At 35.4% G+C, this 72,089-nt stretch overlaps 1 protein-coding gene across 1 annotated transcript; it reads right to left on the reverse strand.

Annotated features, from left to right (window-relative positions):
- Window positions 1-26,256: 26,256 nt before the first annotated feature.
- On the reverse strand, window positions 26,257-27,204 carry LOC149172921 (chaperone protein dnaJ 11, chloroplastic-like). The gene has a single exon (XM_089427828.1). It carries the CDS (start codon window positions 26,971-26,973, stop codon window positions 26,458-26,460), a length of 516 nt encoding a protein of 171 aa, XP_089283954.1. The 5' UTR covers window positions 26,974-27,204; the 3' UTR covers window positions 26,257-26,457.
- Between the last annotated feature and the right edge of the window lie 44,885 nt (window positions 27,205-72,089).

The raw sequence follows: 72,089 nt of genomic DNA on the forward strand, positions 1-72,089 counted from the left end.
GCTCGGATACGAAGGTATGCCTGCCATCATAATATTCTACGATGATATTCTTGGGCCTTGGCGATATTAATTGCAAACCTTTATAATCTGTCATGATGGTCTCTGTGGTGCGAGTCTCGGCATTCGATCCCCCTTTAACAATATTTGTCAGCTTTCAATCCATTATAATATTCTATTATGTAGATCTTTGCGGATCTCAGCGTATACTCTGCGTATCTCGACTTGTGAGCAATGTATCCATTCACGCCCTCGATGCGACGTATACTCTGCAGATCTCGACTTGGGAACAATGTATACTCTGTGGATCTCGACTTGCATAAACACTTCTCTGAGGCTCTCGGTTTTCTCTGTGGTGTGCCCAAAAACCCTAACCCTCGGCCAACCGGTATAATTGGGAGCAACGTATATTCTGTGGTGGATTTGAGGATCTCGAATACAACCATTCATCTTTCTAGATCCAATCAGGTCTGCGGTCTGGTTTTCTGATATCAGGTGCACACTTTCCTTATCTTTTTCTAAATACATATTTGCTCATATATTTTCAAGTATGAATAATTCACCACAGCTACCAAAGATTACCAAAGGTAGACCTAGCACAGTTACTCTACAAAGCCTTTATGAGTATATAGAGTCTTTAGAGAAATGTAGAGAAGAAAGAGAAGCCAAGCTAAAAACAGAGTTAGAAGCCATGCTAGAAAATAAATTCACATCTCTTGAAGAGAAGATCAAAAAACAAATAGAAAATAAAATAGAACTATTGGAGAATAAAATGGAGGCAATGGAGACTAGGTTGCAGGTTATAGAAAAACAAAACCAAGATACTAACCAAACATCCCAGCAAGGAGATGTTGATACTTTAGAGAGTCTTAAAATGAAGGATGTGATTAAAGAACTAGAAGAAAAAGTTAATAGTCACCTCACCCTAAATAGTGTGGCAGATAAATTAGATATCAAACCAATAAAAGATGAAATGAAAAAATTGATAGAATTAGACCATGAGCGTAACAAAAGGGCCTTGAACCTTATAATCTTCAATTTGAAAGAGGAGGAAGATGAGGATACTTTAGCCATAGCCCAAATAGTATTACATAATAGATTAGAAATTGAAACAATGTGTCTCATGGAAGCAACAAGGTTGGGGAAATTAACTGAGAATAAAGAAAGGTTGATCTGAATAAAGGTGAGCTCTACTGACCATAAGTATGAAATACTTAGTAAAACCTCAAGTCTAAAAGGAACGGGAATATCTATAAATGAAGATCTCATTCCAGAAGATCAAGAAAAATTAATAAAGGAGGTTCAAAAGGTAAAATAACCTAGGAAGGAAGGAAAATGGGCAATAATTAGAAATAGAAAAGGCGTTATTCGAGATAGAAACCAAAAAGATAGTAATAAATATAAATTCAACATGCTTTGATTCTTTCTTGGAATTATCGGGGCTTTCCATGGAACAAAGGCCCCAAACTAAGTTGGATCTCGAATGATGTTGATATTATATTGCTTTTTGAAACTTGGGAGCACGAAGAATCTAAGGTCCCTAACATAGATGGCTTTGCACTATGGTCTACTTGGAACAAGCGATCCTCCCATAAAGGCATTGGGGGTATATCTTGTTACATTAATAAGTACATATCCCCCATGCTAGGATTTATAAAAATGACCCTTGCAACCAATATAGTTGGATAGAAATAACTAACATTAATGATGAAAATATCTATATAGAAATATGTTATTCCCCCCCATAAATTCTAACTTCTATTATTCGCCATTTCTTAAGTGCATGGAGTATTGCCAACATCTCCTTCTCATAAATAGCTTTGTGTAAAAACTTTCCCTTGATTGGACGACTTTCAAAAGCAATGGGTCTTTCATCTTGCATTAAAATAGCACCAATTCCATTTCCCGAAGCATCACATTCCACAATAAAGGTTTTTGTGAAGTCCGGTGTAGCTAAGACCGGTGCTTGGCACATTGCCTCTTTAAGATGTTTGAATGCCTTTGTTGCTTCTGGAGTCCATGAAAATGCATCTTTCTTCAATAATGTTGTTAGAGGTGCTGCTATTCTCCCATAATTCTTAACAAACTTGCGATAATACCCTGTAAACCCGAGAAATCCTCGCAAATGCTTTATGGATGTGGGAATTTTCCATTTCTTAATGGCTTTAATTTTTCTAGGGTCTACCTTAACTCCTTCATGAGATACAATATGACCCAGATATTCCACCTCTTGTACTCCAAAGAAACATTTGGATCTTTTTGCATATAATTGTTTCTCCTCCAATAGTTGTAGCACCCTGTCAACATGTTCAACATGATCCTTCCAAGACTTGCTGTAGATTAGTATATCATCAAAAAATACTAACACAAATTTTCTAAGGAATGGTTTGAAAATTGAATTCATCAAACCTTGAAATGTTGAAGGTGCATTGGTAAGGCCAAAAGGCATGACCAAAAATTCATAATGACCCTCATGAGTTCTAAATGTTGTTTTCGGAATGTCTTCAATCTTCATTCTGATTTGATGATATCCTGAACGAAGATCCAACTTGGTGAAGTAAATTGATCCATGCATTTCATCCAGTAATTCATCAATGACAGGAATGGGAAACTTATCTTTAATAGTGAGCTTGTTGAGCTCCCTATAATCCGGACACACGTGCCATGATCCATCCTTCTTGTGCACCAATACGACTGGAGCAGAGAAAGAACTTTAACTTGGTTGAATTATACCAGCCTCTAGCATTTCTGCAACCATACGTTCAATTTCACTCTTTTGGGCATAGGGATATTTGTACGGCCTGATGTTTGGAGGAACACTTCCTGGAATCAGATGAATAGCATGATCATGATCACGAATAGGTGGGAGACCTTTGGGAGTCTCAAATACCTTGGAATGATTGGCCAAGACTTTTTGGAGATCTGGAGAAATAGATGATTCCACTGTGGACACATCTAGCGAACATAATTGTGCAATTACACCTTGTTGTTCCTTTTTTAGAAGCTTTGTCATGCCGTTAGAGCTGATTATCTTTCCCAGTTTCCTGCAATACCCCTTAATTCAACTTCCTTCCTTCCATAGAAAATTTCATGAAAAGTTCTTGAAATTTAAAAGCTATTGTACCCAAGGATTGTAGCCATTGGACTCCTAGTACAACATCAGCACCTCCCATTGGAATGGAAAGCATTGGGCCAGTCAATACATATTCTCCCATGGATAGCTTGATATTATGGCACTTTCTCGAGCAATTTATTGTTCCTCCATTTGCAACCATCACTTGACACTCTGGTGCTGGATATAAGAAGCAATTCAATTCTCTTGCTACCTTACAATGAATAAAATTGTGGGTACTTCCTGAATCAATCAACACTATTACCTTTTTCTTCTTGATTTGTCCTTCTATCTTGATGGTTTGAGGAGTGGTAATTCCTGCCAATGCATTACAAGATATGGTCGGATTCATTTCTTCTTTATCTAGGCTTTGTTCCTGGAGTATATCCTCTTCTTTTGACCTTTCTTGCTCATTTTCTTCTTCCTCTTCACAATCTATGTAGAATAATTTCTTCTCAGCACGCTTATGACCTTTAGTGTATTTGCTATCACAATTGTAACAAAGCCCTTTTGCTCTTTTTTCTTCCAATTGTTGTGGTGTCAACCTTATAGGTTGTGGAAGACTAGCGGCAACAACACTTCCATCTTTATAGTTGTGAGTGGTATGCTTCCTGGTTGCCATAATATTGCTTTCCATTTTTCTTGCTAACCTGAATGCCTTCTCTAATGAATCAGGTTCCCAAAGGCGAACATCATGTTGGATATTATCCTTTAAAGACCCTATGAACACATCAATCATATGCTCCTCTAGAATATCTTTTACCCTTATGTTCAATTTTTGGAACTCCTCAATGTGCTCCATTATTGAACCCTTTTGTTTGAGACTTGTCAATTGGCTAAAAAAAGTGTTGCTTTTTGTATCCTCATAATGTGCTATCAATTCTTCCGTAAAAATTGCCCAAATGATAAATTGTTTACGAGAGAAAAGCCATTGATACCATACAAACTGATTTGGTTCCAAATATAAATTTGCAATACGTACCTTTTGTGTGTTTTGCACATTATTGAGACTGAAAAATTGCTCCATCTGTAATATCCATGTTGTGGGATCCTTTCCATCAAACTTCCTCATATCGATTTTTGGAATATGGTGGGTATTTGATCCAACATTAGAGTCTATGGAATCATGATTAACATTCCTTTTGTTCTCATCATGAGTTTCCTTTACTACCCTTTCACCATTAGTGACCCTTTCTTGTAGAAACTTATTCATATTTATCTTCAATTCTTCCATGTCTGTCTTCAAATCTATCTTCAAATCATCCATCTTAGCTTCCACGTCATTCATCTTAGCTTCTACATCTTTCTTTAAACAATCCATCTTAGCTTCTACGCCTTTCTTTAAACCATCCATCTTAGATTCTGTTCCTTTTTGTGCAAGGGACAGTTGTTGCACTTGGTCTTGTAATTTTGATATATCATGTTGCATTTATTCCTCTTCTTCATGAGTCATGCTAGAGCTTTCAGGTTCCTTACTAGGTGTTTGCATTTTCTTTCCTCAAGGCATCAGTTACTGATAATAATTCTCTACTATTCCCTTTGAATTCCTTCAAAATAAATTTTCAAACCAAGCTTAAGCAAAAATTTAAGAAAATCTACACACATTTTTTCACTTTGTAGGAGCTCGATATTGCCTCTGATGTATCTCTGTACTTTACAATCATCTAGATTTGAATTTGTGACCTATAATAGCCATTTTCGTCCTCTTTCCAATGCCACAAGTCTGACCCAAATTGGATTCTCCAAGGAAGAGTTATGCGAAATCTCCCATAGTGACTTGATTATAGACTAGTTCAGTAGATCAAAATTGTACGACGTGCCACGAGTCTCTGTTTCGACCTTTGGATCTGAAAAAAGCATACAATAAACTACAGTCCATCCTATTTTTGTAACTTCTTACGAAATTTCAATCTGATCCCCAGAGAGAATGTTATGACGCTTTTCCCCAGGTCACCTGTTTGGAATGTAATTCAGGAGTCTGCAAAAAGACCAACTTCCTGAGATCATATCTCCACAAATATAGCGTGAACAGCTCTGAAATTCGGACCCGAGGTTCAGCGCGATTTCTTCTCAAATGGGTTTTTTTTGTAACTTTTGAAACGTCACAAAAAAGAAATTATAGCGAAAATTCCACGATGACCTGTCTGGAGCATCGAAACCCTAGAATCCAAAGCTCTGATACCAAATGTTATGAAACCAGCTCAAGAAAAAGATAGATCAACGCCTTAGAATTCAGCCTCTTTGAGGGGGAAACCTCCTCTAAATTACATAAATGAACAATTCTTGGATGATTCAAATGACAAAACCTGCTTTCTATATATAGGAGTCTAAGGAGTCACAATATAACCCAACCGACCTAACAATAATAATATAAAGCCACAAAAATAACAATAGAGGGATTCTATGGGGCACAGTAATAATAATATGGGGATAATAGGGGCACAACAATATTAATAAGGGGTACAACTACAATAGTAATGGGGTAATCACTAGTATTATAGGGACCCAACAAAAGGAGCTCATTTTCAAGTATGACTCATTCCCATTATTATATGCAAATTCAGCTAGATATAGATATTCTTCCCATTTCTTAGGTGTGTCCACAACATACATCATAAAAATGTATTCTATAATCTAATTTTCCATTTTTGTTTGTCCATCTATTTGTGAATTTTAGATGCTAAAACTAAGTTGAGTACCTAGGCCCTTAAACAAACCTTTCCAAAAATTCCCTGTAAATTTAGGGTCTCTATCCAACACCATATTTCTTGGGATATCATGTAATTTAAATATCTCCTTCAAAAAAAATTATACTAACTTTATAGGTGGATTTTAGGGGAATGAAATGGGATGATTTAGTTAGTTTTTTTTACCAAAACCATAATTAAGTCATGTTGTTTGCTCATTTTAGGGAGTCCACTAATGAAATCCATAATGATCGTTTTCCATTTCTATTTAGGTATGGGTAAAGGTTGCATCAACCCTGCGAGATATCAGTGTTTAGCTTTAGCTAGCTGGAATTGCATGCATCTTGCTATATATTATTTTATCTCATTTTTCATGTTTGACCAGTAATACTCCATTTTTACATTTGTAAGAATTTTTTTGTAGCCTTGTGTCCGAAATATGGACTTTTATGAAACTCATCTAGCAAAATTTCCTTTAAATATGCTAAATATGGTATAAAAATTCTATTTATGTAATTGATCAATCCTTCCTGACAACATTCCCACCCTTTATTTAGCATTTCTCCTTTGCTTTTAAACAATTTCCTTAATTTTCTAGTTGTTTTCATCATTTTTGTATGTTGTTTTCATTTTTGCTAGTAGATTTGTTTCAGACTAACTTGTAGATGTGGAATTCAGTAGACTTATCCTCCTATTGAGAGCATATGAAACCTTATTTTCCATGCCTTTTATGTGCTTTGTTTCAAAATTGAATTTGCTAATAAAGGCCAATCATCTAACCTGACTAGCATTTAAGTTAAGCTAGTCAAAAAATACTTTAGGTTGACATTGTTAGTCATCAGCACAATCATCTCCTAATAATATAGCATTACCACATTTTGAGAGAATATATGATTGTTTCCAAACCTATATCATGGGTGGCATAATTTTTTTGGTATCCTTTAACTTCCAAGACTCATAACTGATCATGTGTCCTTGTTTCAATAAAACACCCCCCAACCTATCCTTAGAGGCATCAGTGCACACTATGAAATATTGATATGAATCAATAATTCTTAAGATAGAGGTGATGGTAAGCAAGTGTTTAAGGGTGTCAAAAATTTCCCGACTTTTAGGGGTCTAGTTAAACTTACAACCCTTTTTCTGTAATGAATTTATGGTAAATGAAATTCTCGAGAAAACTTTTGTAAATATTTTGTAATACCTCATTGTCCCCATGAATGACCTAATGCCTACTATATCCTTAGGTATTGGCCAATCCAGGATTACTTTCACCTTTTTCGGGTCTACTACTATCCCATTTTCTGAAATGACATGTCCCAAATATTGTATTTCCTCTAGATATAATTCACATTTACTGAATTCTACATATAATTGGTGTTCCCTTAAATTTTGTAACACTAACCTTAAGTGGTCCTCATGCGCTTTTTCGTTCCTTGAGTAGATCAGGGTATCATCTATAAAAATTAAGACACACTTATTTAAATATTTCAATGTTTTCATTAAGAACATGAAGATGGTTGGTGTGTTCGTTAGCCCAAATGGGATGACTATTGACTCGTAGTGTTCATGACAATTTTGAAATGCAATTTTATGAATATCTTATTCTTTAATCTTGATTTGGTGGTAACCTGATATTAAGTCTATTTTGGAAAAGACCTTGCACCCTGGACTTGGTTGAATAAGTTGTTAATATATGGTAGTGGGTATCTATTTTTTGATAGTCATCTTGTTTAACTACCTGTAATAAATGCACAACCTTAGATTTCCATCCTTATTTCTTACAATAAAACTGGTTCTCCCCATGGTGATATGTTGGGCCTATATACTTCTTTTCCAATAATTCTTGTAGATGTAATTTCAATTTTGTAAGTTTGGGTGTGTTCATTCTATAGGGGGACTTGGAAACAAGTGTTGAATGTGGTATTAAATATGTAGTGAAATCGAAATCTTTTTTAGGCAGTAGCCCAAGATTCTTACAGAAACACATCCCAAAATTCCCTAAGGACAACAAAGTCTTCAAGAATGGGTTTGTTATTTCCCATTGTTGTATCAATCAACTGAACAACATAAATTTTATAGCCTTTCTTAACACACTTATTCATTTGTACAACATAAAACTATCTTAAATTTATGGGTATGTGTATTTTGTTGATTGTTCATGCATTCCCCTCATCATCCATGCAATCAAAGGTCAAATTTAAAAAATTTAGAATCACCCCATGCTTCGCTAGTCAGTCCCTGTTGATCAACACATCATATGATCCCAATGGAAAGACGTTCAAATTTGCAACAATTTGTTGTCCATTCATTTCTAAGACACAATCTGTAAACAATTACGTGGCCTTCCTTTTTGTCCCCATGGAAAACTGCACTAACCATGCTTGCTTATGTTTCTTTTTGTTTAATTTATAAATTTTAACTACCTTAGGTGATACATAACTCTGACAAGAGTTTGGTTCTATAAGGACTATAATATGTTTAATATTTATCTTACCACTTATTTCAACCATTGAGGGTTGATGTTCTACTTGTCAGTCATCTAAAGTTGCATTAATCCTTGGAATGTCTCTAGCTATATCATTGACCATGGATGCTTCTTAGATATGGTGTATGGTTTATCTATCATTTCCATTTCTATTTGGACAATTTCGGGCATGATGGGGTTCTTCACACTCCTAGCATTTTATTGGTTCCCTAGTAAAATTCCCTTTCCCATTTCTAAAGCCTTCTTACTGTGTGGGATTTCGAACATATTTAAATGGGGTGTTGGAATTTCTACTATAATTATCCCTTAAAAACTTTTGGATATGGTGTTAAATGGTGGGGATTTGAAATTATTTCCTCATAAATATGATCTCTCTTTTTTCTTAGCAGAGCATGGTTTGTATTGTTATATTTTCTAACTAGATTGTTGATGGAATTATTTTTCTTGTCTTATAGCTTCATCCATTGTTTTTGGGTTGTTGAATTCAATTTGATTCAAGTATGATTAGGGTAAGCAACTCATGTACTTATGTACCTTTTCCTTTTCTCCTTGAAGGTAGGGCATGTACCTCAATAACCTTATAAATTTAGTGTTGAAGTCACATTAGAGAAATTTTGAGGTCTAAAATTTGTTTGAAAACAAAAATGTGCAACCAAATAAATTTTATAAGAAGCAATAGGATTCAAGATAATGATGTTAACCATGGGGGATGATTCACCTTTTTTGGAGTAAAAAGGTAAAAAGATTAAAAAAAAAATTACTTTTTCAACTCATATTTTCAATTTATCTCCTTATGGTTTTACTCAAATTTCAAGCATGAGCACTCGTTAGATGAAATTTTTAATTCTTCATCCAAGGAGTACCCATGTTGCATACTTTTGATGGACCTTGCTACACGAAAAATGCGAAATACATGAAAAGCGTGATTGCAATAATGTTTTTTCATATGTTTCTCATTTTTTGTGTAGCAGGGTCCATCGAAAGTATGAAACATGGGTACTCCTTAGATGAGGTATTAAATTCTGCATCCAACGATTGCTCTTGCTCGAAATTTGAGTAAAACCCTAGGGAGATGAGTTGAAGATATGATTTGAAAAAGTAGTTTTCTCGTTTTTCCCTCTGAAATTTGATGATGCAATCTAATTTGATTTTATTATTTCCACTATTATTTTATAATATTCATTAGGAGGCCCATTTAATAATTTCTCTAATTTCTATATGCATACTTTCTAACTTTAGATCATGGAACTCCTTGGATCTTTCATCAAAGCATCTCTCGGGTAAATATTATTTCTTAAATACCTCCTTAAATTGTTTCTATGTCATCTCCTTTTCCTTAATTCCATTAAAAGTTTTGGTGTTTTCCCACCAAATAGTAGCTTCACCATCTAGATGGTAACTAGCCAACCTAGCCTTCATATTACTGGAATACGGATTAACTTAGAAATATTTTCTCATATTCATCAACGACAATTCTACTTTTTCTTTAGTGTCTCCTTAAAAAACAGGTGGTTTTAGTTTTCTTAAATTCCCTTTTCAGTTCTTCTACTTTGCTCCTTTTAACTAAAAGTGTTTTCTCATTTTATTCACTATTATTGGATGATTTAGAGCCAACATTATTTCTATTTTCTTCATTTGATGATTCATTACCTAAACCAAGTGGTCCTTTTCTCTTTAAATCTTCTTTATGTTGTTATGGAATCCCTTCCTTGGTGTTATAGTTCTGCCTATTATTTTCTACTTATTTTTTATCATTAATGTTTTTTAGCAATGATGCATTAATCCTTTGTCGCTCTTCCTGCAATTTTTGTTTCTCTAGTTACATCCTCAGTAAGAGTTTGTTATGAATCCTATACTTTTGTATTTTGGTTTTCATACATTTCATAGTTTCTAACAAGAACGTAAACATATCTTGGATATATTGATTCTTAGAGTTTGGTATTTTGAAGTATATCTCATGACATGACTCTTTACACTGAGGTTTTTCACTCCCTTTGTGGCTTCCTTGTGGGGTCTCTCCTTCTCCTTCCTCAACCATTTAACCTGTAAGAGTGGTAATTAAACTTATTAGTTATTCTTATTTTTCCTTCTTTGTTCATTTTATGCCCATGTATGTTCGAGTGTTGTAAACTCAGGGCTTTGATACCATTGTGTAATATCCCTCAAGCCACATACTCACACACAAATATTTATTTATTTATAACTTCGAACTTTTATATTATTGTTAAGTCCAATATATTTTTAATCAAATTCCTATATGTATTATTGTGGTTGTGGGTGTATACATATATACATATATGTATGTTTTCAAACATTGTTCGGGGGAAAATACCACCATAGGGAACACTGTCACCTTATATGTTGATCTCACCCTAGGTTTATTCTGAAAAGGGTCTAAGTTTATGGCATGGTTGCAAAGTTTCGTGCTTGGCATGACTTGTTCTAAGGGGAATTCCCCTTTCCCTTAACTAGCAACCCACCATATGCATAGTGGGATCCATGATTGGTGATTGGGGTTTCCATGCCCCCCTTACATTACACATGCATCTTCCTCCCTCACCTTATTCACATGATTGTGTTTTCCTGACCCTTGGATTTTGGCTCAACGATGGTCACCGATGGTCGATGTGGAATTGATAGTAGTTTTTTGATACCAACCTGACCAAAGTTAATCCCAAGGGCATGTTCATGGTTGGTGGATACATGGATAACATATTTTCATCTCCCAGTAAGAAAATCTTGAGACTACGGTTCAAATGACAGACATGTTTCTGGAGTTATGTCTCTAGAGTGTTAATTACGTCACCTTCGTTCATCGACCCTTCCCTTGGACATGTGTATCCTCTTTCTTTGTTACTATTGTATGTGGTTACATCGGGGTTCCTTTGTAATCCTTTGTTTGTCGACCCTTCCCTTGGCTCTAGGTATTCTTTTGCTTTGTTACTATTGTCTTTGTTTACACTGAGGTTCATTACGACACCTTCACTTAGCAACCCTTCCCTTGGCTCTGTATATTTTCTTGGTATGTTATTATTACACGTGGTTAAACTGTAGGGAAATTACGACTTCAAAAGGGGTTGGTTGCCATTGTATTGTTTTCTCTTTCTCTCAATTTCGATTTTTCTTCCTTTGAATAATTATGGTTGTTTGTAGTATTTTCTTACTTCCACTTCCCCATTTGACTTTCCAAACTCTGAGTCTCGATGAAAGAAACTACCCATGTTATTTTTTGAAGTTTATCCCTATTGTGGTAGTAATTTTCTTTTGTTGTAGAAATTTCGATGGGTTTCAATGACATTATAGGTATTGTTAATAATTATATATTTTTCTCTCTAGTTAATTTGGGTCTTGTCTCTTTTTTTTGGTTTACTTTATTCAAATTGATAATGACTACGTGGTGTGGTTTGGTAGGGTTTTCACCTCTTGAAGTGGAAATTTATTAACATCGAGTGATGGTCCGATGGGGAGAGGTAAGCTTGTCCACAAACCTAATATTGAATGCTTTTATCACATTTAGTGTTACTCAACATAATGATGAGAGGATCGTCGCTTGCATGCTTCTTTTCTCACTTGTTATGTTTGTTTGTTCTGTACATAACCCCCCTCTTTTCTAGATGTGACTAGTATGCAGGGTCATGTAACTTGATGTAACGTGTAGTTGAAAATTTGGGGGAGGGTTAACACCCTAGGACCCCATTCCTTGTATTTGTGGATTCATTAAACATACATCATAGGGTTAGTAAAAGAACATTGTTTTTGTTAAACATTTTATGCCATTATTCACTAGTGTTTTCTTCTACAAATATTTTTTTGTTGTGGATAGGGTAAGGGAATCACATCTTAGCCCAATGATTCTGCCATTATGTAACATTGACTCTCTGTTTATCGTTCCTTAAATGTGTAGAGCTTCTAATGTGCAATATAAGGAATATTGATTTCGTTACCTACGTCTTTAACTCTGAATTCATATATGTAGTTTGGCCCTCCAGATAATTTAACAAACTATGACATGCATTTCCTATGCTACATATGTTATTTTCCTTTTTTTCTTTAATGTTGTTATAATTATATGCATAAAATGAATTTCTTGGATAAATAGTTGTAAGGCTGTTATTTTTTCATTGTTCTCTATTTTCTTTGGGCATGGCATAACTCATAGGGTGATTTTCCCTACTTGAGAAAATCATACTTGAAGTAGTAATGGCCCCATAAGGGGTGGGCTCATAATTTCATTCTGAATTTTGGAGTCTGCATTGCTTAAAATCATTTTTGCAGGCAATAGCACTAGTTTTATATCTACATTTAACTCTACCCCTGTTTTCGACCATCATCATTTTTCCCTGTTTCTATATATTTGAGAAAACAAAGCCTATGTTGATAGTCTATCTAGCACTAAGTTTGTTCTTTAGTCAGTTTAATACTTCTTGTTGTGTTAGCTCTAGAGATTAATTGCATAGTATTTCCTTCCAAGGCTTCGGGTCCGATATGGTCGCCCTAGATAGGAAGATCATTTCTCAGCCGCATACATTTAATTATAATCCCTTACCATATATTCATTTAGGTGGCCATTATCCTATTCACCAATTATTTAAAATAATAATATATTAAAGGGTCCTTAGCGTTTCCCCTTGTTAATCTGACTCTAGGGTTTTTGTAGGCAATAAAATTATTATGTGATTCCTATGTGAAGCATGATCCTCAATTGAAAGTAATCCCATAACAATTTTGATAAATTGACAGTCAAACCTACCCAATTTCTATTCTTTCTAAATTCGTAAAGAGCTACAACATTATTTATCTAGATACATAGGGAATTGTAACATTCTTTGTCTAAATACATAAAGAAATTATAGCATTCTTCGCAACATAAATCAAGGAATTGGTAAACAAATTAAGATATCTTACATGTAGTATTAATAGTGCTAATCATGCCATTTGATACTACTACTATAACACACACATTAAGGATCAGATGAACCTGTAACTAGATGGGTGACACAAATTGATGAGGGATGTTCCACCCATCCGTTGTCAACCGGTAAGCCAAATTTCTTTATCGAGACACCCCCAAGCCTGGATTGTGATTTTATAGAGACAACTTCCTCATGCTTGTTATTGATTAGTTTTGCAAATTTCACTTTTTAATAGTAGATGATGGAAGTCATATATACAACCTCAACCTAACACATGCATTGTGCTCCCACGGCTTGAGATTCCCTCTTCTCTTTAGGTGTTTCTACACTCAACCTTGACCCCTCCTAGCTTCATAGCATGCAGAAAAAATCTCCATGTCAATTAATTATTTCCTAGGACTTATTCCACTGTCAGTTCGTGTCCCCTCTATTCTATGTGGCCCCTTAAAATTTGTTATTTGTCCTCCATCCATATTTCCCTTTCAGAAAATTAGAGTTCTTAGACTTGCCATTTGTATTTCACAGTTTTCCATGAGTCAAGTGGAGTCCTCTTCCATAAAATCATAATCCATACTCATTAGCGTCACTCATCAATATGTATTTATTTATTCATTTATTATTACTAAAATCAAACTATTTGCAGTATTTATTATAATGTCTGCCACCTGTTTAGGTGCCTTAATTTAAAATAATAGTTTACAATATTTGTTTTTGAAAGTTAAAATTCCTGGGGTATTACATCACCCAATGCTCCATTGCAGCTATATAGCCTGGCACTTGAGTACACAACTTACCTTCATCATAGGAGTGATGGAGTTCTAACTTTTGGAATAGGTCATTCCCAAGGAGATCAACTTAACCCATATTTCCCTGAGTTGGATGAGAGTCAATTATTGGAGAAACTTCTTGACTTTTCATGCCACTGTGTCTAGAAATATCCTCTTGGACTTAGGAAAGGCCTATATAGTGCGACTGTCTCAAGGAAGAGAGGAGTGAAAGAGAGGTAGCTTGTGAATTTTTGCTAGTATATTCTTCTCTTGCATGTGAGATGAGCCCAATCTATTTTTAAGTTGAGGGAAGAGGAGGGCAAGGATGGGAGGAGAGTCTATTGGTTAACTAAGGTATAACATGTGACGTGTTATTCTTATTTACGAATGGAAATAATGAATTCCTTATTTATTTCATGTTCTTTTTATGTGTGAATGTGATTTGGCTATTGTTATATTTTATGGGGCAAGTAAAATTGCCTTCCACAGAGGCATATATTGTCTTCTTTAGTGGTGTATGTGTGTAGGAGAACATATTGAAGAGTTTGAAGCGAAATATTCATATTGCAATGGGGTTTCATATAGCTCAAAGGGGTCTACAAACTACATCAACCTAAGTGGATGTACATGTATGTTCTTTTCATCCCCCTATATTATTTGAATGATTTGTTATTACATCAGCTCTAGGGAATTTGCTTGAATTCATCACACATTATCTGGAAAATTTTAAAGCAAGATCTTATTGAAAATCACGATTATACTTAAAGGGGGTGAATCAAAAGAATGTCAATTTTTACTTATTTAAACATTAGAATATCATAAAATATCAATCTCATAAATTGAACAAGTAACACAAGATATATACGTAAATCCTCATAAGAAAAAAAAAAAAAACTTTTTCATATAAAAAATCTAGTAAGCACCAACATAAAACACTAAACCCCTTTACTCCTTTTATCTATAACTCCTTATTTATGACTATTAATTTTATTAAGAAAAATGTATAACTCCTTATTTATGACTATTAATTTTATTAAGAAAAATGTAAAAATATGATGTTATTTTAATTTTCAAATTAAAAATATAAATAATGATAATGCTAAAGGTCCCATATATAGTCTATGCACTCAATTTATTTTAAATATATAACATAAAGCGGATGTAGATAAATAATAAAGTGAAAGTAAATTATCCATAAATTAAAGTAAGTTAAAGACTTTTATACAAGTAATTAATATAATAAATTTAAGTTTTGACATTTTAACAATTTAGTAAGAAGATAATTTAGGGAAAAAATAGATAGACATGTAGATCAATGTGGAATACGGATTTTAGTACTACTAGTTCATACACTGTTATAACAAAATATTTTACCTTTTTTATATCAAAATATTTTACCTCTTTTATATCATTTTAGTTATATATATCTTAAAAAATATTTTGTGGAATTTTTAACACAAAACCATATATCATAATCCTCACACAATGATATATCATGTATCAACAATTTATTATAAATAATCATATATTATTGGAATATAATAAACCGCAACACATTTTTAATTTAAAAAACATATTTGTTTAGATAATCTTCGGCAAAATCACATAACCAATCTTTTGTCGACGCGTTTAAATACTTGTGTTTTTAAATTTTCAACCATCAATACACAAGCCAATATAGAAAAAGGGATTTAACTAAAGAAAAAGGAAGAATGTAGTGATAAAAGGAAAGACTCTTTCCCAACCAATTACAATGTAGAAGGAGGAATTTAACTAAAAAAATTAAGTTGTCATGGAATTCACACGTATATTTATATTTGTCATAACGCACAAATGGATCACCAGCATTGATCCGTTTCCCATCTCCGCCCCACATGACCACACGAATATCCATCACCCTCGCTAAACACTTTACTCCACATCCGGCCATGAGCCAAAAGCTGGTGGTCATATTGTGCACGGTAATGTGGTTTCGACAGAGTCACATACGCATTGTGTATCCCTAAAAACATCTGGGTGTTCCGCATCTTGTCCTCAGTGGAAGCCGTGTGATTCGGATGAAACACCCTCGCCAGCGCTGTAAGCCCTCTTCACTTCCTCTGCAGTAGCCGCGGGGCTTATCTCGAGCACTTCATACAGAGAAGTCTTCGATTTCATGAGACCGCACATTGAAATGCCCTTTGCGCCCGCAAGCGCCTCCTGCATTGCTTTGACCTTGAAGCACGACGGAAATCTAACACTCCCACTCGCGCTGATTGAAACTGCTAGCGATTTCTGGAAGCCCATACAACCAATGCTTAACGATTCTTTTAATGAGAAAACAGCAGATGTCAATATAACAAAAGAAGCCGTTACTGATGCATTAATTTTCCCAAGGCAGATGTTACTTGTATAATGCTGAAACTCTGAATAATCGATTGCAGTCAGTAGCCAGAATGTTAGACCAGAGCATACATAACACACAGCGGATTTATACTCAGAGACTTAGACGGCAATAGCAAAGAATAATTTCAGAGACAAAGAAATGGAGAAACAACAAGATTACTCAATAAAAAACAGCGGAATAGATAAAACAATCACTGGAGAACAGAGATCACTTTGCATTACATAACACGGTTGGGCTTTGGCTTGCATTTCTCGGCTAGAGAAATTGCAAATTTATAGAGGTTGAAGAAGGATCTAGAATCCTGTATGTGATTCAGATGGAGATTTGGAATGATCTAGAAACTAATAGTGGTGTAGAAAGATCTAGAATCCTAGAGATCTAGAAAGATCTGATCTAGAAGGATCTAGAATTCTGCGTGAATTTGGCTTCACACTTAACATTCTCCCACTTGAAGCCAAATAAGAGTCATCAAGTCACACCGAGTCCTACCATGCCTCTACATAAATCATGTTTATTTCGTGGTAGAATCTTAGTGAGCATATCAGCAGGGTTCCTATCTGTATGGATATTTTCCAAGGATCACTGTACTTCCTCCAACACATGCCGAATCCAATGGTACCTTAAGTCAATGTGCTTGGTTTTTGAATGAAATGTTGGGTTTTTCGCCAAGTGAATGGCACTCTGACTATCACAATATAACACATACTTGTCTTGCTTCATTCCGATCTCTCCTAGGAATCGCTGCATCCACATCTCTTTACAAGCCTCTGTTGCAGCTATGTACTCTGCTTCTGTTATAGACAGGGCTACTATTCTTTGTAGCCTTCACACCCAAGATACTGTTGCACCTGCAAATGTATACAAATAACGTGTAGTGGACTTTTTGGTATCCATATCTCCAGCCATATCTGCATCTGTAAATCCTTCAAGCACAGTCTCATCATGACCAAAACATAACAATAATGACTAGTACCCTTGAGATACCTCAAAATCCATTTTACTGTTTTCCAATGTTGTTTGCCTGAATTAGCAAGGAACCTACTCACTACTCCCACTGAATATGCAATGTCTAGTCGTGTGCATACCATGGCATACATCAAACTGCAACTGCTGAAGCATAAGGAATCTTGCTCATCTCTTCTTTCTCCTTGTCATTCCCAGGACATAATTCAGTACTCAGCTTGAAGTGGGCTGCAAGGGGTGTACCAACTGGGTTGGCATCCTTCATATTAAACCTATCAATCACCTTCTTGATATATTTGTCTTGTGACAGCCATAACCTTTTGTTTTTCCTGTCACGCATAATCCGCATGCTCAATATACGTTGTGCTGGTCCCAAATCCTTCATTGCAAATTTGCTACCCAATTCTTTCTTCAACCTATTGATCTTATTCTTATCATGCCCAACAATCAACATGTCATCCACATATAACAATAATATGATATACTTTCCTTGATCATACCTCTTAATAAAGACACAATGGTCAGCTTCCAACCTCTGAAAACCATGTTCTAACATGAATGAATCAAATTTCTTGTACCATTGTCGAGGTGCCTGTTTCAACCCATAGAGACTCTTCTTCAACCTACAAACAAGGATTTCTTTGCCTTTTCCTATGAAGCATTCTGACTGCTCCATATAAATTTCTTCCTCCAATTCACCATGAAGGAATGCAGTTTTTGCATCTAACTATTCACATTCTAGGTTTAAAGCAACAACTAGACCAAGAATGACTCTAATGGATGACATTTTAACAATAGGTGAGAAAATTTTAGTGAAGTCAATACCTTCTTTTTGGACAAAACCTTTCACCACCAGCCTTGCTTTATACTTCTCCTTCTTTTCGTCACCTTCATGCTTAATCTTGTACACCTATTTGTTTTGTAGAGCCTTTCTACCTTTTGGGAGGTTTACCAACTCCAAAGTTTTATTTTCCAGCAAAGAGTTCATTTCTTCTTCCATTCTTCACTGTGCTCAACTTTACAAGCTTCTTGAAAACAATTAGGTTCACCTTCATTAGTAAACAAAATATAGTTTGAAAAAGGATACCTTTGTGAAGGCTTATGAGGCCTAGAAGACCTGCGAACCAACTGTGGTGGTGCATTATCAGGTTGAATCTCCTGTAAACGTTCCTGCGATATTCCTTCTTCTTCTTGTTCATCATTTTCCACTTCTTGTTCTTCATGCTCCTGAATTTGCTATTCATTTTCTTGTATTGGTGGTATGTTTTCCTACTACTCTTCAAACCTGCTCCAACTCACCTACAGTTCTCTTGAACATTTCTGACTCATTAAATATAACATCCATGCTTCTAATAATTCTATGTTTGACTAGATCCCATAGACGATAACCAAGATCTTCATTCGCATATCCCAAAAAAATGCATTTCATAGATTTATCATCTAGCTTAGTTCTATTTTCTTTGGGAATATGTACGAATGTTTCACATCCAAAGATTTTCAAGTGAGAATAATTCAAATTCTTACCAGTCCAAACTTCTTCAGGGATACCACCATCCAAGGCTGTAGTTGGAGATCTATTTATGAGGTAGCAAGCGGTCCTGACTGCTTCAGCCCAAAAATTCTTCTCCAAACTGAAATTGGACAAAATACTTCTCACATTTTCCATAATGGTGTGATTCATCCTTTCAATGACACCATTTTGTTGAGGAGTACCAGGCACAATGTTCTCATGCTTTATGCCAAACATTTTACAATATTCCTTAAATGCATTTGAGCAATATTTTCCACCATTATCTGTTCTTAAACACTTCAGCAATTTGTTAGTCTCTCTTTCGACAGCGACATGAAAATTTTGAAATATTCCAAACACTTCACTTTTATTTTTCATAAAATATTCCCAAACCTTCTTAGATGCATAATCTATAAATGTTACAAAATATGATGTTCCTCCTAATGAGTTGATGTTAACATGCCCAAACACATCTGAGTGTACCAATTCTAACACATTTTTCTTTCTGTCATGGCCACCTCTAAGGAATGAAACCCTTCTTTGTATAGCATATATACAATGCTCACAAAGATCAAGATTGTAGGATTTCAATCCTGACAATAAATTTTTATCAACAAGGATTTTTAAGCCCTTCTCGCTCATGTGACCCAAACGCTTATGCCACAGATCTGCTGAATTTCCTTCTTTTGTGACAACAACCAAATCTGATTTTCCTATTAGTGTCTTCAATGTGTATAATGTTCCTGTCTTGGGTCCTTTGGCCACAACCAATGCACCTTTGCTAATTTTCCAGTCTCCTTTTCCAAAACTTATCAAATAGCCTTCATCATCTAGTCGACCCCTAGAGATTAAACTCATGCATATTTCTGGTACATGCCTGACTTGTTTCAACAATATATTTTGTCCATCTTTCATCTTGATCTGGACATTTCCCACTCCAACAATACTGCAAAAATGATTATTCCCCAAATTCACTCTACCATAATCACCAGGATTATATGAAACAAAACTATCTTTGCATGGGGTTACATGGTGAGATGCCCCAGAGTCAAGGATCCAATCAAAGTCACTGCTAGATGTATATACACATGCATCCTCTACTGAAACAGTAAACAACACATCACCATCTGTGGCTACAGCAGTAGTCTCACCTTCATTTGTGCTGGATGACTTGTGATTTATACTGGACAATCTCTGATCCTTTTGTCCTTTCTTCTAGAATCGACATTCTTTCTTCATGTGCCCGGGTTTACCACAATGAAAGCAGATGATTCTGCCTCTCCTTGATTTTGATCAGCTTCTCGATCTTAATCACCCTTGCCAGCCTCTATCCATTCTCCTACCACGATCAGATAGAGCTAAAGCCTCTCCTACCTAGTTTTCCGCAATTGACTTGTGCCACAGCTCCTCATTCATTAAAGTGTTGCTGACATCATCAAACTTTAGGGTCCCTGTAGTTGCTGAAGTGCTCATAGCTACAATTAAATTTTCCCAACTATCTGGCATAGAACACATTAGCAATATGGCTCTAATTTCATCATCTAAAATGATTTTAACAGAGGCAAGTTGATTAGTAATAATATTAAATGCATTCAAGTGCTCAGCGACTGAAGCACCCTCCTTCATTTTGAGATTATAAAGCTTCTTCATCAAGAACACTTTTTTTGATGTCGTGTTCTTCTTACATAGATCATGGAGCTTCTTCCATAATTCTTTTGCCGTCTTTTCTCCAAACACATTGAAATACACATTCTTTGCTGAATATTGGCAGATTGTTGCAATCGCCTTTCTATCTAGCTTATTCCACTCTTCATTTGTCATCGATGAGGGTTTCTTTGTTGTGCCCTCAATTGGCAAACACTGATCTTTTAAAATCAATATATCCTCCATCTATGATTTCCATAGGAAAAAATTAGCCCCGCTCAACTTCTCAACATCTATAACTGTTGTCTCCATTTTCAATCAAATTCACGCCCTAAAACACAAAAACTGCACTTAAAAATAAAACTTAAATTCTTACTCTTTAAATTTAATAATAATGACCTTCCTCCTTTTAAAATACCCTTTTAAAACTTGACGTATACGTGCAAGCTTGATGTGAAAAAAAAACTTACGAACACCACGTTTCAACTCCAATCGCCACGGATCTCCACATTTCAAACTCCAGCAACATGTTTCAACATAGATCCACGACCTTGTTTTTCTTGCAGCGACAGTCTTTTAGTTCCAGCGTTCCTCAGCTATTTCCTAGATAGATCCTTCAACAGCGCCACGGGTAACAACCAATGTTTTAACGAACGCTGCCAGAGTATGGCGATGGCACTAAGCGGCTTGCACAGTGGATATTCGAACTTGATACCAGTTGTTAGACCAGAGCATACATAACACGTAGCGGATTTATACTTAGAGACTTAGACGACAATAGCAAAGAATAATTTCAGAAACAGACAAACGGAGAAACAACAAAATTACTCAATCAGAAACAACGAAATAGATAAAACAATCACTAGAGAACAGAAATCACTTTGCATTATATAACAGGTTTAGGCCTTGGCTTGCATTCCCTGGCCAGAGAAATCACAAATTTATAGAGGCTGAAGAAGGATTTAGAACACTATAAGATTACTCAATCAGAAACAACGAAATAGATAAAACAATCACTGGAGAACAGAAATCATTTTGCATTATATAACAGGTTTAGGCCTTGGCTTGCATAAGAAAGATTTAGAAGACTGTATGTGATTCAAATGGAGATCTGGAATAATCTAGAAACTAATGACGATGTAAAAAGATCTAGAATCCTAAAAATTTAGAAAAATCTAATCTAAAAAGTCTAAAATCCTACATGAATTTGACTTCACTCTTAACACAAAATAATTGGCGGCCAAAACTATGAGTAAACAAATATGAATTACAAAGTAAAGGCAAAAATCGGAAGATTATTCATTAGAGGAGAGTGATGAAATTTATTGGGGGAGATGCTGCAAATAGTAGCTTTTGCATCTCACTTTTTTTAAATGTGAAAGGACGTACTAACTCGTCGAGGCCGATTATACTTTAATGCCACTGATTACGGATTATTCGGTGGAAATAATGAAATAAAGGTAACGACCGTACTCTAAAGCACGTCAACGATAGGGCAAATATGTCGGTGCAAAGAAATCAGAAATTTCCGTGAGATTTCAAAAGTTTTCAAGTTGGCTTAGACTGTTGTTCTACTTTCTTTTGTTTTTCGCAAAATTTTATTCTCTCTTTGATTTTTTGTAAATGAAGTTAGGGAAACTTTTGCAAACATGTCGGTGCAGAAAATCAGAAATTTCTGCAAGATTTCAAAAGTTTTCAAATTGGGTTAGACTGTCGTTTTACCTTTTTTTTAATCTTATTATGTTCTTCTTTAAATGAAAACTTTACTTAACATTGGTGTGTTAACACAAGTTTATGCATCTTAAGCTGGGATAATATAAAAAATTATGCGAAAATATTCTAAATTGAATGAAAAACATTGAAAACTAGTTGTGACTTTATTTATTTTTGGAAAGCGAGCCCGATTCCAATGCAATGGAAAACATTGAAAACTACTTGTAACTTTGTTTATTTTTATTTTTTATTTTTGTTAAACGAGCCTGATTTAAAGTTTGGAAACGTAGCAAACACATTTCCATCAAATCAAATGATTGTTTTTAAGTGGTCATTATCTCAGCAAAACCTTTGGAATGTTATAAGTATTAAGGAATACATGCCTACAAAATCGTGTGGCTAACGAATTGTACTGAAATCTTTGTAATATTATGGTTTTTAAAGAATACATATATACAAAATTGAGGGGAAATAAATCTCATAAATTTGTTAGGTTAAATTTAATTTTTACCATACATTTGATGAAGTTAAAGTTAATAAAATTAGACAAATAAATTGATTTTAAAAAATATATGTTTAGAAAGCAATTTAAAAAAAAAATAAACACAAAATTTCAGTGAAAAAATATAAATTAAAAAATATGTTAATATTAATATTAATATTAATAATTAATATGTTATTAATTGATTTTAAATATATGTTAAATTTATATATATTATTTTATTCTAAATAATTATTTGATAATTAAAAATTAAAAGATACGATTTGTGTTAAAATACGCTAATTATTCTCGCATGAGAAGTTGGTTAAAATTAGAGAGTTTGTTAACAAGTGTTGACAGTTGAGTGTTAAGTGTTGGGTCAAGTTGAATTAAGTGATAGAGGACTCTTGGTGTGGTTGCATGCCAAGATATTTTAGGCAAGTTACTAGTCAAAAAGGTTAAATACTCTTCACCGGGTTCATTGTAAGTATCAAGTTTTGTGTGATTAATAGAAGAGCCACATCTCATGTGTTTTGGGTGAATTTGTGTTTTAGCTTCTCCGCCTTTCCAACAAATCGATATCAAAACTACAGACGGATCACAAGATCTGTGGTGCTTGCAGAGCTAGTGAGAAGAGGTCCAAAAAAAGAAGGCCAACGATTTTCTTTTAAATTATTTTGCAAATTTGTTAAACTGTTAAAAAGCATGCAAATTTTGCACTTTGTAAAAAATTGCCCAATTTTCTCAACAATATCGGGTTAATTACGCGTCCTTCGATGGGCACAGAGATTTCGATGAGATCACCCACTGCACATGTAGCAATCCAATTCAAAGATCAAGCTAGCAAACTCATACTTCTATGATAAAGCAATGTGCATTCCAACATGGAAATTACTTTTTCCCGACGAAGAATTTAGCCTGGACCATGTTGCAGCCAACCCTCTTATTCCTGGAACGGATCCTCCCTTGAAATTAATGCCTCCAACGTTGACAGTGGTAGCAGAACTTGATTGGATGAAGAACCATGAAATTGCCAATTTAGAAGGGCTGGAGCTAACCAGCCATATATTGGGTATTTAATGCCCTCAGAGCAGCTCGCAACTTAGCCCGATAACACGGGAGCGGGCAAATATTATTTAATGCCGAATTTGCCCGCTACTGTGTTATCGCGTTAAGTCGCGTGCTGCTCCGAGGGCATTAAATACCCAATATATGGCTGGTTAGCTCCAGCCATTTAGAAGCATTGAGAAAGGTGAACATTGATGCTCCAATGCTGGAGTAGAAGGATGCAGTACATGAATTTGTAACACTTGATATTCTCATCAAATTGCGGCAGGTTGAAGCATCTACAGAAGATATGGCTATTTGCATCATCAAAATTTTCCAGAGTAACCCACTTGTCAACAACACGGTATGGACCTCAAGAGCCAAGTGTTGAAGCTCTCGGCAGATGCATCCACGCTGAGCGCAAGAAGCACCAGATCGATGGGTCTCCTAGTGCAGCTGGAAGACTCGCATCTGCTGAGAGTCCAGACGACGAAGAGATGATGTATTGGGAGAGCGAAATGGAGTCGGTGTTTTTTGTGTCAATCACTTTGGCACATTGAACATCAGGTTGGGCGTTCTCTCTTTGATGAGATCCGAACTGTTACAAATGGTTTCTTTTTGGATAGACCCTTATTACTGGAGAAATGCGGAACACCTCATGTTTGTTGCCTATGATGAGATCCAACATTGTCCATACTGTGTGTGACACTGCCATATTTTTTCATTCTCACCGAAAGTGATTTCTCATGGTAAAGGAGTCTTCCATTGGTCTGGATTAATAATTTTTCTATTAGCCTTTACATTTCAGAAATATAGAAATATAAGCTTTGCGCAAGATAGGGGTGAAGATGAATATGTCTTGGAAGTTGGTATACATATTGAGATTCACAACCTCAATGTGAAGTCATTTTGTTAGAATTCGTGAGTCTAACAGATGACAGGCAAAACATGGAGAGCCAAAGCCAGTATGCCAATGTTAGAAATGAGGGTGTCAAAGACTCAAAAGTACAAAGTCGATGACATTCAAATGGGAAAGCAGTGGTATGTTCCAACATATAAATGATATGGTGTATCCAAGATGAGTGGCAAATGATCCAAATGGGTTTGAAATTTTGTTTGTGTTTATGGAATATACTCAATATTATGTTGTATTATGAGTCACACATTTTTAAGTCTAAGCAAGTCTAGGATGTTTTGTAGTGATTTCTGTAAAATATGTGCTTGGTAACTCCAAGAATTGGAGTGTGTAATGTAAGCATGATAAGGCATATGTGTCCCATTTTGTATTTGCAGTGTTGGTTTGTAACCACATGCGAGAGTGAAGTGGACAGGGATTCTTGTAGGGATAGTTTAGGGTCACCGACAAAACCCTTGGCATGGTTGAGGGTGAGCCAAGAAAACCCTAGGTCTAGTTAAGTTGGGTCTGTGGTGAGCGTTGGTGGCTGAATTAAGTGCCTTGGTGGCAGAGTTGAGCCTTCATGGTTGTGTTGAGCCTTGGTGGCTGAATTGAGTGCCTTGGTGGTAGAGTTGAGCCTTCGTGGTTGAGTTGAGTGCCTTGGTGGTAGAGTTGAGCCTTGGTGTCTGAGTTGAGCCTTGGTGGCTAAGTGCCCTTGTTGGCAGGGTTGAGGGTAATCTGATAAAACCCATGATGATGATGGAGGGGGATTTGCAGGTACAGGTACATGTATGCAGTTATAATGTTTGACAGAACCATGTATGTGAAGGGCATTCTAGTATATTGGCGGTTGTAGTGGTTGGCACCCATGCATTCCGGTGGATAGTTGCTCCTTTATATGGACATCAACAGATTTTTATTTTTATTTTTTATGTTTGACCACAACTAGATTTTGCAGATTGATATCAAGACAAGTAGTCATTAAGGGGGAGCGTTGGAAAATGTAATTCCTACTTGTCTCAATTGTGACTTTCTATGTAAATGAATCTGTTCATATTCTATAGGAGTGGTTATATCTATATGTCCCTAGTTTGGTGTGTGGTTGAGATATTCTCTCAACCAACTGATTATGTGTCCAAGACAGTTTCCCTATCTTGAGACACACTTCTTGTATATATGTAATATCATAATTGATCAATGTGAACAATTTTGCACTATCAAATTTTATATAACCCATATGTCGAAAAAAACTCAAATTGATACTCTCCGGGTATATATCTATTGATCAATTTTAATGACCACTAATTCATAAAGTGAAAATAAATTAAAATACTTTAAAAACTTTTACATGAATACTATAATAAATTTAAATTTGGAATATTTTAACAATTTAGTAAGAAAATGAATACACGCGATTTAAATATTTTTTCCTTATTACTTTTAGAATAAAACTAAATCAAAGTAAAATATGGATTTTAGTACTACTAGTTCATACACTGTTATAATAAAACTTTACCTTTTTAATGTTATTTTAGTTATATATATATCTTAAAAATTGTTTTGTGGAATTTTTAACACAAAACCATATATCATAATCCTTACCCACAATTATATATCATGTATCAACAATTTATTATAAATAATCATACATAATTGGAATATAATAAACCGCAACACATTTTTTATTTAAAAAAACATACTTCTGTTTTTTAATTTTAAACCATCACTACACAAGCCAACGAGGAAAGACTCTTTACCAGCCAATTACAATGTAGAAGAAGGGATTTAACTAGCAAAATAATGTTGTCATAAAATTGACACACATATTTATATTTGCCATAACACACAAGTGGATCACCAGCATTGATCCGTTTCCCATCTCTGCCCCACATGACCACATGAATATCCATTACCCTCACTAAACACTTTACTGCACGTCCGGTCATGAGCTGAAAGCTGGCGGTCATATTGTGTACGGTAATGTGGATCCGACAGAGTTACATACGCATTGTGTATCCCTAAGAACATCTGGGTGTTCCGCTTCTTGTCCTCAGTGGAAGCTGCCTGATCCGGATGAAACACCCTCGCCAGCTTTCTGTAAGCCCTCTTCACGTCCTCTGCAGTAGCCGCGGGGCTTATCTCGAGCACTTCATACAGAGAAGTCTTCGATTTCATGGGACCGCACACTGAAATGCCCTCTGCGCCCGCAAACGCCTCCTGCATTGCTTTCACCTTGAAACACGGCCGAAATCTAACACTCCCACTCTGGCTGATCGAAACTGCTGGCGGTTTCTGGAAGCCCATACGACCAGCGCTTAACGATTCTTTTGATGAGAAAACAGCAGATGTCAATGTAACAAAGGAAGCCATTACTGATATATTAATTTTCCCCAGGCGGATGTTACTTGTATAACGCTGAAACTCTGAATAATCGATTGCAGTTGGTAGCCAGAATAATTGGTGGCCAAAGCTATGATTAAACAGATATGAATCACAGACTAAAGAGCAGCAGAAATAGGAGGATTATTCATAAGAGGAGAGTGATCAAATTTATTGGGGGAGATGCTGCGAATAGTAGCTTTTCCATCTCACTTTTTTAAATGTGAAAGGGCGTAATGACTCGTCGAGGCCGATTATGATTTAATGCGGCTGATTACCGACTGTTTGATGGAAATAATGGAATAAAGTTAACGACCGTACAAGCATGTGAATGACAGGGCAAATATGTCGGTACAAGGAAATCAGAAATTTCTGTGAGATTTCAAAAGTTTTCAAGTTGGGTTAGACTGTTGTTCTACTTTCTTTTGTTTTTTTCCAAATTTTTATTCTCTCTGTTTTTTTGTAGATGAAGTGGGGAAACTTTTGCAAATATGTCGGCGAAAAATTCACAAATTTTTGTAAGATTTCAAAAGTTTTCAAATTGGGTTAGACGGTTGTTTTACCTTTTTATCTTATACTCCGTTCTTCTTTAAATGAAGTTTGGAAACTTTATTGCAAATTAATATTGGTGCGTTAACACAAGTTTAGCCATTTTAAGCTGGGTTGTATTGGTTTTAAATTTCACGGGGTGAAATTTTATATTTAAGGGGAGTTTATTGAGAGGCTTGATGAACCATGTATGTGAAGGACTTCCAAGTACACTGGCGGTTGCAGCAGTTGGGAACCCTTGCATTCGGCTAGATGGTTGTTCCTTTATATAGACATCGACAATTGTATGAACATGGTAGGTGTAATTACAAGACTAGACCAAATGTAGATCTTGCAGATTGATATCGAGACAAGTAGTCATTAAGGGGGAGTATTGGAAAATGTAATTCCTACTTGTCCCAGTTGTGGCTCTTTATGTAAAGGAGTTTATTCCTATTCTATAGGAGTTGTTATATCTAGATGTTCTTAGTTTGGTGTGTGGTTGAGATATTCTCTCAACCAATTGATTGTGTGTCCACACTGTCAAAATTTAACTTCATTAGCTTACCAAAACCTTTGTAATGTAATGACTATTAGCATTTGTATCGAGAGGTGCAAAGGAAAGTTGATAGGAGAAGTGAGGAATATCCATGAATGTGGTACAAACTTCAAATATCTTTATGAAAGAATGCCCATGACTTATGTAGCCACCAGAGCCATAACTCTTCCTTGGACCTAGATCCAACAATCTTCATCCACCAAAGCTTGAATAGGTTGCAAATATGCAAAGTATGGCATGCTCTTGCCTCAAAAATACCTAAAAACTATATCTAGTTGAAATGTTAATACATTCAGGCACTTTTAACACAACATTTGGTAAAGTTCAAAGCTTCGCATATAAGAAATTCATAGCTCTGATCCATAAGTAGTCCCTGTATAGCAAATGGTTTCACATTAGAATAGTCTATATCATCCTCTTTCTGTGGAAATTTTCTAGGAAAAGGGAATGGTTTCACATTACTATAATTATTGTTTTTTCTCAAATTAAAACACCTCTACAAAATGGAATTTATTAATTACTGTGGAGTACAAATGATGCAAGTAGGGTAAAGTTATATCTCATCTGATAACCTCAGTTTGAAGTTTGAACCATCTTGCAACCCTCGTACTATTGGTTGGTCACACTGGAAAGAATATTTGTTTTAGGCCAATGAATCTGCTACACTGTCATGAGAAAAAACCTCATAATAAAAAGCTTATCGACTTAATTAAAGAACACATCCTTACACAATAATGTGACAAACAAATTGCACTAAAATATTTATAATATTATGGTTTTTAAAAATACATGATATAAAATTGATGGGAAATAAATCCCATAAATTTGTTAGGTTAAATTTATTTTTTATAATACAAATTATTGGTGATATTATAATCAATAAAATTATACAAATATATTGATTTTAAAATATATATTTTTAGAAAACAATTTTTAAAAGAAAAGCACAAAGTTTTAATGAAAAAAATAAAAAATACTAAAGGTTATCTCATATTCATTTTCCTTCAAATTTCTAAATCATGTTCAAATATCTTTTATTTGGAATAAATTCAAAATATATTCACATCACACAATTTACAAGTTTACCTAAGCAAAAGTGAAAATTTATATTGAAAAATGAGAATGTTCATTAATAATCATTATTTCTCTCCAGAAAACAATGCATCATTGTGTAGGTTTCATTGAAGTGAATATCCTACCCCTTTTTTTTGCTACTCTCCTCATTTCCTAAAAGTAAGGTGTATAACTTAAAGGTTCTATACTAGCAACTGCACGAAATGTTTCAAAGGAAACATCGTAAGGCATAAATTCGAGAAGAATTGTGTCATATAAAACATCATTGAAAATAGAAATTAGTAAATACAATGTCATTCAGAGTTGGAAGATAAAGAGAAATCACTTACATTATGCCAAATTGACAGATTCTTAACAGATTCTATAACATTTCCAACATAAATTGCCTCTTAATCTTCAAAGATGGTGTTTCAAGTTCCAATAGCAAATATTTGATAGATTTTGAAAAAATATAGGTAGTAGATGACATCAGATAAGATAAATAAAATAATATACAATATGATGGATATCTTTCCAAATTCTAGCATTTTCTTAATAGGAGAACCTCATATATCATACCGTGATCATCAAACCTCTAATTTTTCATCATGGCCATGCCACTAGTGAAAAGTAAGACTATTTATAACTAGCTAATTATTATTTTCTATTAATAACCTTTTCACAATCTATCTGCGTCCCAATGATTTTAATAACATTATTATAATTCCTTTCTTCCTTTTACTGTTATCCCTAACACATGATACAAATAATAGGAGATTTTTTCCCCAAATTAGAGAGTGATTCACCATAAATATGTAACATATTGTTGTAAACAATAACAATGCAACCACTTTCATTCATGTAGATGTTTTTTGGGGTGTGATGTTCCCACCATGGGGGTTCTGTTTCAACCTTCATTCTCTTTTTTTTGAATGAAATTCATTCCACTATCCTTTTTTGCAATAGAAACTTGTTTCTAATGAAACCCCTATAGCTAGCTACCCAATCCAACCTATATACCAGATATATACAAACTAAGCTCACATGAAACTCAGAGAGAAGCCATGTCATTGGAATGTTACATGACTATTTTTCATTCTTGCTTACTTTGTCTGAACATCCATTCCAATATTAGTAATTTGATGTTGTTCATTTTCATTCTAACTTACTACTTGCGCACACCTCGGGTGTAGCTCGTAACCACACCGAGCACAATGATAAGCCCACAAATGTCGGACTAAAAATTCCATACCTATAATTGTTTAGGACCTACAAACGAACTTTCGATGGCTCAAGGGGAACAACAAACTAGTCCTTGGGCAAAATTCCCAATGCCCTCTCGAAGCACTCTGCATCAGAGCATTCATCAATATGGTCTTCTTGCCCATATCTCTTGAGAGTCTCAATAACTTCCTAGTCCCTATTAGCTACAACGTACATAAAGATTATTTCCTTGCCATCCCTCTTGAGTTCATCATATGTCTCAGAGATCACAGATATGGCGTGATGTAGAGGAACAACAAGCCATTGAGGGCCCATGAGAAGGCTTGTTAGTTTCCCATCCAAAACACAAGATTTCATTGCAGTTAGTAGACGTAAGTCCCTGTTCTTTAATGGAAATTGTGGTTTGTCTTTAGTGGAATTGGTATTACTTAGCTCTTGTGCCATTGAACCAATCTCCCCAGTCCTCTCCACAATACCTTGTTTATATATATATATATATATTGGTGCGTTTTCATTATTTTTATAGCCTTCAAATTATTTAAAGAACCAATTTCCCCTCTTGCTCGTCTCCATAGTCCTATATAAATTGTGGGTTTTCCTCTGTTTGTCCGGGTTTCAAATTATTTAAACCCCTTTTGAGGTAGAAGGGACCAATAGTATGTATGTGTAATCATTCCATAGACATAATCATGCCATTTCTTGGATTTTGTAGCAGAGGAGGAGTAGGTGGCATAACCATAGAGGGCATTGGTTTCCCCCAAGTGACCAATTGTTGGTTGCGGGTCTCTGAATGAATGGATTCTTCCCTCACTTTCAAACTAACACAATGTAATTGGTACACCCAGATTCTAACCATTTAGTTAATTCCTCTACCTCATTCTCATTGACTCTGAACATTGAATCAAATATTTGTTGCCCCCTTAAAAAGGGATTCTTATACTTTGACATTCATGTTATATAAAATTCAACCCGTTACACTTTTTATGGGGACCAAGACACTCACATGGTATCATGTTGCTTTTGGGATTCATAAAATAGTTTAAACTTATAAAGTAAATTCCTTTAAAAGATAAATATGCTTTTAAGTTTCTTGATATGTCAGGGGGATAATATCAGAAATTTCTGCTAAAAACTATGTAACAGGAAAGATCATTAATTTTTTTAATCAGCTTAAAGGATTGAAGCTTGTACATTATAGCAGAGTGTAATATTAAAAAAAAATATTCTGGTATAGATAGAAAAGAAGGAAAATCAAATCTCCACCAATAACAGGAGTTGTGCCAAAAGAAACAATAACATCAAAAAAATGCAAACTATATTTCTTACAGCAGCGCTATAAAATAGGATGTTGAAGACCAGGCTTGAGCTGATGAAAACATTGGGCCTTATTACACAAGAGTTCAAAAATTCCATATGCCAACAACCCAGATTTCTTAGCAACAATCTAGAGAAAACTTTGTACCACCACATCCAGTATGTTCGAAACCTGTTTGGATCTGACACTAATGTATCCAAGGTTTTAAAATGGGCATATCATAGCATTTGGTAATTTTTTCCTCCCAGAAGATGATGTCAATGAGCTTTCTACGAGGAACACAATCATACTAGCTCTTTCCATGGATGAAGTGTAGAAAATCATGCACTATTTCATACATACTGTAGGGCATCCTGCAAAGTTTCTTTTAACACATTCTAAGCTCATGTTGCGTAGTTTGGAGTGTAGAATCAAGCCTCATCACAGAATTTTGAAATCTATTAGTGCAGTGCAACCCTCAAAGCATCTTCGAGACCTCACTTATGTTTTTATTTTAAGCGAGCAATAGTTCCTTGAAAAGTATGTGAAACACAGTCCTCATGCCGTAATCATTCCATAAATGTAATCATGCCAGTCCTTGGATTAGGTAGTAGAGGAGGAGAAGGTGGCATAACCACAGAGGGCATTGGTTTCCCCAAAATGACCAACTATTGGTTGTCGGCCTCTGAATGAATGGATGCTTCCCTCACTATCTAGCTAACACAATGTACTTCATACACCCAGATTATAACCATTTAGGTAATCCCTCTACCTCATTCTCATTGACTCTAAACATTGAATCAAATCTTTGCTGCCCCTTTAAAAGGGATTCTTATACTTTGACATTCCTGTTAAATAAAATTCAACATGTTAAACTTTTTATGGGGACCCAAACACTCACATCGTATCACGTTGATTTTGGGATTCATAATAGAGTTTAAACTTATAAAGTAAATTACTTCAAAAGATAAATATGCTTTTAAGTTTCTTGATATGCCAGGAGGATAATATCACAAATTTAATTGCTGAAAACTCTATGACAAGATTGATCATTAATTTTTTAATCAGCTTAAAGGATTGAAGCTTGTACATTATAGCAGAGTGTAATATTAAAAAAAATATTCAGGTTTAGATAGGAAAGAAGAAAAATAGAATCTCCACCAATAACAGGAGTTGTGCCAAAAGAAACAATAACATCGATAAAATGCAAACTATATTTCTTACAACAGGGCTATAGAATAGGATGTTGAAGACCAGGATTGAGTTGATGAAAATGTTGGGCCTTACTGCACAAGAGTTTGGAAATTCCATATGCCAATAACCCAGATTGCTTGGCATCAATCTAGAGAAAACTTTGTCCCCCAACATCCAGTATGTTTGAAACCTGTTTGGATCAGACACTGATGTATCCAGGGTTTTCAAATGGGCATCTCTTATTTTAATTCTTAGTAATGGGCCTGAAATTTTGGAAAAGAAATTGAAGCATTTGGCAAGTTTTGGCCTGAGCTCCTAGAAGATGGTGTCAAGGAGCTTGCTACGAGGAACCCAATCATACTAGCTCTTTCCATGGATAAAGTGTAGAAAATCATGGACTATTTCATACATACTTTAGGGCTTCCCGCAAAGTTTCTTTTAACACATTCTAATCTCATGTTGTGTAGTTTGGAGTTTAGAATCAAGCCTCATCACAGAGTTTTGAAATATATGAGTGCAATGCAACCCTCAAAGCATCTTCCCAATCTCACTTATGTATTTCTTTTAAGTGACCAACAATTCCTTGAAAGGTATGTGAAATGCAGTCCTCATGCCATAATAATTCCATAGATGTAATCATGAGGGTTCTTGGATTAGGTAGTAGAGGAGGAGTAGGTGGCATAACCACAGAGGGCTTTGGTTTCCCCCAAGTGACCAATTGTTGGTTCTGGGCCTCTAAATGGATGGACACATCCCTCACTTTCTAACTAACACAATGTACTTCATACACCCAGATTCTAACCATTTAGGTAATCCCTCTGTCTCATTCTCATTGACTCTAAGCTCTTAATCAAATCTTTGTTGCCCCCTTAAAAAGTCTTCTTATACTTTGACATTCTTGTTAAATAAAATTCAACCTGTTACACTTTTTATGGGGACCTCGACACTCACATGGTATCATGTTTCTTTTGGGATTCATAAAAGAGTTTAAACTTATAAAGTAAATTCCTTCAAATGATAAATATTATTTTAAGTTTCTTGATATGTCAAGAGGATAAAATCATAAATTTAGCTGTTGAAAACTTTGTAATAGGACTGATCATTAATTTTTTAATCAGCGTAAAGGATTGAAGCTTGTACATTCTAGCATAGTGTAATATTAAAAAAACATATTCTGGTATAGATAGAAAAGAAGGAAAATCGAATCGCCACCAATAATAGAAGTTGTGGCAAAATAAACAATAACATCGACAAAATGAAAACTATATTTCTTATAACAGGGCTATAGAATAGGATGTTGAAGATCAAGCTTGATTTGATGAAAATGTTGGGCCTTCCTGCACAAGAGTTCGAAAATTCCATATGCAAACAACCATATTGCTTGGCAGCAATCTAGAGAAAACTCGGTACCCCAACATCCAGTATGTTCGAATCCTATTCGGATCAAACACTGATATATCCAGGGTTTTCAAATAGGAATCTTAGATTTTAATTCTTAGTAATGGGCCTCAAATTTTGGAAAATAAATTGAAGCATTTGGCAAGTTTTGGCCTCCCAGAAGATAATGTCAAGGAGCTTGTTACGAGGAACCCAATCATACTAGCTGTTTCCATGGATAAAGTGTAGAAAATCATGCACTATTTCATACATATTGTAGGGCTTCCTACAAAATTTCTTTTAACACATGTAGTTTGGAGTGCATAATCAAGCCTCATCATAGAGTTTTGAAATTTGTTAGTGCAATGCAACCCTCGAAGCATCTTCCCAATCTCACTTATGTTTTTCTTTTAAGTGAGAAACTGGTCCTTGAAAAGTATGTGAAACACGGTCCTCATGCCACAAAGTTACTTGAAATTTACCATAGAAAGCCAGTTGATCTTGAAATTATCTAATGACTATGTCCTCTTCGAAAAGACTGGAAAGTTAAGGTTTCCTATTCATTAAGGGTTGGATTGGATTGCATCATATTTCTCTTATTAATTGTGAGAAAGAGATTCAAGAACATTAACCATGGGATCATTAGACTCTAAGGATCCAGTGTGATCCCTCTCGCTTACATGAGTATAGAGTGAGATTTAGTGTATACATAATACATTCACATAGGTCATGACACAGTCATTCTAGGCCAAGAGTTTTGTTTTAGTGAATTTCTTGTTTCATGTCGCAATCATAGTCAACAAGAAATATTGAAGGATACTTAATTGTATACAATTGTGGATAAATGACCTTTGAGGATGTAGAAAGTACTGTATTTTCAAAGATGAAGAGAGAAACTCTCGTCACAAGAGAATTTGATGTTTGCTAGTAATGTTTCAATTATTCTGCATTGTTCCTTCATTTTAATTATGAGAAGGATAGATGTGGAATTTATACTTTTGTTTAAGTCATGGATAACGGTAAATTTAAATGCTCAAATCCCACATGCAAATGTAGGACTTTCAAAGTTCTGATATTTTTTACAGTGGCATAAATTGTTTGTTTTGTGATCAACCATATCACTAAAAGACAATTGGAATCAATACACATCTTAAATCCAAGCAAAAGATTGGATACTAGTTGTTTACTACTGATATGCTCTCATGCGTGCTTTCTCACTATGCTCTGTCAAGGATTTCTATTTCTTCACTGGGGAAAAATGCTCATGGCAATGAAATTTATTCCTACTATCAAAAACTATCCTAATGATAGTGGAATGAGATCATCTTCAATCATGCCTATTGTAAAATGTAACTCTAGTCACTGTGCAAAAAGATTACATTGCAATAATTTCTGATGCTTTAAGTTGTCCACCGTATCATACCACAAGAAAAACACAGCTTACCTAAGACAAACCACAAATTCTCAATGGCCACCGATGAAGCCACCATCCTTAGAGGTGAGAAAATATCAACGCAGAGCTCATAAATCCTATGAATCACGCTCCCCTTATTATTATTATTACTATTATGCAAACCCTTAACGAGCAAAGTTTTCCTGTTCCGTTCAAACCCTTGTGTGGGTTCTACATTTTCTGCAGACTTCTCCCTGACTATGGGCTTCACAGGGCCATTGTTCACCTGGAGATAGAGCTTCCCTTTGTTATTCTCCACAATTTGAGCTCTCATCAGGGGATAATGCACTAATGTGATCACTGAAGCACTAATGCTCATTCCCTAGTCGATTATTTTTCCCAATTCTCTTCAAATTGATTCACAGGTCTAGACATCATTACAAATTGCCTGCAAATCATAATAACTTTGAAACCTGATTCGAGTCCAACTCATAGGCCTAGACATCATTACAAACTGCCAACAATCATGATAACTTTGAAGCCTGATTCGATTCCAAGCCACCAAATAACCAGTACACTCCTCCAACGTATCCACCCCAGACAGGCTATCCCCAACTTCCGCCTTACTACTAGGGTTACCCGCCCTATCAAGTTATCTGCCTGTTGTTGCTATAACACAACAACCGCCTAAGAATAATAATAGACATAAGATGGGTTTGGGGGTAGGCTTACTTGGCAGAGCTCTTGGTGGAGTGTTTCTCAGAGACATCATCAGCGATTCTTATGATGGAGGGTTTAATGGTGGCGATTTTGGGGGCGACGATTTTAATGGTGGATTTTAGGCCATTACTCTCTCAAATCAGCCTTGATCGACCACTCTAGTACAAGATTCTGGAAATTCTTGCTTTCGTTAGGCTTTTCTCCAGAGGATATGTAACTGTGATATAGGTTAGTAAATAAATGGAAAATATGTATACTTGCTTGTAAATCACGATAACTTTGAAACCCGATTCGAGGTGAGTCCAACTCACAGGCCTGGATATCATTATAAACTGCGTGCAAATCACGATAATTTTAAACCCGATTCAAGTCCAGCATCTGACCCTCGCCATTGGACTCTAGGAGCACCCAACTTCTCACAGGCTTGGATGTCATTACAAACTGCATGCAAATCAAGATAATTTTAAAACCCGATTCAACTCTAGCATCTGATCCTCACTATTGGACTCCAAGATCACCCAAATTCTCGAGCTTCATGGCGTACTAAATTGCACTACAAAGTGCAGCAACTAACATAACTCTAACCAACCAAAAGTCACATTGTTTAACCCTAGCCAACAAAAGTCGCATCTGACGGTCGATAATATTTAAATTGTCTAACACACAAGATCGCAAAAGGTATAAAGTAACAGTTGAGGAAGTTTATTTCAAAAAGAAATGCCTTACGATGTAATTATACCACTCCTCTTTTAAATACTAGAATAGTATTGTGGCTTTTCATATTGGATTGATTAATTAAATCAATAAAATTGTTTTAGTACAATGTATATTAGATTCACTAATTAAATTCATAAAATTGTTTTAACTCATAATAAAGATGCTATTTTATATCTTATTAATATAATTTTTAAATAAATAATAGCTTAAACTTTTATATTTAAGAAATAAGTATTTTGAATCTCATTTAAAATCATACTTATAACCTTATTTAATGTTTATTGAAAAAACCATTTTAATTTTAGTACAAAATAGATAACAAAAACATTTTAACGTTTTATACATGTTTTCCACATAAATGATGGCACCAAATAACACATAATTACACATTTGAAGAATACATCTATATTTTCCATTTAGAAATAAGTTAACCATGTATATAAAAACCAAAAACATCTATTATACAATTAAATATTTGTTCACTTACATTCTTTAAACGTAAGAACATGCATCCTAATCATTCAACTAACTCGTTTTAATAAAATTATTATTTAATACAAGCATCTTTCTGTATGTAAATAAATTTTGCAAATTCCAATTTCATATTTGTTTTCTTTAGACTATAAATTTAACGCGGAATAGAGAATGCCATCAATACAAAACACTTTTATAAGAGGGAAAATAAACGGTTCGGTGTAGCATCATTTTCAACGTTTCAATGTACTTTAGTCCGCTTAATTAGCATACAATGTAAATCATCCAATGGTGGAACTTCCACCATAAATATTGAATTGTAATAGATTTTTTTGAGAGAGATAGAGTAAATATGTTGTTGTAGATTTAGTAGTGAAATAGTTGTGCGGAGGTTTATGGTCAAATGATTGCATGAAAATGGGTCTTTTGTCCCACAAACAAAAAGGCTCGTACACTAATTAAATAATGATAATGATAAATAATTAGAATAAGTTTATATATAAATAAATCTCTAAATATATTAGATTTATATATTTATTTTAATTTTAGTTAAAAACTTTTGATTTATACACTTTATATTAATAAAAATCTGTGAATTGTAATATATATATATATATATATATATATATAATTTAAATATATTAGATTTATGTTTTTAATTTTTGGTCAAAACAAAATTTATTTTCAATTAGTTTTGAAAATTTTCAGAGATTTTATTAAAGTTTTGAAAAAAAATATTAAACTTGATATTTTAAAAATTACAAATTAATTTTTAATTTTTCAAAATGTAAATTGCTTTTTTCTATTTGATTGATTATTGTTTTTATTGGTTTTAAATTGAATTGCAAGATATAAAATTATATTAAAAGAAAAATCTAAAAAAATCTATATTCTCTAAATTATACAATCTCATGGGTTATCAGTACCACAGGCCCAAAAACTAAAACTCATTTCAAAATCAAAACTTATTATAGATTTTTTATTTTAGTTTTATTTTATGACATTTTTTAAATTAAAAGTTACTTATTACAATATAACAATATTCTTCAACCATGGATATTTCTCATATTTTACCATGGGTATTATTAGCTTTAGCTTGGATATTTGTTACAATAACATGGACCAGTACTATGGCTTATCAATACTATTTACTCAAAAACCGTAAATAACTTCAAAATCAAAATATTTTGAAATACAAAATTTCTAGCCTTGTGTCTATTATCATTCTATTATATGAACAATTACGATTTTTTGAATTTAAAATAAAATTTGATATATATAAACTTTTAATTTAGTTGTACATAAAAGCCATGATATCTAAAAACAAATTATTATGTTAAATTTTTATATTAATATTTAATATTATTTCAGAATGCAAATTTTTGTGATTCATAATATTAAAATAAAATACTTTAGAAAATTTTATCCCAATTCTTAATATTATTTTAAAAGGGGGTTAGTCCCCTGTAGAAGCTTTTTATATTAGGCCCATTGATCAATATTTACATATATACAAGTGTCATCAGTCACATCAATCACATTACATTGTTATATAACTGCACCTTGATAGCCGCGCAGTGCCACAATGAAGAGATTCGATCACGGGCGGGTTGCGAGAAAGCCGACAACCCCCACCCGTGACCTGTGAACTCAGGTGCAATTTTTAATATATATATATATATTAAAATTATGAATTACTTAATTTAATTTAGCTTATTGCAAGGAATATCTTAACAGTGCACCCATTCACCGTGAATTCAAAACCCCATGAACTAATTTAATTTAATTCAAAATATATATATATATATATATATATAATTAATTTAAAACTCTGAATTAATTTTTATATTTATAATAGTTTTAGGGTGATTTGGTGGAGCATCACTTTCAATGGTTCGTTGTACTCTAATCCCCTTATTAGTATTCCACTTGATTATTATACAAAGTATATCATCAAATGATAGGAATCTCCACCGTAAACTCAGAAATATATCTGTACATATTGGGAAACACTACATATTCATGGAAAATTGTGATTTGTAATATCTGATGTAGTTTTCGTTGAGTTTATATATAAACAAATCTTTAAACAATGTTTGTCATTTTGTGTACAATCTATGAGGTTGAAATACATTTTATTTAATAATTTATTAATATTATATATAAATGAAAACACAGTAGAGATGAAAAATATATTTTATATATTAATTAATAAAAATTATAAATATAATTATAATAATAAATATGTAATTATTAGATAATGATTTTTCAAGAAAATTTGTTAGGGAAAAAATTCTTATTTTTATATTAATTTTTCATGTTTTAATAAAAGTGTTTAATGTTAAAAATATATATATTACAAAGTAATTGAACACATAATATATTGTAGAAATATAAACACAAAAGTAACATAATAATGAGAGCCATTGAGAGATGATACCTGAGTAGGTCCCTATACCTCTGTATGCACAAGTTCTAATTTTTCGCTCTTTTTTTCTTTCTCAACTTTGAGGAATCTGAATCTCTTTTGTTTTCCATAAACACAAATTTCACATAATTTTAAATCAATATGCTTCAACCCTGGCAACAAATTTCTTGAGTGAAGAATTTGCATCCCCTTCTCACTCATGTGCCCAATCCTATGATGCTACAATACTGTATCTTTTCCTGTAGAGGTTAAAGCATTAATAGAATTAGAAATACCATTGCATAACTACAATGTACCAACTTTTTTTCTTTTTGCTATTACTAGGGCTCCTTTAGTGACCTTCCAGGTTTTATTTGTAAAAGTAGTCACACAGCCTTCACCTCCTAACTGCCCTGTTGAAATAAGATTTTTCTTCAGATCTCGAAGATGCCTTACCTCCTTGAATAGCCATTGATTTCCATTCAATTGTTTTATTAAAACTGCACCCATTCCAATGATTTTACAGGGTTTATCATCACCCAATCGAATCTGTCCAAAATCTCCTTGAACATAATCATGAAAATGTTTCCTATCAGGTGTGGCATGGAATGAGGCCCTTGGATCTACCACCCAGGAATCAATAATATTTTCTAATGAAAGAATCAAAGCATCTTGCAACACATCACCTGTCACATTCGCTTCATGATTGTTTTCTTGTTGCACATCTCCTTCTTTTCCCTTCAGAGACTTGCAGTGTTTCTTCAGGTGTCCTTTTATCCTGCATTTCCAACACGCTATCCCCGATCTAGACTTGGATCTGCCTTTCCTTGACTTACTGCGATATCCTCTGCTCTTTCCTCTTTCCATTTTTCTTCCCATAGTCTCTGCAGTCAAAGCATTACCTGATGTGTCATCGGAGCTTTTCCGTTGCATTTCCTCGTTAATTATTGCATCGACAACATCATCAAACTTTAAAGTACTAGATCTAGAGACAGAGTTACTAGCGGAAAAAACTACCAACTATGGAAGATGCAAATGGAATATTATCTGTATCAGAAAGATTTGTACCTACCATTCAGTGGAAAGACAAAGAAGTTGACGAGTATGACAGACACAGAATGGGATAATCTCGATAGAAAGGCTCTTGGAACAATACAGTTGTGCTTAGTGGCGTAAGTAGCATTTAATATTTCAAAGGAAACGAAAACAGAGGGTTTAATTTCGGCATTGGCCAAACTATATGACAAACCCTCGGCCTCAAATAAAGTATTTCTTATGAAGTGTTTATTTAATATGAAGATGTGAGAAGGTGGATCTATTGTTGATCATTTAAATGAATTTAATACAGTTACTAGTCAATTAAGTTTTATAGGAGTTACAAATGATGATGAAGATGAGTTACTTTTATTGATGATGCAACGAGAAAAACCTGGATTTATTGTATTCGAAATAAATCTGATATATTTGCTACTTTCAAGAAATGGAAAGCTTTAGTTGAAAATGAGACAACAAAATGGTTGAAGTGTTTCAGATCAGAAAATGGAGGTGAATAGTGCAACAAAGAGTTTGATAGGTGTTGTACCCCTGAGATAGTAGTAGGTTAGCTATCAATGCCAGAGCATCTAAATAATTGTTTTGAGGTTTTTGGTTTAAATTGTTGGAAGACCAATGAATGAAGATAGAGGCAGAATTACAATAATTAATCCTTTGGGTTATATAAATACTTTAGCAAAGGGCTGCTATAAAGCATTACATAGTGATATAGATCAAAAAATAGTGGTGAGTAGAAGACAACAAAAAATATGATTGTCACAATTTCCAGACTGTAAACAGAACAATCATAAGTTGGAAAACCTTCTAAACTACGTTCCAAAGGTTCAAGGCAGTATACTTAATGGTTACACAAGATGTTGATGATTTATTGATTAGAGGGGATTAGCTACATAGACAGTTTCATTAATCCAATCTCTTAATAGATTATCACTTCAGGAGCTTATAGGAATCAATTGAAATAAAAATTGTTCCTACCTAGATATCTCTGTAAGTCATAAGCATATGAAGAAAAACATAATGATTGAAAATTGGAAAAACTTATAGGATAACGCAAACTGTGTAAAACCAGATTCAGAATCCTCTGCTTAGTATTAAGGTTCCAGAAAGAGTGAGTACATCAAATGTCTGCAAAAGATTCCTTCAAAGGTGGCTTCCAAGTTCAAAGTAGTATTAACAGTCAAGATGAACTTGTAGAAACATTTTCTACAAATCATCTAGCTCTGATACCATGTAGAAATTTTGAATAATATGACACATATTCACAGAGATTATCCTGATTATACACTTATAAGCGGAACATGCATAATACATAACCTCCTCTACGTTGATCATCAATTTACAGAAGCATAAACATTCACAAGCACACATAGAAGCATCAATCAAACTCATTAACACAGTATGTATCCCGGGGAAAGCATCTCACTAAAAACCCCACACTATCTGTATATTATATTGATTGAATCATGCAACATTACAAAGTACAATGCTTATCACAAGCAATCCAGTACTAGCTCCACCTGTTCCACACAATACAGCTAAGATCTGATTTCCAAATCTCTTCCACTACTTGCCTGCCTCCACTGCTCAATACCTGCTCAAGAACTGATGAGAATGGCTCACCAAACTTGTTTTTCACCTGCAAAATAGTCACTCACTCTTTGTTGGACGTGAGCGCAAGCTATAATGTGGGTAAATACGTGAGCAAACTCATTGGCATACTCAATCCCTTGATTGTGCAAGATCTGGTGCACAACTATAGTCACAACTGATAGCAATCTGATTCTCTACCACCTGTCCCTGTTGAACTAAACATGCACTGACATGCAACTGAGTTAACTGATGTATTCATTAGTTGTATTATGAGTTAATAACTTGTGAATTAATTAATAACTAATTCACCCAACTCATCTCTAGTCTATTTGCCAGTTAGACTAAATACAAGCAGTTTAACTAAGTCAAACTGAACACAACTCCATGAACTCCACAATCAACTCCACCAAACTCAACTGATTGAGTTCTAACTGAAGTCATGCATGCAAAAACTCAACTGACTCATAAGAAAAGCGTATTTCCCTCTGACAGCTGCATGTGCCACCTCTGTAGCTCAAACTGAAGTGCTCCAAGAGAATAAGATTAAGTTTATAGTCCAAATATTATTGTGAGATAATAATATTTGACTTTTCTATTTTTGACAGCCAGTCTAAAAATAGACTTTGATCACTCACACTGTGATCACTCACACTTTCATAAAAAATAGAATTCCATCTATTTTTTCCCAACTTGATCAATCATCCATAAACAACAACCTGCAATCCATAGACATGATCCATATGTCTAAAAATAGACGTAGTCTAAAAATAGACTTGCGCCAAAAATAGCCTGTGGGCCCACTTAGTGAAGGCGACTCTTTTCACTAAGCTCCATCATCTTGTTGCAATCTCAACACTCCCTCTCGACAAGATATGGATTATCAGCAACCCCTATCCTGCCTCGGTGGTACTCGAATTTGCTCCTGGTGAGAGCCTTCGTCAGAATATCAGCATCTTGATCCTCCGTTGGAATGTACAAAAGTAACATGATCCTCCGCTGCACACAATCTCTTATATGATGGTACCTGATGTCAATATGTTTAGATCTATCATGAAATACAGGATTAGCCGAGAGTTTAATGCAACTCTGGTTATCACAGTAAATCACAGTAGGATCCAAATGAGAACCGAACAAACCAACTAGGATTTTCCTCATCCATATAGCCTTGCATGCAGCCAAACTTGCTGCCATATACTCGGCCTCCGCTGAACTGAGTGCCACGGATCTCTGTTTCCTGCTGTACCAAGAAACTTCTGTCGATCCAATACTGAAGACCCCTCCTGATGTGCTCTTTCTGTCTGTTGGGCTCCCTGCCCAATCTGCATCTGTGAAGCCACATAGCTTCACCTCATCCTCCTGTCTGTACCACAAACCATATCCCGATGTGCCTCTCAAGTAGCGCAATACATGTTTGCCTGCCTTTCAGAAGAGCTTGGTAGGCTTAACCATAGCTTGTGAAAGCTGGTTAACTCCATAACATATATCAGGTCGTATATTGACCAAATACATCAGCGACCCCACCAACTGTCGATAAACAGTGGCATCCACTTCTTCTCCCGAAGTGGCATCCTCCTTCCTCCAACCTCCAGGTTGAGGAGTATCAACAGGCTTGCAGCCATGCATGTTGAACTTCTCCAGTATCTCCCGAGCATACTTGCCCTGAGAAACAAGCAGTCCACCACTGCGCTGCCATATTTCCAATCCCAGGAAATCCTTCATCTCAAACTCTATAGCAAGATCCTTCTTGCATGACAGTATCAACAGCTCATCACCCGTTAGAATCAAATCATCAACATACAGTACAATGATAAGAAACTTACCCTCCACCACAATCTGGTATAGGTTCGGATCCGCCTCGCTCTTGGAGAATCCAAGTCCTATGAAATAGCTGTCTATCCGTGTGTACCAAGCACGTGGTGCTTGCTTCAACCCATACAGCGCTCTCTTGAGCCTGCACACATGCGACTCGCTGCTGAAGACTTCAAAGCCTTCGGGTTGCTCAATGTACACCTCCTCCTCAATGACTCCGTTGAGGAACGCAGTCTTCACATCCATCTGATGAATGTGCCATCCCATCTGCGCTGAGAGAGCAAGAATCTTCCGTATGGAAGAATACCTTGCGACAGGTGCAAAGATCTCCTCATAATCGATCCCCTCAATCTGTGAAAAGCCTCGGGCAACAAATCTTGCCTTGTACTTCTCCACACTCCCGTCAGCTGCCTGCTTAACTTGGTTGATCCATCTCGAACCCACCACTGATTTCCCTTCCGGTCTAGGAACAATCTCCCATGCACTGTTTCTGACAATAGAATCATACTCTTCCACCATGGCGTCTACCCATGCGGTATCCTCCACAACTTCCTCGAAAGAGGATGGCTCAGTCACAACACACTTTCTCATAAGAGCCATGTATCCAGTGTACCGATCAGGTGACTGTCTCTGCCTGCGTTGGGCTGTAGGTGGTCCTACAACTTTCTCTGCATCTTGAGCCAGTCGCTAAGCTTCTGTCAAGCGCTTTCGCCCTCTGATGGTTGGCGCTGCATGAGTGGTCTCTTCCACTCCATGAACCTCGTCCTGTGGCTGATCCACGTCCTGAAGCTCATCCTTAGGAACTAATAGCTCCTCATCTGCATGCAAGTGTAGCTCCCTCTCAAGCGAACACTTCATGGCTTTCTCCTCCTGAAATTTTATATCCCGTCGCACAACAGTTTTACCACTGTCTGGAAAATACACACGATAGTTGTGGGGCGTATCAGTGTACCCCACAAATATCCCAACCTCTGCGGTCGGCTCCAACTTCTTCCTAGCATCCTTCGTCACATGCATGTAAACGTTAGCACCAAAAATCCTCAAATGAGAAAGATCAGGCTTCTTACTAGAATAAGTCTCTTCAGGTGTACTCATGCCAAGTATCCTATGAGGACAACGGTTCTGCACATAAACTGTTGTATTGCATGCTTCCGCCCACAAGTGAAGGGGTAGGCCTGATCATGCAACATTGCTCGTGCAGCACTCACAATCGTCCTGTTCTTCCGCTCAGCTACCCCGTTTGGTTGTGGGTTATGGGGAGCTATGAGCTCTCTACGAATCCCTTCTGTCTTGCGTAAATCCTTGAACTCGTCCGAGATGTATTCACCACCATTATCGCTCCTAAGAGCCTTGACCTTCTTCCCCGACTCCTTCTCGACCAGTGCTTTGAATTCACAGAACTTTGAATATGTCTCACTCTTCTTATGCATGAAGAAGATCCAACACTTACGAGAGAAATCATCAACAAAAATCACATAATACCTGTGTTTTGCTGTCGAAGTAACTGAGAAAGGTCCACACACGTTTGTGTGAATTCTCTCTAGGATCGTCGTGGCGCGACTATCCTTCTCGTGAAAGGTGGCTTTCACAAACTTCCCCAAAGTACACCCCTTGCACTGATCTGACTGCGCAAGTGTGCCTTTAGGAAGCCCTGTAGTGATCTGCTGCAGTATCTTCAAGGCTCCATGGTGAAGGTGACCCAATCCCCTGTGCCACAACTCGCCATCATCCCGGCTCACCAATCCTTCTGCCTTGCCTGCCATTGCTGCGCATCCATCTACATGCAACTGATAAAGGTTCCTCACTCGAACCCCTATCTTCGGGGTCTCACCAGTTGTCTTGCTGCGCAGGAAGGCCTTTCCCTCGCTGAAAACAACATCATACCCCTTGTCTTCTAACATCGCCACTAAGATGAGATTCTTCTTCAATCCTGGAACATGCATGACTTCCTTCAATACAAAGGGTTTACCAGACTCCCTCTCAAAGGAAATGGTACCGATACCGGTCGCACTGTATCTACCATCATCGCCCATCTCGATGTGCACTCGAAGATCTTTGTCCTCCAGATCAGAGAACAAATCTCTATCTCCCGTCATGTGAAAAGATGCACCACTATCCAAGAACCACATTGATCCCATCACACTTGAAACCAAGCATGCGATCAATGAAAAATCAAGCTCAAGATGAGAAGCTAAGGCCTCTCCCCCTGCAGATCCAGCAGCTTGCTTGTTCTTCTTCTTCTGCGGACAATTTGTGGCATAGTGTCTGTGTTGGTGACAGTGAAAACACTTCACCATATCCTGCTTCTTGCCTTTCGCACCAGACTGAGAAGCTTTCTTGCTCTTCCCTTTATTTGGTTTGGCAACCAAAGCACAATTCTCTTCATCAGATACCTTTGATGAAGATCCATTCTCATCTTTATTGTTACTGAGTTTATCCTTGAGCGCCAGGTCGCTCTTATTTTGGAATAACATTTGCAATCCATTGAAAGACATTTCAACAACACTTCTGCAAATTCGATTTCCACCAGCTCCAAACTCAACCGCCTCCGATCTAGAATTCGTGAGAACACAATATTCCTCGTACAGAGATTGACTGTATGGGCATTCACCGGATATCTCACCTTCCAAAGGAAGGATGAATCCAGAGGCTACCTGGCCCGATTACAGACTCTTCCTGAAGAAATAGAATGTAAACACTTCCTGAATAGTAGATCTGATGATCAATCCTCGCTTGATATCCTGTAAAAATATCTTCTACAAATCAAGCAGCTCCCATACCATGTAGAAACATTTTCTACAAATCATCTAGCTCTGATACCATGTAGAAATTTTGAATAATATGACACATATTCACAGAGATTATCCTGATTATACACTTATAAGCGGAACATGCATAATACATAACCTCCTCTACGTTGATCATCAATTTACAGAAGCAGAAACATTCACAGGCACACATAGAAGCATCAATCAAACTCATTAACACAATATGTATCTCGGGGAAAGCATCTCGCTAAAAACCCCACACTATATGTATATTATATTGATTGAATCATGTAACATTACAAAGTACAATGCTTATCACAAGCAATCCAGTACCAGCTCCACCTGTTACACACAATACAACTAAGATCTGATCTCCAAATCTCTTCCACTGCTTGCCTGCCTCCACTGCTCAATACCTGCTCAAGAACTGATGAGAATGGCTCACCAAACTTGTTTTCACCTACAAAATAGTCACTCACTCTTTGTTGGACGTGAGCACAAGCTATAATGTGGGCAAATACGTGAGCAAACTCATTGGCATACTCAATCCCTTGATTGTGCAAGATCCGGTGAACAACTATAGTCACAACTGATAGCAATCTGATTCTCTACCACCTGTCCCTGTTGAACTAAACATGCACTGACATGCAACTAAGTTAACTGATGTATTCATTAGTTGTATTATGAGTTAATAACTTGTGAATTAATTAATAACTAATTCACCCAACTCATCTCTAGTCTATTTGCCAGTTAGACTAAATACAACCAGTTTAACTAAGTCAAACTGAACACAACTCCATGAACTCCACAATCAACTCCACCAAACTCAACTGATTGAGTTCTAACTGAAGTCATGCATGCAAAAACTCAACTGACTCATAAGAAAAGCGTATTTCCTTCTGACAGCTGCATGTGCCATCTCTGTAGCTCAAACTGAAGTGCTCCAAGAGAATAAGATTAAGTTTATAGTCCAAATATTATTGTGAGATAATAATATTTGACTTTTCTATTTTTGACAGCCAGTCTAAAAATAGACTTTGATCACTCACACTGTGATCACTCACACTTTCATCAAAAATAGAAGTCCATCTATTTTTTCCCAACTTGATCAATCATCCATAAACAACAACCTGCAATCCATAGACATGATCCATATGTCTAAAAATAGACTTGCGCCAAAAATAGCTTGCGAGCCCACTTAGTGAAGGCGACTCTTTTCACTAAGCTCCATCATCTTGTTGCAACCTCAACAGAACTATGAATCTTGAACTCCAAACCATTAATAACTAGAGAAGGGAGCTATTTATACAATAATGAAACTAGGAAAATATCCTAAAACTGATTAAGATCTATTCTAGGAAGGAAAAGATCTTCATGCAAGAAGATAGGGGCAGCTATTGAACTGTTTTTTGCTGTCCCCTTTTATTCTGGTTGTTCTGGCTTTGTTATTTGATATTTTGCCCTTTAAGCTGCTAATTTGTTTGTATCCTTGACGTTGGCTGATTCCTTCAGTTTGATCTTTCATCCGATACTCTTTAAACTTTGTAAATCTCTTTTTACCTTGCAGAATAACCTTTATTGTTTCCTTTTACTTTTACTGTGCAATCCAGGTCTTACTGTGTTTTTCGACAAGTAAATCACTTTAGATTTTATGTTACGGGGTAAAATAAATTAATATTTTCTTCATTTTTGTCTCTCAACTATACACATGCTTTTTCTTTGTAAACCTGGAACAACAGTCTTCACCTGCAAAATACAGAGACTGTTAAGAAAAACAAGGGTGACAGATGGTCTTCAATGGTTTTATTGAGATTTTAAAGGATATTAGAAAGTGTCTAGGGTGTATTCGGAAGGAAAAATGATGGTTTTTTGGCCACAGAGGCTTATGCAGGCTTCACTATGAAAACAGGCGAAACAGAGAAAAAATGGTCTTTTGGCGTTTAACAGGAAAAACAGTTTTCCTTTTGAAATATGGCACGAAGTGAACAGTAACCATTTGTCGTTTTGCGGAAAGCGGTTTTCATCGCACCACTTATGAGGCACGGGTGGTTTTGGGGAGGATTCACCCGAAATAACCAGAGCCTAACACGTAGCAATGGAGGATGGTGGAAAAATCGTTTTTCGGGTGGTAATGCCCGTATAGAGAGCTAACCTGAAATTGCCGAGGGCCGTTGGATCTGAAGGCTTTAGATTGGACGGAAGTGGAGAGAAGAAGCAGTACAGATGGTACGAATGATCAAATATGGCAATAATGGCTTCATAATGGTTAAAAATGTGATTAGCGGGGTTAAATGGAAGTTTAGTTACTTCTTCGTTTAAATCATAAAAAATGATTTAACAAAGAAAAACTTTACAAAAACGAATATGGCGAACTTGAAATTTTATAAATGCGGGCGGATAATGATATTGGGTCCGGGATTTATATCGCATATTGCAATCGGAGTTAGGCGAGGATAGGCCCATCGCAAAGCAATGCGATAGGGGTTGGATGCGATATAGCGGTGAATTGTAATATATATATATATATATATATATATATATATATGGGTCGGGTCCGTCGTGCATCGCATATTGCAATTGTAGAGGGGAATGCTATTATCGGGACTTGCGATGGATGTGGATGCGATGTGGGATTAGATTGCGATATATATAGCGTCAGGTCCAGGCTTCCCATCACATATCGCAATCGGAGTTTCGCAATGCGGGGAGTAATGCTTGCATGTTATAAAGTTTGCGACCCATCGATGCAATGTATTATATATCATAGTTTTTAATAAAACTAAAGGGTTTTGGGTTATTTTATAAGGAATTAATATATACAGGAAAAGGGAAAATTTAAGGGTTTAATACATTATGTTAGTGTTAATATAAAATATAAGCGGAAAAGGGGAATTTTTCCTCGGTCCCTAGCCATATTGCCACAATGTGACCCTATCCCGACAGAACAAGAGCTAAGCTAGTGGGGGAAGGTGGTTAGCCCCGATCCCCGACCACATGACATCTATATGACCCTAATTTGGCACTTAAGGGGTTATTGGCGAATTTAAACAGGCAACAAAATGCACCTTTTGCAGTAGGAATTCTTCTAGCACATGGCAAAATTTTCACTCAGTGGATTGTGAAAAGGGTGAAATCTTCATGCAATTAGCAGGTTTTGCCAATTTTCAAGAGAAATAGCATAAATTGGCTTGGAGAAGTATATCTTGCTCGAATTTTAACCTTTTTGAGCTCAAGAAGAGCCTAGATAGGGGTTTTGGAGTGTCCTAGACTCAATGGCATCCTTAATTTTCTGATTTGAGCAATGTATGATGGAATGTTTGCAGATTCAAGTCCTTTAGTGCTAGAGACAATCATAGTTTTGCAGCAAGAAAAAGGCATTTTTAAGCAAGGAGAAAGGCTGGTCAGAGCTTTTCCAACCTTCTAGTTTCATCTATAGCAGTTGTTACTTCAGCAACGCAACTATTTTCAGTCTTTTCTCAATGTGCCCATGAGAGAAGCTCTTTTCAACACTTCATTGTGAAGTTGTTGTATGTTTTTGTGCTTTGATTTCAGGTGCACCATAAGGACTTATTATGAGAGTGTACTTTTTCTATTGACAATCATGCCTTGTTGTAGGGATTCATATTTTTTGAGTGAGAATTCTTCGTAAGAGAACGTTTCTTTGTAGGAGAAACAAGCCACTCTTGTGTCAACAATTTATGATGTACTCATTTGTTGTTGGAATCAATATAGCAGGCCTAGTCATTGGAGCAGGGCCCAAAGACGTAGCCCAGGAGGGGTGAACTCCATTATCAAATGCCAGTTTCTTCTCTTCGTGTTTATCATCTTAAGTTGCATGTGAATTTATTTCTCTTTTAAGTTCATGTGAAAACTTAACTCACCATCTTGAAGAGGTTGCGAAACTTGTTTTACCTTTAAAGACCCATTTTGTTAACTTGCAAAGTGTCATATGATGATTGGTTTTATCATAGGAGTTTTCCTCCATTTTCAAATCAGTACATTGGCTACATGGCTCTAATGACTGATATTGTAGAGATTGAGGCATCCTCTTTCAAGGAATCATTAGAGAAACATGTATGGGTTGATGCAATTATGGAGGAATACGAATGTGTTGTAAAGAACAATGTTTCAGAAGTGGTCCCAAGACTAGCAGACAAACAATTGTGGGTTTGAGATGGATCTTCAAGGTAAAGCATGCAACATATGGAAGCATAGAAAAGTACAAGACTAGATTTGTGGCCAAGGCTTACTGTCAACTTGAGGGGATTGACTGTGAAGAGACCGTTTCTCCTGTAGCAAGGTACTCATCCATGAGATAAATTCTTGCTTTAGATGCACAGATGGGGTGGAAGATCCACCAAATGGATGTAAAAACAACATTCCTTCATGGAGTTATTGATGAGGAGGTACATATCGAGCAACTAGAAGGCTTCGAGACTTTTGATCAGGAATCTCATGTGTGCAAACTCAAGCGATCGTTGTACGGTCTCAAGTAAGCACCATGTGCTTGGTACACCAGGATCCAACTATCTCATCGGTTTGGGCTTCACTAAAAGTGAAGCGAATGAAAACCTATATCATATCTTGGTAGAAGGTAAATTTTTTATTATTGTCTTATATGTTGATGACTTGATTTTAACTGGTGATGAGCAACTGATCATATCTTACAAAGAGGACCTTGCAAGGGAGTTTGAAATGAAGGACATAGTTCTCATGCACTACTTCCTCGGATTGGAAGTATGGCAAGGTGATGGGGAACTGGTTGTTTCTCAGGGAAAGTATGCCAAGAAGAACTTCAAAGGTTCTGCATGGGCAATTTCAAACCCATGGAGACACCTCTAGCAACCAACTAGAGGAAAGAGGATGTCACTCTAGGTGAGGAAGTGGATGCTACTATTTACCGACAGTTGGTGGGTTCACGAATGTATCTTGTGAATATACAATCATATATGTGCTATGTAGTCAACCAGTTGGTCTAAGCCATCATTAGGTGAACTAAGATATTTTGGAGGGTAGCTAATCATTGATCTAGGTGGCTCCAGAAATAGAAGTGGCCTTGAAAAAACTCAAAAATCAAATTCATCAAATTGAAGTGAAACTAGGACTAGATCATAGTGCTCTTCGTCTTGATTCCAATGGTGCAAATGTCACTCACATCCAAGTTTGTATGTTTGAGATATAGTCGGTCAAAGTTCTAGTCAAACTAGGCCCAATGGCAGTCACTAACAAGGTAACAATTTGGCAAAGGATCAGTACACAGAATCCAATGGTCGAAATGGGTGAATTTGTCGCCTTTTTAATTTCTCTAGTGACTCTTAAAAACTGTCACCGAAATTTCATCCATTGTTGTTATCTATATATATATATTGTGGTGGCAGGCTACCACCCCCGCCAGCCCCCAACAACAATGGTATTAATATTCAAATATACAATGTATATGGGTTGGGCCGTTGGAGACCCGAGCTTTCCTAATCATGTAATAACTATCCAACGAGGGAGTCGGCAGGGTTCGAGCCCGCCTAGCCTGGGTGGGTCGACCCACCAACGGGCGGCCCCAACATATATAATACAACAATGACCACGCACCAAGTTTAAGACGGATGAGCCAAAATGGGAGGCCCGCAGTTTGGAACCCAGGAACTCCCAACCAACAATTGTTTATTTTAATTCCACTAGCCAATAGGCCATTAGACCATTGATGGAAGGTCTATCACCCACCTCTTACTTAAACCTTAAACATTTGCTCACCCGACCATTAGAGGAGGCATGGAAGAACAGGGCAACATATTCAATTTTTAGGTTGAACTAAGAGCACACCAATCTTGAACCACACCTAGGCTGGAACAAAATTCGATAAAGATTCCTAAGGAATCTTGGGAGAATCTTTTTACAAGGAATCTTGAGGGAATCTAAAGATTCCTTGGAGCTCCAAAGGTCACTTGCTCAGAATATGGTCAAGTTTATAGTCGTTTGGCACAATTTCGCACCAAGAATCCAATGGAGATTTTTGTTTCTGCATCTAAGCTTTCATTTTTCATTCATGATGAAAAATGGGGGTATAAGGTTCATTTATGTAAATTTTATTGTAATTCATTTTTGCTGCCATTTAACGAAAGACACATCCCCACTTTGAGTAGGGTCCGAAGACGTAGCTCACACTGGGTGAACTCCATAATCAAATCATTTTGTGCCTTTGATCATGGCTGCTTTTGATTTCTGCTTCTTTTCATGTGTTTAAGTTACTTGGTTACGTTCTCTTTTATATGCAAGTAAAAGATCTGGATCAAGTTTGGTATTAGAGCAGGTCTTCATGATGCGAGTTGCATGAGTGAATGCTAACTAAGAACAAGCTCCAAAGAGGAGAAGGAAAATTTAAATCCTTTGACACCGAAGCGGGGCATGCACCACAAAGATGTAGCATGGTAGATGAGGAAGCTCGAGTGGAGGAAGAGAGAAATTATTGCAAGATCTTCTTCAACATGGTAGAGAAAGTTGACAAGCTATTTGCAGAATATGAGAAGACAAACAAGCATGAGAAGAAAGAACTAGATTATCATGCCTCGGTAAACCATGAAGGTTGAAGAGGAGAGCCCCCTAAACCGCCCTGTCCATCCTATAGTGATGGTTCTTCTTCTTCTTCTTCTACTTCTCATCACTCTAATAGGCATCATAGGATACATCTAAGAAGCCAATTTTAAGCTAGATGTAAAGTTTGATTTTCCCACATATAATGGAGAATGTAATGAAGAGAAACTAAATAATTGGATTAGATGGATTGAGGTTTATTGTTGGATTCAACAGATCGAATATGTTGAGGCCAAGATCTAATTAGCATCTCTTTGGTTGAGTGGTGCCACTCTCGTCTGGTGGGAGAGAAAGTTGCAGAAAGGCAACAAAAACTTGGGTAATCTCCTTTCTTCTTGGTCCAATTTTGTTTCTGCATTAAAATATCACTTTTATCCTTTGGGTTATTAACAAAAGGCTTCAATGGAATGGCAATATTTGAGACAAGGAAAGGGTCAAAATGTACAAATCTTCACAGAAGAGTTTAGAAAACAAGCTTTGAATTTGGGTATTTCACTTGATTCAAAATGCATTGTAACCAAGTATATTGGTGCTTTACATAGTTACATCAGGCATTCTTTGTTGTTATTTTAGCCTATTACTATTGATGTGGCTAGTGTGAAGGCCATTCGCCTTGAAAGTAGGGGAAAGAATGGTAAATAAGAACAACCAAAGAAAACATCTTTCAAACCTCATGATGGAAAGTTCAAAGGAAAAGGCAAGGGAAAGGACAAGAAGGAAGATACAACCAAGGAGGAGGAAGGAGCAAAGCCATCGTGCACACATTGCAAGAAAGAAGGCCATGATGATGAACATTGTTGGCAGTTGCATCCGAAGTTGAAACCAAAGAGATTTGGTGGGAAGAACAAGAAAGAGAAGGTGGAAACCGTACAGTAAGAACTTGGATCCGATTTCGATGATGAAACAAAGATCACAGTAGTAGGCATACAAGGTACTCTTCCTCTTCATGCTAATGAAAATTCTGAATTGCATGCAAGTACAAGTTCTTCAAATGAGTCTCTTGTTAATGAATGAAAGAGGACTGAATTGTTCCACATTAGAGTCATAATGAAACATACTAAAGGGGAAAACTTGTTTGATCCGGGCTCACAAGAAAATTTGATTTTAGAATCCTTGATTAAGAAGTTAGGATTAGAGACCAAGCCTCATCTGAAACCATACCCTCTTGGTTTTGTGTGTGATAAATCCAAATTACATGTAACTAGGCAGTGTAGAACTAGATTTATGATTGCATCCAAACTAGTAGATGAGGTTCATCTTGATGTTTTACCCTTGGATATCTGTGGCATTGTATTGGGGAGTCCATATTTGTATGACAAGAAAGCAGTTTTCTTTCCCCATGAAAATAAGTATCATCGCATGAAAGATGAGGTGGAATACATTGTTAGAGCTCATCATGCCAAAATGAGTGCCAGTCTTGTAAGTGCAGGTCAGATAAAGAGATTGATCAATTCCATCAAAGGGTGCATGTTCGAAAAATATGAAGAGACATATGAAGCTTTCTAAGGTTGTGATCTCACTCATAAAAAGGAATTGTATGAAATTGTTTATAACTATAACGGGCTTTTTCAGGAATGAAGTGGGTTTCCTCCAAAGCGTGAGATCCAACATGAGATTCACTTGTAGTAGGATGTTCCTTTTCCCAACATTGGTATGTACAGGTTGTCAACCATTGAGATGGAGGAGATAAAGAAGCCGATGCAGGAAATGTTGAACCAAGGGGCCATAAGGCCAAGTTCTTCTCCATGTGGTTCACCTATTATGCTGGTGCCAAAGAAGGATGGCATATGGAGGATGTGTGTAGACTACATGGCACTCAAAAAAACAATGTTGAAGAACCAATAGCCTCTCCCTCGCATTGATGATTTATTAGATCAATTGAAAAATGTTGTCTATTTCAAAAAACTTGACTTGTGCAGTGGCTATCTTCAGGTCATGATTTCAGACGAAGATGTATGGAAGACTGCATTCAAGACAAAATAGGGGTTGTTTGAATGGTTGGTGATGCCATGTGGGCTACACAATGATTCAACCACATTCATGGGGGTGATGAATGATATTTTCGGACCTTTTCTTGATGATTTTGTACTTATGTATCTTGATGACATTCTTTTCTTTAGTAGAACATGGGAAGATCATGTGAATCGTGTTAAAAAGGTGCTTGACGTTTTACAAAAAGAAAAATTGTATGTCAAAATGTTTAAGTGTGAATTTGGTAAGACCTCTTTGGTTTGCTTAGATCACATTGTTGGAGGTGGAAAATTAAAAATTGATCCTTCTAAAATTGATGTGATTGTAAAGTGGCTTAAACCCAATAATGTTATAGAGGTTCGTAGATTTTTGGGTGCAGTACAATATTGTAGAATGTTCATTGCCAAATTCTCCATCATTGCATCCCCCTTACATGCATTGACAAGTGTGAATCAAACCTTTCAGTGGGGAGGAAAGTAACAAAAATCTTTTGATACACTGAAAGAGAAAATCAATACGGCACCAGTTTTTTCCTTACCTGACCTCCAACAGCCTTTTGAGATCGAGAAAAATACCAATGGATATGCCATGGGAGAAGTATTAATGCAGTACAGGAAACTTGTATGTTACCATTTGAATAAATTCTCCCAAGATGTTTTGAACTATCCCACATATGACAGGGAATTATATGCCTTGGTTCAAAGCATGAAGAAGTGGAAGCACTATTTGATTGGCAAGGAGACTATCATTCACACAGATCACCAACCCTTGCAGTACCTCTAGTCGCAAACCAAGCTTCAACAAGAACGTCATTTCAGATGGATGGGATTTCTCCAACGGTTTCACTTGGTAATAAAATATAAGAAGGGAACCAACAACAAAGTAGCATATATGCTTTCTCGCCCTCTTATTTCTGCATCTATAGATTTGCAAAATGCTTCTTTATCTTTTCAAAGTTATGTTGAACAATATGTTGATGACAATGATTTTAAGGAGATTTATGCAAATATGGCTCATGGATCGCGGGTGGATAATTACCATTTGCAAGGAAAATTGTTGTATAACCTTGGCAAACTTTGTATCCCCACCAATGAGAGAATACATGTAATCAGAGAGGCACATACCTCTCTTGTGTCAGGTCATTTTGGTGTAGGGAAAACTTTGTGTCATTTGCATAGGTTGTGTTATTGGTCTCACATGAAAAATATTGTGACTCGATATGTAAAGGGATGTGTGTTGTGTTCAGTTAGCAAGCCCATTCATGGAAAATTTGGGCTCTACACACCACTTCCTATTCTGAGTCATCCATGGGAAAGTGTGTCAATGGATTTTGTAGGCGATTTGCCTTTGTCTAGGAGAGGTCATGACTATTTGTATGTCGTTGTGGATCAATTTAGAAAAATGTGTGTCTTAATGCCTTGTAAAAATTAGGTCACTACAGAGCAAACAACTCATCTCTTCTTCCAATTTGTATGGGTCCACCTTAGATTGCCCACATACATTGTGTTTGATAGAGACTCTCGCTTTCTTGGAGAGTTTTGGACGTGTTTGTGGAGAATGATGGACACCATTTCAAAAGGAGCACGATATTTCATCCCCAGACTGACGGACAAACAGAGGTTGTCAACCACATAGTGATACATTTACTCCAAGGATATTGTGGAAAGAATCCCAAGTTGTGGGAAGAGCAACTTTCCTATGTACAACATGCATACAACCAGTCAATCGATTCATCCACTCAGAGTTCACCATTTGAAACATGCTTTGGATATTTTCCAAAGGATCCCTTAGACATGGTCTTTAGGAGAGATGAAGATTCTAGTGGGAAAAATGAAAGAGACAAAGTGCAGAAGTTTATTCAGCGAATTCAAATGATTCACCAGGAAGTGCAGGAGCAGTTAGAGAAAAGTAATTAATACAAAACTCGACATTGTAAGGACTCTGGACACCACATATCTCCACAAAGGTATGATATTGTCCACTTTGGGCCTAAGCCCTCATGGATTTGCTTTTGGACTTACCCCAAAAGGCCTCATACCAATGGAGATATTTGTCCATCCTTATATATCCATGATCCTCCCCACCTCTAGTCAATGTGGGAATTTGGTCGTATACCCAACAATCCTCCCCTCGAACAAAGGACCTTCGAGCCTCCCCTCAAACGATTATCCATCCGTCCACTCTCTACCAACCAGGATTCTCCGCTCCAATGCGTTGGAAGCACACGCCTTACATGGAGCACCACCTGCCTCGAGAGCTTGCTCTATCCCAGGTCAACTCCTCTTCACCGTGTTGGGGCCAGGACACGTCCATGAAGAATCTGAAGCACACCGCCTGCCTAACCGAGCTCATCCACGGATCCCATCGTGACATTACCGGGGCCCACCACCTTCGTTCGGTATTCCGAGGATTCATCCACTTGGCTAACTTCGGGGCATGGCTCTGATACCACTTGTAAGGACTCTGGACACCACATATCTCCACAATGGTATGATATTGTCCACTTTGGGCCTAAGCCCTCATGGATTTGCTTTTGGACTTACCCCAAAAGGCCTCATACCAATGGAGATATTTGTCCATCCTTATATATCCATGATCCTCCCCACCTCTAGTCAATGTGGGACTTTGGTCGTATACCCAACAGACATGACAATCACCGAGTCAATTAGAACTTCTAGGTTGGAGACAAAATGTGGCTCCACATCAACAAAGATAGAATGAAAGGGGAAAGAAAGAAGTTGAGACCAATCCGATATGGACCATTCACCATATTAGAGAAGATTGGAGACTATGTTTTTTGTCTCGATTTTCCAGCATACATGCAGATGTACTCAGTGGTGAACGTTGAAAAACTTGAAGCTTTATGGGACTCCTTTGATCATGGACATTGGAGAAGTTGGACAGGTTCCTACAATGGACAACTTTGCACCCGAATACTTAGACAAGGTACCGGAGGATATCATTCATGACAGGATGACCAAGACTTCACAACAAGGAGACGTGGAGTACCTTTGTATTGGTTTCAAGGGAGTGAATCCAAGTAAGGCCTGATGGATTGAAAAGGAGAAAATGAGGGATCAATTCCCTCACTTTCCAATCGATTGATAAAGCTTTTAGTGGCCTAAAATCTCATTAGTGGGGAGGAATGATCTAGGTAGCTTTTGAAATAGAAGTGGCCTTGAAAAATCTCAAAAATAAAAGTCATCAAATTGAATTAAAACCAGGACCATATCGTAGTGCTCGTCGTCTTGATTCCAATAGCATGAAGGACACTCAAATCTGAGTTCATATGCTCAAGATATAGCTGATCAATGTTCTGGTCAAACTAGGCCCAATGGCAGTCACTAACAAAGCAAAAATTAGGCAAAGGGTTGGCATAGGGAATCTGGTGGTCAAAAAGGGTGAATTTGTCGCCTCTTTAATTTGTCTAGTGTAACTTAAAAATCACCACGAAAATTTTGTCCATTGTTGTTATAAAAATATAAAATTAGGGTGCTAGGCCGCCACGCCCTCAACGACAATGGTATTAATGTTCATATATATAACATATATGGGTCGGGCCACCAGAGGCACGAGCCTACCCAACTGTGTAACAACTATCCAAAGAGGGAGCCAGTGGGTTCAAACCTACCCGAGCTAGGTGTGCCGGCCCGCTAAGGGGCGACCCCAACATACATAATACAACAACGACCACGCACCAAGTTTAACATGGAGGAACCAAAATGGGAGCCCTACAGTTTGGAACCCAGGACCTCCCAACCAACAACATTCTATTTTAATGCCGCCAACCAACAAGTTGCTAGGCCTTTGATGGAAGGTTCATCGCTACCTCTTACTTAAACCTTAAACATTTTCTCAGTCAACTAGTAGAGGAGGAGTGGCGGAACGGGGTAACGAATTCGATTTGCTAGTGGAACGAGGAGCGCAACAAGCCAGAACCACGCCCAGGTGGGCAGGAAATTCGATAAATATTCCTAGGGAATCTTGGGAGAATCTTTTTGCAGAGAATCTTGAGGGAATCTAAAGATTCCTTAGAGCTCCAGAGGTCACATACTCAGAATATGGTCAAGTTTATAGTCATTTGACACGATGTCGCGCCACAAATCTAATGGTGATGTTCATTTCTACATATGAGATTTACATTTTTCGTCCATGCTGGAAAATCGAGGTATAAGGGTCATTTATGTAAATTTGATTGTAATTGATTTTTGCTGCCATTTAATGAAAGATGCATCCCCACTTTGAGCACAGTCTAGAGACGTAGCCCACACTAGGTGAACTCCATAATCAAATCGTTTTGTGCCTTCGATCATGGTTGCTTTTGATTTCTACTTCTTTCATGTGTTTAAGTTACTTGGTTACATGCTCTTTTATATGCAATTTTGTATGCATCCTTGAAGTTAAAGATCTGGATCAATCATGTTCTATGATACCTTAGAGGCACTACCCAGTTTGGACTATTGTATAGACTGACAAAGGGAGTGAAGCTATGTGGCTTCAAAGATGCAAATTTGGTAGGGAGTCCATCAGACGGAAAGAATACATCAGGTGAAATTTTAAGTGTTGGGTCTACAACAATTTCTTGGTACATCACGAAGCAAAGATTTGTGGTACTTAGATCTGCAGACGCAGAATACATGGTTGCCAACAGAGCAACATGTGAAGTGATTTAAATGAGAAAGATACTTGTTGGATTGTTTAGTCAGATGATGGATCTGTTGTGATGAAATCAAACGCCCCTAACCCGCTCCCTCTGCCCCCTCCCCCTTTGCCCCTCATTTTTTAATCTATTATTTTCTTCATATTTTTATTCTGATTGCATCATTGTCTTTGATCTCTTGTTAGCTTTCCATCAATTCTTGTTTCATTTTATTTGGACTCACAATTTACAAATGATGCTTATCTGAGGTTCGGTGATTTTCACCACTTAAACTAAAACATATACAAAATGTATATTACTTTGATTTTTGTAAATTAATTAATTTTAAAAAATTATTTTATTATTAATTATCCTACGAAACCACCACCACTAAACGTATATAATAATTAAAACTATATAATATAAATCTTATATTTTATATAATTTGAAATATTTAATAAAAAGTCTGAGATCTCAAGAGTTAATTGAAATTCCCAACCTTTCAAAATCCCAAATACCTTATTTATAAGTAACTGCAATTTTTTATGTACTCGAGAATTATCAGTATTGGCTATAGTATGCAGTCGAGAATTATAAGTAATGGCTATAGTTTTTATGAGAAGTACCACCTCACCTCACTTCCCAACTTCACCTCCCATCGTATCTCAGACTTTCCATTTCTCGTAACTCCATTCACCTTATACCTCTGATACCCGAGATCCCATCCTTCCTCATAACCCGTGAGACCTATTTATCTCCTCCTGATATCTCCCATGTATATGTATAAAACCTCCTAACTCCTCTCCACTATAAAGAGCCAACCATCCACCTCAAAGCCACCAATCCATCTTGGCACGCTTTCCCACTATAATAATATTTTATTATATATTAAATTAATATAATTTGTATTTTTAATTAGTTTACTCAATTAAATTAATAATTTGTAATTATAATTTAATTTAATAGATATATAATTAATTAATATAATAATAGAAATTAATTAAGATTTATTAACTTAATTTTAATCAAAAGTGCTCAATTTTCGTTGAGGCATGTATTTTTTTAAAATTGTAGTAGTTTTGACACTTTAACTTTGGAGGTTCATAAGTTGAGTTTTACTTGGCCAAATCAGACCCAAGATGGCTCGTTAGAAAGATAAAATTATGCAGAATACTTCTAAGGTGGTTTCATGACCAAATTTAGTTCTTAATTGTGCCTAAAAATTATCAGAATATTAAGTTTTGAATTCACAATTAAAACTAATATTATGAGTTTTGTTTTGCATTTTCATTTGCCCAAAGCTTCCGTTGTTGCAAAGCTATTCGATTATGTCCTCTTTTACCAACGTGATATTTACAGGGATCAATGGGAAGATCAAATTTATTTTCATTTATTTAATTGGATTTTGATAGAGAATTGGTTTTTCCCATATTTTCTAATTCTGATTTTAACATGCAATTTAATTTATTTTTATTTTGGTTTTGATTGGTTTCTGGCAGGAGATATGTTGAATGGGATTAAACACAAAAAATTGGGAGAAATGATAAGGGACCAACAAGGAACAAGATGCAGGATTGGCAACAACAACTTCAATAGTTCTCCATTTTTAGTTTTCATTTTTGTAATTAAATATCAATCTTGAAAATGGGTGAGGGGTTCCTCTTCTCTGCAATTAGGGAATTCTTAAGCACTATTATAAAGGGTTATTAGCTATAGGGTGAGGGGAATACTTCAGATCTGAGGTATTTGGGGAAAATTATGTTATTATCTTGTAGTGCATTTTGTAGTATACTACAAGTTGAATCATGGAGAGACAAAACATTTTGAGCCCTGAAAGAGAAGATTGTTTTGCACCACTGCAAGTAATTTCTTCAAGGAGCTGAAGCTGCTCATGGATTGCAAAAATTGTAATGAAGTTTTGGTATGATTTTAATAAATTTTCATTCTAATGCACTATTGTCTAAGACGTAAATTAATCACTTTGTTACCATAATTTCTAAAATTGATTTTAATTCTTATTCTAAATAGTGTATTGCATTATGATATTGAGCACTATTGTCGTATCAATTGCTATATGTTATTGAAGCTCTGTAAGGGTTATCTTCGAGGAGCAAAACAAAGTTAAAATCAAGATGAATTCATTAAAACTCAAATGCACTCAACAATAAATTTTTATTGTTTAAATTCATTCATATTTTGTTTTATCTTTCATTAATTAAATGAAATTCTTCGTTTAATTGATGAAAAATATATTTTGAATCCAATCATTATATAAACAGTCCTCATCCCCTGGTTAGTAAGTTCATTTTCTCTTGAGTTAAGAGAAGGCTATCCTTTTCCAATTTGAGATAGGATTAATTTTGTGTTTGCATCTTAGAATAGATTTGCATTTAGATTAAAGCTTACATTCTAAAAGTCCTCTTACGTAGGGGCAGACCCTAGTTGCGGTTTGGATGAGCCATAGAGTCAGATTAAGGATTTGCTTGCTTGCATGTGCACAAAAAAAGGGAAAATCTAATTTCTCTCTTTCTATTGGTAAATAATAGATATATTATAAGCCACCAGGGAGAGAGAGGGGGTAACTAGACCCAATTTAACCAGTAAGAACCACTACATCAAATGGATAAGAGCTTAGTTGGGGCTTTGACTGGGTGGTCTCTCTCACATGTTGATGAGGTCATTTTTTACCATCATTAGGATCCAACTCTGATCTATTGTGATAATCATAGTTGCATCAAGTTCTTTGAAAATCATGTTTTTCACGATTGATCCAAGCATATAGATATTTGGTATCACCATTTATGGAACTGTGTGTAGAGGCAGATAATGTTGTTATAGTACATTCTGAAAGAGGAACAAGATGTTGATATTTAGACAAAGGCCTTGTCAAGAGGGAAGTTCGAGTTTCACAAGTGCAGGAAGGGGCCATTGATAATCCCCTTTTTGTTAAGAGGGAGTGTTGAAAAATGCAGCAAGAAATTCTCAATTTGATTTTGCCTTGATTAAATTGAAAAAAATTGAATTTCCACATCAGCAGACAACTTGGATGATGTTAACTTGTGTGACATGGATTGTGTCACCTAGTTTACTCAGTAAATTCGAGTTGGAGGAGTTAGAGTTCAATTATGCATGTGTGATTGCTAATTTGTAGCAATCAAGGTCATTTATCTAAGGTTGCTTCCAGTTAAACTAGTTCCAACTTTTGGAGGAACTAGTGGAAGGTCAGTTAAGTAGTGGGACTTTAGACAAACTCAGTGAAGATCCGATTAACTGGTCAATCAACCCAAAATTATCTAGTGCATCTAGAGAGTTCGAGTTACCCAATTGAGGTGGAGATTCTAAAGCAGTGAAACATCATTTATAGACTAGTCTTAAGTGTACAGGTATTGCATGCAATTAGATGATAAACCTAAGGAATTGCACAATTCAATTAGAGGAATTTCCTAAATAATCGAGGGATAATTCCTTAAGGAACAACACAAGGAAATAGGAGCTCACGTCGAGGAAAAATTTGACTAAGTCTGGGTCAGAGGCATTCAATGAGCAGAGAGATAGTTTGTGCACTTGCAGGGTGAGCTCAGTTGAGCAAAGAAATTGTAATACATGTCTATTCATTTGATTAATGCAAACATGCATTAGGGTTTTTAGCAGATTTCTTTCCCCAGATAAAAATACTTGTTGCATGTGTGTTATTTCTTCTTGCATGTTTGAGATTTTTGTTCTAAATTGTGAATTAATGTCCGCAGAGTAGTAGTGTAGGTTTGTGTCTTGTGATTTTGATTAAAACTTCATGAGCAGTTGCAAATCTACAACCTAATTTCTACAAATGGGCAAATATTGAAAATATATTTTTCCTTAATGAAAATCTTTCAAGAACACATGTAAATATTCCATTTTACTAAAGGATATTGGTATCTTGGAAATTATTTTATTTCCATTTTTGTCATTTTCAGATTTTCTCTACATACGCTCTCTTTTCATTTATTTATTTAGTTTTTATTTTTAAGTTGTAGAATTACAACTATGATTACATATTTCAAGAAGCATATTTTTACCAATACAATATCTTGTATTTCAAAATAAAATAAAGTTGAAGGACAAAGTATTCTCAAAATATGAAGAATCCATAAATACTTGATATCACTTAGTTCTTACTTAAACTTTCAATAGTATGGAAAATGGTTGATTGATTATTTTATGTTATAAGAGTTCCATCATCTTCAAATACTTTAAAGAAATAAACCAAATTCTTTCAAAGAAAATGAATAATACAATAGAGTTTGAGTTTCTTTTAATACATCAAAGTATTTGCTATCAAATGAACTCTATAAAAAACCTCGCTTTTGTCACTTAGCTATATATGATAAATTTCAAAATCAATCATAAGCTAAAAAGTGAAAATAAGAAGTTTAGCAATAAAATGAGAACAAAGAATTCCGTTGGCGCTATGAACACTTGCTGAAAGAGGGTTGATGTTTGTAATTCAACTAAAGGGGATATTTGCACTCACAAAAGTGAAGCAATCAAAGTTTCAAAGAGAGATTATTATAATGCAAAGCAGAAAAACTTTGATAGTATTAAAATCCTAAACTTAGTGTTAAAAATTTCAGATGATGATTGAATTATAAGGTTCTAAAGATATAAATAAACTCATTATTTGACTCTTATTGCATAAAATTTTCATTTCTTTCACTAGTACTTCTATTTTGATCATTTGTTTCATAATTTATCAAGTTTTTCAGTGATAAATCATAAATTAGAAAATAATTATGAAAAATTTATTTTACTTTGAACTATAAATTTAAGATTGACAGATATATTTTCTTCTTCTAGTGTGTCGTCATTTGTTGTTCGGGTTACAACAACCCTCATTTTTATTTTATACATTAGAAAACAAAAAAACAAAAAGCCCTAAACAATTTTTTTTTATTGTTTTTCCTAAAAACCCCAAAAACCTTTAAAAAGTTCAAGATAAACATCAAAAAGTGGTTTTTAGAGTCAGAGATCGGAATCATAAAAAAAATGTTTTAGATAAAATCCTTTCAACCTTCTGACTTGCAAGTTAGGTCAATTCATAATCTTTTTGAAAATTCTTACCCAACCTCATGACCTTTCAACTACTTGACCTACAATCAACACCCAACTCTTATGTAGTCAGCATTGGGAAGAAAAGAAAAACTCTTGACCGCCCAACCACCTGATTGTCCGACTCCTCGAATATAATATTCATTTTCTTCAATTTAAGTGCATTTTTTTTTAAAGAAATTGATTTGAAATTTTGTTGTTTTCATGCTTAGTGGATTCTTTTTTATATCAATAATAAAGTCCTCTGACGCTATCTCAATTTATGAGAAAATACAGTTGGATTAATCTATGGGAAATTAATTAATAAGTTAATTCACGGCATCCTCGGGTTTTTAGTCAAAAATCATAATTCCTTAAAGTATTTCGCTTGCATGATGTTTTCATTCTCTTTTACTTTGTTCAGAGAAGCTTGAATTGAGAAAATATGATATCAATTGCATAAATTTTGTGTAAGAAAGATGAAATTATAAAATATTCTTAATTCAATTTCAAATTTTAATTAGGAAAAGCTTATATATTCTCTATTTTTGTTCACGTCATAGAATGGGGAAGAAATGAAAATCTCCAGCAGCGAAACAAAAAGTGGAGTAGATAAGGGAGAAGCTTAAAGAAATAGAGAATCCACAACCAGAGGAGGTCAACCTCAACCCATTCCTCATCTCTGATTATACTTACAAGACCCAAATAGCATGTACAATAAGATGGGAGGATTTTTTTTTATTTCTTTGAAGAAAGAGGATGGCTAAAAAATGCAAGGTCTTCTCAAACAAAGAATAATAAGTTTGAAGGAATAAGAAGAATAGAGTTACACAAAGTAGCTGTTAGGGCCATGATTTTTCCTTATTATGACATGGTTTCATGGATTTTTACTCATGTTGATACCTCAACTCGTACAGTATCAAACCATAACAAAATTTTCATAGCCTCATGGAAAACATAAATCCTATCAGCTATTTATAAGCTCAGTCCCCCATAAATCTAGCTCAATTTTGATTTTCTTAAGAATTTCTGAAACATTGTCTTCAAGAAATGTGGAGAAAATTATGACAGAGTAATTGAAGAATGGCTAAGGGAAGAAAATGAAGGGTTTAAGCTTAAGGCTAATAAAGAATATCCCATAGCTATTTTCAAGAAACCTATCATATTTCTCATCAATATGTTGACCAAGTTATATGGAGAGCAAGACCCTGAACATTGCAAAATCAAATGGATTCCAATAATCCATAGCATCCTAAAGGAAGGGAAACGTCTCAATTGGGTTGAAATTTTGTCACAGACATCACAGATGCCTTAAAATTGTCATTAACATCTCCCCTTGGCTACAAACACATTTTTTATATGTCTTCTTATATGATAGATATTGTCATTGCCTCAGTTCCATTTCCCCTCATGAAATGGAACTACCCCTCTGACTAGCAGCTCCCTATCCAAAACTATGCCCCAATCCTGTGGGAGTCCAATTTCAAATTTCATTTTTACAATATTTTCCATTATGTCTTGATTCTTTTTTATGAAATCCTATTTGGAAAAACCCCTCCAAGAATTAGTCAAAATCTAAAAGAAGGCCTAGAGTCCATTGGTCATTGGTTTGTGGAAGAGTTGTTTTCTTATATAATAGTTTATGGGAGTGATGTTGGCCCTCATCTTTTACCCTGTTATATCCCTGAAAGGCTCGCCTTGAGATAAGTTACAAATCAAGTCGTTTTGAATGGCCAAACCAGGAAGTTAAGTAAGTTACAAAAGAAAATTTGGTCTGGATTTCCAATTAAGTTTGGTGACATAAATATCAGGGAAAAAGGACATGGATTCAAGGAAGCTGAAGAGCTTCAAGAAGTTTGGCTACATTCTCTACCTCAGTATGATTATGATCCTCATGGGATTATTAGTATTCATTATATAACAATTAGCTTTATGAAAATATTTATTCATCAAGAGCCTCCCTTTGATGAGATTTTCATAGATATTGATGATTTTCAGCAAGTTATTGAAAGAGGAAAGCTTTTAGATATTGAAACAAGAGACCAGTTACAAAAGTTTAGAGAAAATCTGTTTGAAAATTTCTTAAGAGAAAAAGGTCTCCATCTCAATATTTCTTTTGAGGAATTAAAGGCTTCTAAATTATTTCAATTTAATTTCAACCAAATCACTTCAGATCCTTCTATTGTCTCTCAAAAGGAACAAGAAGTTGAAATTGAAAAAATGGAAGATGTTGTTGTTACAGGTAAAGAAGCAAGAAGCCATGAAGGAATGAAAAAAGATCAGGATGTTACAACAAAGGTTGCAACTATGAAAATTCCTAAAGGAAAGAAAGAAAGTGCAATAACAACAAAGGTTGCAACTATGAAAATTCCTAAAGAAAAGAAAGAAAGTGCAGTAACAACAAAAGTAGCAAAAAAGAAAAAGTAACTGAACAAGAAATTATTCTAATTAATTCCTCTGAGGAGACAGAATAGAAGAAACTAGAAACGACAACAAGTCAAGGAATGGAAGTTGATAAGGAGAAAAAAATATATGATGAAACTATCACTAAGAATAGTGAAGAGGCAATGGAATCACAAAGAAAAATGGAAATTGCGTCCACTACATCTCCTAAGACCTCTATGCCACCCATTTCTACCAAGATCCCTTGGGAATCATTTTTGTTCAAACCAATTTATGAGTTATAGGCAAGTCCATATACAATTCCTTCTTTAACATATTATTATTTCAATTCTCAAACAAGTCAGTAGTGAGGAGAACAAAGAAAAGGAAGCATGATTATTTAGAGATTGTGTTTGAATTCAGCTGTGAAGTTCAAAGGGATGTGAAAGAAAAGGTCCAAGAATACTCCCAGGCCTTAGCGTCTTTTGTTAATTATAACCAATATCATTTAAATGAGCTTGCAACCTCATATGAAAACATTCTACAAAAAAATAAAGTTTTAGGGAAACAATTGGAGAAAAATGGATTGTTTAATGAAGAAATTGGCAGAAGTACTATGCAACGCTGATTCAAGGTTTTGCTATAGAGAGGGAAAATCTACATAAACGTTTTCAAGTGGAATTGAAAGAGTTAAATTCAAGTCATGAGCAACATATTCAGGAGTTAAGTGAAAGGCATGAAGATCAAACTCGCATTTTATAGGAAGAATTTTAAATCCATTTTGAGAGCATGACTATGAATTTAAAACAACAAATCGATTCTCTTCAAAGCCAACTTAATCATAATCAAGAAGCCACATAGAGTCTAGAAATTTTCAGAGAGTAAGCTTTACAACTTTGTCTGATTCTAAGGAAAGATCAATCAAAATTCTATAAAAGGATGGATAAAATCTCAATATTTTATCGAGAGATTACAAATTTAAATGAAAGGATTGATTCTTTAATAGAAGAAGACAAATACATTAAAAGAAATTTTTTGTCTATTCTTGACTGGGAGAAGGAATTTCAATCTGATGAAATTCCAAAAGTTTCAAAAACATATAAAAGATTGATGCTTGCATCTTTGAACCGTGGGGAAGATGGAGCCAGAGAAATTAGAGAATGAACCAAAACTGCATAAGGGAAATGCTTGACAATCAGGGAGAAAGGTACTTAATTTATAGAAGAATTCGACTTGCCAGGTTCTAAGCCACTGAAATAAATTGCTCCAGGGGAATTAAAACAGCCAAAAGAGGACCTTGTTACCAAAGATCAGGTAGAAATCAAAAGGACTAGGTTTTGGAAGAAAAAACTTTCCAGAAATTTCTACAATTTCCTTTTGAGCAAATCAAGCTTATTGATATATTTGAAATCAAGTATCAAAAAAGAAAGAAGAAAGTCCAAGGTTTGATTGCCAGCTTCCAAATCATCTAAATAAGCTTGCAACCTCATATGTCAACAGTCTACAAAAAATCAAAGTTTTAGGGAAACAATCGCAGAAAAAGGGATTGTTTAATGAAGAAATTGGCAGAAGTACTATGCAACTCTGATTCAAGGTTTTCTTATAAAGAGGGAAAATCTACAGAAAATTTTCAAGTGGAATTGAAAGAGTTAAATTCAAGACATGAGCAACATATTCAAGAGTTAAGTAAAAGGCATGAAGATCAAAATCACATTTTAAAGGAAGAAGTTTAAATCCATTATGAGAGCATGACTATGAATTTAAAACAATAAATCAATTCTCTTCAAAGCCAACTTAATTTGAATCAGCAAGCCATAGAAAGTCAGGAAATTTTCAAGGGGCAAGCTTTACAACTTTGTCTAATTCTAAGGAAAGATCAATCGAAGTTCTATAAAAGGATGGATAAAATCTCAATATTTTATCGAGAGATTACATATTTAAATGAAAGGATTGATTCTTTAATAGAAGAAGACAAATACATTAAAAACAATTTTTTGTCTATTCTTGATTGGGAGAAGGAATTTCAATCTTACGAAATTCCAAAAGTTTCAAAAAGATATAAAAGATTGATGCTTGCATTTCTGAGCCGCGGGGAAGATGAAGCTAGAGAAATCAGAGAATGGACCAAAATTGCATAAAGGCAATGCTTGACAATCAGGAAGAAAGGTACTAAATTTATAGAAGAATTCGACTTGTCAGGTTCCAAGCCACTGAAAGAAATTGTTCGAAGGGAATTAAAGCAGCCAACAGAGGACCTTGTCACCAAAGATCAGGTAGAAATCAAAAGGATTAAGGTTTGGAAGAAACAAACTTTCCATAAATTTCTACAACTTCCTTTTGAGCAAATCAAGCTTATTGCTAAATTTGAAATCAAGTATCAAAAAAGAAAGAAGAAAGTCCAAGGTTTGATTGCCAACTGCCAAATCAGCATAAATCAATTTCCCTCTATTCACTTCTCAGTTGTTTCCCGAATGTATTCACAATGGGTAAATCATATCGAGGTTCATGCACCCCATCTATTGCTCAATCTTAACTATGAAGATTCTGAAGACAAAAAGTTACCTAGTTTTCAGGGAGATCTTAGTTGAACAAAGATATAATTTATATTTTTAGAATTAGAAATTTACTTTCAGAAAATCTTGTGATTTTCTTATTTTGAGACTTATCTTATTGTTTAAAACATATATTGTTTTTAAATTATTTATAGAACCTCTTGCATTGGTGAAAAAGGTCAAGAAATTGTGAAGACTACAGACTTGTATTTTTTAATCAATTTTGAAGTATCAACTTTTTTGAACACCAGTTTCGGTTTTAATGTGTGATGAGCTATGAAGTTTATGTATGGATATCTTTTTAATTACTTAATGGATAAATCTAGTATTTCTCTTCAACTTGTGCTATTTAATTCTGAATGAATGTTTGATTTTTCTGTTAAACATTTCTTATGACATGTTACAGTCAACGTCCATTTTTTAAATAGAGATTAATGAATTGTCAATCTTTCATTATTCTTTGATCATTGGAATTTGAAATTCAAAAGATAGGGTTTGATTTTCTCTCGTTTTTGAGATAAATATTATCTCTTATTTATATTTTAGTTAATGCATGCATATATTCCAAAAAATAACAAAAAAAATCTTTGAATGTGATGAAAACTTGAATTTTTTTTTTGTTTAGTTTTCTATATAAAACAACTCTTTCAAAACTTATTTGTGTAGTTATCTGGACCTAAAATCTAGCAAGGAGTAGAAATTGCAGAAAAAATTCACGCGGTATTATGTTTGTTCAAATCCTATAACTCCTGTTGAATAAACTGACCTTATCATACCATCAATATGTTATGTTTTTGTAGATATTTGTAAATAATAGGATATGTCATATATTTTACCTAGATTTGTTATTTTTATAGAATTAGCTTAATTTTAGTTTAAGTTAATACAAGCAACCAGAATTTTGTTCTAGAGAGTATACACCGATTGAAATGAAAAATGGTTTAATTAGGACACTGATTGAGCAAATACTCATTTGTTGTAGGAGGAATTCTTCCGCCTGTCAACAACTTACAATCTTTGAAGTCCAATGGAATGAGTCACTTGAAATGGAACCAGCCTAAGCTTTGTAATAAGTACAAAATAGTTGATGCTCACTTGTGGCTTTGTCGGAAGCCTATCCTTAATTGTTACTTGATGAAAGTGACGTTTTATAAATTTAAATTTTATAAAAATAAATAAATTTAGTTGGTCACTCAGATAGATTTGAACTTTGAATCTCATGTTTTACATATTACTTCATAACAAAGAAATATCCAATTAAACTACACCCTATGAGATTTTTTTAATGTTATTACATATATGATGTTATTACACAAATGCTAAGTTTATTTAAAATTGTCATTAAATTTTGTAATTAATTATTTCTCATTTTTATATCCCGAATCTATTATTTTCAGAAATATTTTTAATTTTTTTATTATAGGTTATTAAGATTATATAACATGAGAATAAATTAAAATTTTTTCCTCATTTATAAGAGATATATTGTGTTTATGTTTAATGATTCATTTTTAATCATTTTTAGATGTATAAAATTATTATATAAATTTAAAAGATTAGGTTGGATGTACCGAATGTACATTACATTTTGGAGTATTGGGGCGTGCTCCTTACTTTATGAATAAAGAGTCAACGATTAATGTTCTAGTGTATATAGCATGTTTTAGACAATTTTAAAAATCTGAAAGAAACCCAAAACATATTATTGATTTGTTTTTCATAGTAGAAAAGCACACCACCTCACTTTCCCCTCT

Source organism: Pinus tabuliformis, chromosome 4_2 (genome assembly GCF_031772625.1).
Source record: "Pinus tabuliformis cultivar Carrire ecotype Pingquan chromosome 4_2, CPIR1, whole genome shotgun sequence".
Classification (NCBI taxonomy): Eukaryota; Viridiplantae; Streptophyta; class Pinopsida; order Pinales; family Pinaceae; genus Pinus; species Pinus tabuliformis.

Coding starts and splice junctions, on each gene's coding strand:
- LOC149172921 (XM_089427828.1), bottom strand. CDS start 26,973: ATGGCTTCCTTTGTTACATTGACATCTGCTGTTTTCTCATCAAAAGAA.